Source organism: Ictalurus furcatus, chromosome 14, assembly GCF_023375685.1.
Source record: "Ictalurus furcatus strain D&B chromosome 14, Billie_1.0, whole genome shotgun sequence".
NCBI classification, from domain to species: Eukaryota; Metazoa; Chordata; class Actinopteri; order Siluriformes; family Ictaluridae; genus Ictalurus; species Ictalurus furcatus.
Window position 1 is genome coordinate 12,113,640 of NC_071268.1, and position 72,089 is coordinate 12,185,728.

Here is a 72,089-nt window from a genome sequence, read left to right on the forward strand (position 1 = left end):
TTGGTTCAGGAAAACCAAAGTTCCATTGACAAACAACCATAATGTTGGTGAACATAAATGTGCTTGTACATCTGAATCCACAAGCCAGTCCAGTCTGAATGTTAGCCCACTCTATCGCACCTGCTTATTGAACTCACCTTTTTCCTGTTAAACTTCATTTACTTCCAAGGTCTTCTAGTCTACTGTGCATTTCTGAGCATTGTTTTTATGTTTGTTTTTCATAGTGTTTGGCTTTTTTCTGCCCTTCATTTTGATTGCCCTGCATTGCTCAGTTTGCTTGATCTTCTACCCCTGCCTGGTTTTGACCATGAGTTTGTCTGTGATTTGGATTGCCTCTGCTTCGTGACACTGATGCTAAAACTACCCTTTTGATTGGGATGATGAGTCCAAAATGGCACTCACAAATTTTTACATATCTTTCCTTACAGTGAAATGATTAGCATTATTCAGGCCATATATTTAATGAATAATAACTTTGCATCAATGCCCAATATTAATTGAATGACAAAGTCCGGTAATCATACTATAACAATTCATGGCCATGTTCTGAGAAAACACTTTGTTTCATGACCACCCATCCAAACTTCATTATCTTTAAAGCATCTCTATTTCTATTTATTTTCTATTTACTTCCTATTTCTTTTTTCTTTGCATTTGTTCAGTAAAACTACTAGAGATATTAGGCGCATATATATATATATATATATATATATATATATATATATATATATATATATATAATATATATATTATATATATATATATATATATATATATATATATATATATATATATATATATGAGAGAGAGAGAGAGAGAGAGAGAGAGATATTATGTAGTGCAACCCACTTTGTCCATATGGACTTTGTTCTTCCGCCATTAAACTTCCATGTACAGTAACTTAAAAAATGAAATAAAAAAACAAATATATTGTCTACAAAAACATCGTATATATATTTTTTTTCCACTCAAGTAAATGGAGAAACGACATGCCCTTTAAAAAAAAATTCTCATAAAATTGAAAAACAATATTGTCAAAGTACGTTTTGATTGAAGAGAATTATTAAAAAATTGTGATGAAATGAGTGAATTTGCTCTCAGGCTATAGAAACTATGTTATTGATTACTTCCTGGTTCCTTGGGCTATTAACTTTATGATGTGAAATCCCTTTGTCATCCTTCTACAAAGAAGCCCTATACTCAGAGCAGCCCACAAAATGCAGAACTTCACCAAGCATCACTGGAATTACAACTGGAACTACATTTGTGTCTTGTGATCATAAGAAACCAAAATTGGTCTTGGTGGCTATGAACACTGTCTGTATGTTTGGGTACTGCATCCAAGAATAATGTCCCAGATACTCACTGTAAAATATGGGGCAGGATGATTGATGCTTGGGGTGTTTTGTGGCTGTTGGTTCAGGAGCTCTTGTAAAGATTCTGATATGTGCTAGGATATTTTAGTCCAAAATCTGGTAGCCTCTGCCAGCAGGTTAAGATTTGTGTGTACATCCATCTTGTATCCATCTTCCAAGTAGATGACAGAAACTAACCATAAATCTAAATCAGCAATGAAATTGTATTCAGTAACACAACATCAATGTTTTTCACTCACAGTACACAAACACAAATATATAAAGGAGTTTGAAGTGTTCTGCATGAAGGAAGGTCTAAGATCTTCAACAAGTGTCTCCAACATTGTTAGATGTTACAGTAAGATGCTCAGTAGTGTTATTCCCTCCAGGCTTCACAAATTGTTGCTGATAATTTTAAAAACAGTGAGGAAACATTTTATAGTTTAAAACAGACTGCTAGTCAAAAGTTTTTGAACATCCTGTATTAACATTTTTTTAATTAAACATCTTCAAAAATAGTATGAGGGAAATACTTCTACTACTACTACTACTACTACTACTACTACTACTACTACTAATAATAATAATAATAGATAAAAGTAAACTGAGTGCTAGGATATTTCAGTCCAAAACCACATTGCTTCTGCCAGGAGGTTAAGGGCATTAATATCAACTGTAATATCAAAGACAAATCTAAGCTTATTGGAACTGTTTCACACATTTGGAGTCCCTTTATAAACTGAAAGTGGACAATGAATAAGTCATTAAATATAATGATTTAGTTTTTTAATGAATTTGTTTATTTATTTATTTTCTTATTTAATAGCCAATTTGTGGGTAACTATAATTTAAAAACTGGCTGTGTATGTTGTCTTTGAGCTCAAAACATCACTCATAAAATGTGTAATTTATTTTATATATTAACATTTGCTTTTTTTTTGAGGATGCCATAACTTCAGTAGAGTCAGAAAAACAGTTTTTCATACTATCTGGTGCATTGTCTGTGCTATCATTTTATATAACTGTAGGCCAGTTTCCATCCAGTATTTTCTGTTAGTCAAGTGTAGAAGTGGCTTGATGTAAATTTGAAATGGTTAAACAGCTCTGGCAGGACAGATAGTTATAGAGATTACTTAGTGTAGGCTTCACTAGCATGTGATCCCTAATGCTGGAGCCACAGCACAATATTAGATGCATTTAGATTAGACATAATTTGTTAAAAAAGGGACCCTTGAATTTCAAGTCTATTACAGACTTTTTAATTGGAGTCCCATGATTTACATTTCAATGAAGCTTGTGCTTGAGAATCTCTTTGACGCACAATTACCAGTTTAATCTTTTAGACAAAACAATCCTATCATCTTTTGAATGACACAGTACATTAAGTTCACAGCCCTTTTCACATTTATTGAACTGATGCAAACTTGTTCGCGAAATAATATAGAACAAAAAAATACTGTCCTCTATCTGACTTTAGGGGGAAAAAAGTGTCAAACAAGTGGCACACTGCATTTCTAAATCACAAACTATTTGTACATGCAGCAGTGTTTCTTGCTGAGATCCGGGAACACTGCTTCGCATCTGATTTCCATGCGGGTACAAAGCAGACTCGGTCTACAGAGCTTGTACCGCAGTGAAGCATGCTTCTCAGGGAATCCCACTTGCGAGACCGACTTTATGAGCACGACACTCGGCCGCTCTGGCAGCAGAGCAGAAACACAGGACCATGAGCAATTCTATGAAATCACTTTATTCTCAGTGTGTGGTGATTCCATTTTAGGGGGAGTGGTACACTGTTAAATCAATCTAAAATGGGCATGCAGTGGGGGCTAACAGGTAAAAGCGATTAGGAACACAGGAGACACACAGAAGTATCTTTAACAACCTTGCCTACAGCACACACCATATGCATGCATACAATTTGCCGACAAAGAGAAAGAGAAGAAAAGGAGAGAAGGAGAAGAGATGAGGAACAGTTTTCTTTTTCCACAGTTACAAAAGAATGCACAAAAAAGAGGAACAGATTTTTTTTCTCTCAAAAATACAACACCAGAAAGACAGGAACAAGAAGAAGTTACAGACATAAAAACCACAGCAAGAATCATTTATCTTGTATCAGCACAGAGGACACGGATAAGGACAGTGCAGAGAAACAACACACATTTACATTTAAGTCACAAGAATGGAACAGCTCATAGTTTTCTGTCAGGCAGTTTTTCGATGTTGTGAACATCTGAATGAAAAGGACACGCTGAAAGGTGAGGGCTAAACTCATAATGTGTGTGTGTGTGTGTGTGTGTTACTTGAACTGTATTTTGACATATCTGTTGGTTTGGAAACTGTCACAATGCCATTTGGATCACAGATCATTGGAGGGGGATCTGAGTGTTCAGCTCTTATGGTGAACTTGGATGTCAAAAAATGGAACAATTTAAAAAAGCGAATTTTTGTCACATTCTGGACAGTAGCTTAAGCATAAGTATGGAGACAAACACAAGTATACAAATTGCAAGACGTTAAATAATGCAAAGTAAAATTATAATACGTGATTATGTGGTGTGTTATATAATGGAAAAAAGGACTAAAAATATAAATAATTCTACATTAAAACATTCTGTCACGAACAGGCCCACTCTTTGGTTCAAGAAAACATAGTGTGAATGGGCGGTGCTGGAACTTTTCGGGCAGTGTTCCTACTGTATTTTAATAATCACCTCAAAGGACATAATACGTGATCAACAACAAGGACTGAAGCTGAAGGCAGTTTATACACATATTCCAATAATACACAATAAGTGTTGTGCTCTAGACTTAAGTATATTATGTTACACTAATTCTTTGTTAATGGGAGGATTTTCTATATTGTAATCATTTCAAACAATTACATAGCTCACTATTTTGTGTAAAATGGACTCTAAATGGTTAGCACAGTACAATCCAATATATTTGTTGCTCTCATTGGTACATGGCAGGACAGATAACCATAGAGATTACTTTGTAGGCTTCACTACCACATGATCTCTAATATTAGAGCCACAGCACAGTATTAGATGCATTTAGATTAGACATCATTTGTCTAATCTAAATGCATCTCTGCTTTTAGCAGCTGCATATAAATAAAAAAATTTAAAAATCTGGGAAATCAACCTAAGCCAGATGGAATGTTTGGAATATTTGGAATGTTTTAAGCACTCCAGTGGCAGCTGATAGCTAACTACATTAGCCCTCGAAATGTCACGCATTACACATTTTCATCCGACAAGATTTTAACCGTGTGATGACTGATGAATTCACCTGAATATATAATAGCACATAGTTGTGATTTACTGTAATACAGACATCATCAGTATTATTTGAAATGTACTGTAAGCCTGTTTCCATACATTATTCAAAGCCACTAAACTGTTTTTTAAATTAAAAGAAAGCGTCACAATATTTCCACATTGGTCATCCCTGATATCTGATCTCTCATCAATGAGGAATGCAGACCCACTCTTTTTTCCCCCTTCTAATCAATTACTACAAATACATCACCACAACAACACTGACTGACAACAACTTAAATAAAAGGCGCAAAAAATCTTAAAAACACAGGCTGAGGCAACATCAAAAGAGCACGGCTCAGCAAACCCAGCTTTAAGCCCACACTGAAACTCAAATAAAATGAAATTCTCTGCTCCCTACTTTCTTCTGCAATATACATTTTCTCTAGATGCATCTCAAGTCTTTAGTTTGACTGACACTACTAAGACAACACAGCATCTGTACACTAACATTCTTGAATTAATTATTAAGCTTGAAATATACAATGATGAAGATTGTCTGTTATTGCTGATCTGGGACAAGATTCCCGTAATTAACCAACGGACACAGGACATCTTCATTCAAAAAACAAATATTGCACTGTTGTCACTGTCTGCTCACTTAAAGTGTACGCACAACTGAGTTGTGGGTAGAAACACATATGTAAACACTGAATTACTATATTCATTATTGTACAGCGATAACAATGAAGATTAAATATATGGATTTATATATATATATATATATATATATATATATATATATATATATATATATATATATATATAATTTTTTTCAGAGCCCTATTGGTCCAATTGTAGAATTGTAGTAGTATGCGCTCTATGTCACCCTTGCATTTTACAGTAGGAGCTAAGCTAAGCTATTTTGATTCATTATAGCACCTAGCTCTATGCTTTCACTCATCATGACTACATTAGTATGCTTGAATCCACATCAACACACTTTTAGAGAGTGGTACAATGAGTTTACACACAAGGGATGTACTGTCATTTCTAAAGGCAGAGCATTACGTATATATGGTAGCATGTATGAGTCAACGAAATAAAAAAAAAAACAGAGTTATTGCCTTAAATATCAATGTATTTCATCTAAAAATTCAAATGAAGTTGTACACAGTGCATTCACAAAATCTTCATGCTTAAAAAAGATTATTTTCTTTCCCTTGCTTATTTCCATTTTCCAGGACTTCCAGTCATTTACAACAATTTGAAATAATTAAATGCTATGATAAATGGTATTATGATACTTTACATACAATTATACACTTCTACCACATGAATTTAACAATAATATCTTTAACAGAACAGCAAACTTTAATCAAAAATACGATATGGATTGGAGGACTTTCTCCAAGTTAAAATTATGGCTTTTACTCTTAGTAATTGTGTATATATTGATATATTCTGGTATTCATATATATTCTTTTTATAAGCTATTTACAAACAAAATATGTGCTGCTTGGATAATTACTGTTGTCATTCCATCACCTGGACTCTGCCATTAAATGTGTCTTTAATTTGAAAAAGAACATATATTTGCGAATTTAGTGCACAATTTTAGGCATGATTTCTGGATCTGACACTCCAAATTAAAGACTACAGTCATGGCACATTCACTGAGTCCAGTAAGTTTGGAACTAATGAGTGAAGAGTAGGGAATAAGGGGGTGTGGGGATGGATGTTATGAAATTTATGACAGGTTTAATAACAACACATTCTTGACTGTGTTACTTCTTATTGAACATGTCTAAAAGAGGACCTGGGAGGAACTTCATGACTGTGTCCACAATACTTTCTTCTTCATCCTCATCATCACCGCAGCCGGCAGGCACGGCTTTCTTTGGGCGAGTGAGACTGCCTTCAGACGCCTGCTCCATGGCAGCCTGAGCCTCAGCCTCCTTCTCCTCCTTCTTCTTTATACCATACTAAACATCCAACAGACAGAAATTAGAGCAGTTTGAATCTAAATTCCTTCATGCTGGTGAAATGTAATATGGCTTACACCAGGGGTTCTCAGTTTTTTTGCAGACAGGGATCCCTTTAACTCTGAAATAATTTAGTAAACAGATTTATTTTATGAACATAATCCAACTATTCAATTATTAGACTCATTATTTAAATGTATACAGTAATTTATTGGTGCCAAACATTAGGTCTAAGTTGAAATTATTAATAGGCTACTAGTTTTTAAGTTGTTGAGTTTTGGATTAAACTCATTTGATTCGAGTTACAAGTCAAACAGGCTAATATCTATAATAACTCAATAGTACATTTAATAGCTTTGATGACGGTGAGTTGTAATTTCTATGACTGCTAAAAAAAAACCTCACAGACCCCTGATGGTCCCTGGACCCCCCTTTATGATCTACCGGCTTAAACAACCAATGTATAACTTGGCAAATTCATGTCCATAACTGTAAATGCATGACTTCATGCCTACAACTGTAAGCCCATGACTCTAAGTCCATGACCAAAGCCTGTGACTGTATGTCCATGAATATAAGCTCATGATGTTGGCAGACTGCCACTTGGCAAAGCTGCCCAATTCCTCCACTGTTCTGACAATTAGCTTAGTGGTTCACAGAAATTAATTTATACTACATGCATTTGTTCATTTTAAATAAATGTTCTGATTAAAATGCTATGCCAAGTATTGGCAGGGAAGGCCACTTCATTATACATGTGTTTTAGATGACAAATGGTCCACTTGCTCTCTAAGAGTCAGTGGCTCAAAATGAAATCTAATTTATTTTGGCTTGCCTTAGGTTTTAGTATTGTTACCTTTTGGGGATTTTGTGTGCATAGATTTGTGTATATAATATCATAACTGGGATAAAACACTTAGAGATAATTTATTTACTTTGCTTGTTTTGAGACATTATAATATATTGTATATTAGATTTTGCTTACATACAACATATAGAACTGTAAGGCAGGAGATAGGGACAAACATGTACATTTTTATCTAGTGTGCCTAGTATTTGATGTTTTTAATGTTTTTAATGAAATTATACCTTCTGAAACTGTTGTATAGCAGCAACTGCTGTCTTTCCTGATTGATGTCTGATTTCATTCCACCCAAGTGAAAAATAAACATGACTCTCCCGTGGTACACATAACTGTATATTAAAGACACACACCTTTTCTGTCAATGACTAGTATTTAATAAAATTTTGTCTGTTCAATGGTCTAATAATTGCTTTCCCATTAATACTGTAGGGGGGTGAGCCTTGGCTTTTAAGCTCTTGAAGGTTACATTAAAGCAGATACCTGCCAGAACCTAAAGTTCAGCAAACTTGGAGCTTGCTCTGTATTTCAGTCACATCTTCAGAAAATGTCAGGATGCAGTCAGAATCCTTGTGACAAATTAGACCCATGGGGTGAGCCAAAGAAATGCCTTCATTTATCCTCTAGATGCACACTATGAGGCTTTGCATATAAATTTATCTGTTCTAATCAAACTCTGTTAGCTCACAGTAGGAAATGATTCACCATTTCACGCTTCCATGCACATAGTCCATTAACTCTAAAAACCAACATAACAAAATCCTCACCAATTAACAACTGCTGCTAAGTTACTCTAACAGATGATACACACAGTATTGGGCCCACAACCAGTCCAAAGCCTATTATTGATTTAACACGTACACTTCCTTCAACCTGCAATGAGACAGTCACCACATTTGAAAGTGTGTTAATGGGAAGTGAGAAGCCTTGTATAAAAAGAGTGCACATCTATTCAAAGTAGGGAGTCTCACTGTTGGAACACAGTGGGAAGACTATTTAGCATTGTAAAAACTGACTTCTCTCTTTCTTTTTTTTTTGTTTCTTAACGTTTTACTGTTCTTGCTCTTTTTTCTAAGGTTTTTTATTTCTCCTTCATTTTGCAATTGTTTACTGAGTGGCATAAATCCAATACAGGTCACCAAAGTACAATATATGGCCAGTTATATTGACACCATACAGTATAAGGCTCTTCCCCAAACTGTTGCCACAAAATTGGAAGCACACAACTGTATATGATGTCTTTGTATAGTGTAGCATTGCAATTTCCCTTCACTGGAACTAAGAGGCCCAAACCTGTTCCAGCATGACAATGCCCCTGTGCACAAAGCGAGCTCCACCAAGATATAGTTTGCCATGGCTGGGGTGTAAGAACTCAAGTGGCCTGCACAGAGCCCTGACCTCAACCTCACTGAACACCGTTGGGACCTTTAGGCCTCCTCGCACAGGATCAGTGCCTGACCTCACTAATGCTCTTGTGGCTGAATGAGCAAATCCCCACAGTCATGCTCCAAAATCTAGTGGAAAGCCTGCCCAGAAGAGTGGAGCTTATTCTAACAGCAAAGGGAGACTAAATCTGGAATGGGATATTCATAAAGCACATTTGAGTGTAATGGTTAGGAGTCCACCAACTTTTGGCCATATAGTGTATTTCACAAGAATATAACTAATCATGAAAAATGACAGAAAAACTGTCTTAAAGTCTTACTCATTTAATATTATACTTGAGTGAAATTTATTCAAAGAAAAAAACAAATATTTTAAACAATTTCTCACATTTCTCAAGTTGCACTTTTCTCACAACTCGATTTGTTTGACATTTATGAAGTTATGAAGGTTAAAGTATGAATAAATCAAACCAACCAGATCACCAGTTTAATGTTTAAATTTCTAATTTTTCTAAATTTACTAATTTCTCACAAGATCAATTTTTAAACATTTTTTTAAGTAGGCAAAAATTTATTTATTCTACAAAGATGATTAGTTGTGGTATTTATACAAATTGGTATAGATTTGATTGGATGTTTAAAATCAAATTAATAAATAAAGTTAGAATGAACAGAAACTCAGTTTGGACATTTAACTAAGCATTGCACTTATGTGAATATATTGGTTTATTGTGAATCTAGACATACTGTGTAAATCCATTAAATGAGAATAATAGCATTAACACAATTTTTAATTTTTATTTTTTATTTTTATTACAGATATATTGCCACACACATTGAATGTTAGTCAATGTTTTCATCTGTTTCTATACTTTGTTTTGGTTGTGCATTGTGAATATGTATAAATACTTGTATGTGAAATTATGTGTATTTATTCTGTATATTTAATATTCTGTATTCTTTGGCTACTCTATCACCCAATTAGTGGATTAATAATGTATCTACAGAATGTACTACTGAAAAATTTAGGACAGTATGGAAAATAAAAACAGAAGAGTGATTTGTAAATGTAGTCTGACTTGTATTTAAACAAAAACCGTATCAAAGACAAGGCATTTGATGTTTTACCTAATCAACTGCATAGTTTTTTGAAGGTAAATATTTATTTTGAAAATGATGCATGCAACATGTTCCAAAAATATTGGGACGGGGCAATTGAGGACTAATAGTGATGTGACAAGTTGAAAAAAGTAGGTGATGTGAAACAGGTGAGGTAATCGTCTAATAATAGTACATAAGGAGCCTCCAAAAAATGCCTAGTCCTTCAAGAGCAAGGATGGGTCGAGGCTCGCCAATCTGCCAACAGCTGCGTCAGCGAATAATCCAACACTTTGAGAACAACATTCCCCAAAGACAAATCGGTAGGATTTTGGGCATTTCACCTTCTACAGTGCACAATATTATTAAAAGATTAAAGGAATCCAGTCAAATCTCGGTGCGTAAAGGACAAGACCGAGAACCACTTCTGAATGCACGTGATCTCCGAGTCTGTAATGGATATCCTGACATGGGCTCGGGAATACTTTGGTAAACCTTTGTCAGTCAACACCATTCGCCACTGCATCCACAGATGTAAGTTAGGGCTTTACTATGCAAAGCAGAAGCCATACATCAACACTGTCCAGCAGTGCCGCCGACTTCTCTGGGCTCGGTCTCATCTGAGATGGACAGTAGCACAGTGGAATTGTATTTTGTGGTCCGACGAGTCGACATTTCAAATAGTTTTTGGACAAAACAGCCGTTGTGTTCTCCGGGCCAAAGAGGAAAAGGACCATCCAATCTGCTATCAACATCAGGTCCAAAAGCCAGCGTCTGCCATGGTATGGGGGCGTGTCAGTGCCCATGGCATGGGTAACTTCCACATTTGTGAGGGCATGATTAATGCAGAAAGATATGTAAATATTTTGGAGCAACATATGTGCTACCATCCCGAGCAGGACAAAGCCAAACCACGTTCCGACCAGATTACAAGCGCATGATTGCATAAGCAGAAGGTGCGGGTGCTAGCATGGCCTGCCTGCAGTCCTGACCTGTCTCTGATTGAGAATGTGTAGCACATGAAGAAATGCATAATAGATGAATGGGGGAAAATTCCACCTGCTAAACTTAACCATCCGGTGTCTTCACTCAGTGCCCAAATGCTTAATAAGTGTTAATTAAAAGAAATGGTGATGTTACACAGTAGCAAACAGTCGACTGTCCTAACTTTTTTGGAGCGTGTTGCAGTTATTAGATTTGAAATGAGTGTATATTTTCAAAAATAAATTAAATTCTAAAATTTAAGTAAAACCTCAAATAATGTGTTTATAATGTGTTTTTAGTACAGGGTGAATTGAATTTTCAAATTTTCCTTTTTTTTGCAATTCCATACTGTCCCAACTTTTTTGGAATTGGGGTTGTATTTATCTCTGTATTAATACAATATAAAAAAGGAATTGATGATAATTGACAAGCTAGGGCATATATTTTTGAAAATGGCATTCAATTGACAAATGTGTGTCAAAATAGCTAATCTATGGCAAACTTTAGTCAAGTAAAGTACTGTCAGTCAGAGAGCCCATTTCTATTTCCATCTCTGAAGCCATACTGTAAAAAAAAAAAAAAACAAAAAAAACAAAAAACTGTGTGGCAGTTTTACAGAGGCGGTCAAGGACAGTCAGTTTCTTTGTCTACAGCAAAATGCTCAGCAAGGCTAAGCTGTCACTTTTCCCCTCCTCTGGATCAACACAAGCATCCCCAGGTCCTTCCTACCTGATACACAGACTACCACTCAGCAAATATTTATATGCTTACCTTGGCACATGTCTCTCTTAAGCAGCACAAACATATCTATATGTATGAGTCATACTGTGCTGGTAACCTTGAGGCTATCATATATCATATAGAAATGCACTGTACTATATATTATGTGATGCTAGCATAATTAAGCTATCTCAGCTATGGCCTTAACTGGTCCTCAAAGTATTGTCTTTTATATATAAATTATTATATATTTATTATCTAATATTATCTGAGACACATAATACACTTGTAATGAGTTCCTTTTGGCTCTTACCTTATCCCTGATGCCCTGTCGGAGTGATTCCCTCTCTGCCTCCATTTTTGCATATTTAGCCTTCCTCTCCTCCTCTTGCTGCCGGAGAGCCTCTTGTCTTTCCTCTTCCTTCTTCTCAGCATCAGGATCCTTCTCTTCCTTTTCTCCCAGCATTTTGCCCATGTCTTTGGTTGCCCCTAACAAAAGAAAAAAAACCCTAGATGAATCAAAGGACTTCAGATGACTAGAGATCACAAAGCAATTCATCATCCTGTGAGTTCTCTTTAACACGATCTGGATGGGAAAAAAAGAAAATAAATGAGCTACATCGCTTATTCTGGGTCTTTTATAACCCCCCCCCCACTGTGGCCACTGCTGTCTATTTCAATGTAACGGTGGGACAGAAGGGACAATGGGTCACAACAGTACAACGTTAACACAGTGAGAGAAATTGCAGGATGTGGACCATGCAGATAATAAGTTCTGATTATCTCAACGATCCATTCATCACAGACGCAGCCAGCGCTTGTTAATGTCCCTGAATGTGCACATTAGCAGCAGCTGTATGTGTTTCAGTGCAGTTCTCTACTGATGCTTGGACTGCATTAGTGGAACGTCCAGTCTTTCTAGGCTGCTGACTGTCTGTACCAAATCGCCTGCCATATTCAGTTCTAAATTCAAAGCTGTATATTGTACATGACAGAACATTTCTGGATAAATGGAAGCTTTACTTTTCATCTATCACAGATCACAGTCAATGTATTTGATGTTAATACGCATAGTACAGCACACAGCATCAAACCTTTTGAATGTAATTTAATCAACTGATACTAATGAGCAAGTTATTAAAATAATTCAAAACAAGGTCATAACGACTTTCCTCAATTTCACACTTCTATATCCATAAATGATAATGGAAGCTGATCAGTGTGGCAAGAATGGACTCTGAGGAAGAACACGTTTTTCATGTTAAAAAGTATTTTCATTTTGCATCAGTCTAGAGATGGTTGAGAGTTTCCTCTGTAATCGTCGTCTGAGGTACATCACAGCAGTGTGTGGAAGTCTGCCAAATGTCTCTCAGAATATCAGAACAATTTTGTTAAAATACTTTTTGGGGATTTTAGCCCATTTTTTTTCAATTTGGTCATTTGCCAATTCTCACAAACTAGATAATGCTCTACATTGCAACAGGGAGGGTTAGTAGCTGAGGGTTAGCATACACAGTACTTCCTCTGAGGCATGTGAAGCCAGCCACCATATCTTTTCAAATAGGCTGTTCAAGCTGTGCAGCTGAACACACTTGGAAGAATGTGCTAACTGCCCTGTTCTACATACATGAGCTCACTAATGCTCCTGATTATTAAGTGTCACTCTGATTAATAGGGGAGAGAGTAATGCAATCCCTTGTACACCAAGAGAACACAACCAATTTCTTGGACTCTGAGCTATGGATGGTTCATAATATGAATCCTTTTCTGTTGTGCCACCTGGCAGCCATTGCTGAAATACAATACAAGTGTAATAGAATCCAAACATAAACAATGCCACATTGTCACAAACTCTAAATCATTGTGTATCAGAGCTGTTGTGGGTCAACATAGTAATCCTGTAATAATTCAGATTCAGGCCTGTTGGTTTCAATTTGGTGGGAGTCTTAGGCCTCATTTATCACACACCTCTCAGATTCATCATCATGTGCCAATTTTAGAAAAAAGTCCAGCTATAGTATGCTGAGAGATTGAAGTGGAGCAACCCCACAACAAGACAGTGTGATTTAGCTGGATAACATTACCCATATAGACCATTCTTTTGACTCCATGCTCTGTGTTCGGATTCAGCAGCACAATTACACCATGGAACCAGCGATCAGGTCATGATGGACGGACACACAGCTTACAGATCAATAGCTTACAGTCTTCAGAGCTCACAGACCTTTCAGATCAAGCAACAATAGTGCTTAAATAATGCTTCATTTTACACCATATGATAGCTTATATATCTTTGGATTTTTCTATTTCAAGTGTAAGCTGGAAAAGACGCATTCATAAAACTTCAAAGATGTCCTTGAAGTTTTGCTTGTTGTGTGTTTGCAACTGGAAAATGTCCTGTTACTCAGCATTTTATAACATTAAAACCACCTGCCTAATATTGTGTAGGTCGCTGTTGTGCCACCAAAACAGCTCTGACCCGCCAATGCATGGACTCCACAAGACATCTGAATGTGTGCTGTGGTATCTGGACCTAGGATGTCAGCAGCAGATCCTTTAAGTCCTGTAAGTTGTGAGGTGGGGCCTCCATGGATCGGAAATGTTTGTCCAGCACATCCCAGAGATGCTCAATCAGATTGAGATCTGGGGAATTTGGAGGCCGAGTCAACTCCTTGAACACTTTGTCATGATCCTTAAACCATTCCTGAACAATTTTTGCTGGGCACATTATCCTGCTGAAAGAGACCACTGCCATTAGGGAATACCATTGCCATGAAGGGGTGTACTTGGTCTGTAACAGTGTTTAGGTAGGTGGCACGTGTCAAAGTAACATCCAGATAAATGCCAGGACCCAAGCTTTCCCAGCAGAACATTGCTTAGACAACAAACTGCTTCCACCGGCTTGTCTTCTTCCCATATTATATCCTGGTGCCCCCCCACAACATCTGCCGTTTTGGAGATGCTCTGACCAAGTCATCCAGCCAGCACAATTGGGCCCTTGTCAAAGTAAATCAGATCCTTACGTTAGCCCATTTTTCCTGCTTTGAACACATCAACTTTGAGAACTGACTGTTCACTGGCTGCCTAATATACCCCAACCCATGACATGTACCATTGTAATGAGATAACCAATGTTATTCACTTCACCTGTCAGTGGTTATTGCTGATCAGTGTAAGTCATTTTCTCTTCCCTGACCACACACACTCCTTCACCATCCACGCCACCACACCCCATCACTGCAAAAGTCCAACCAAGCAAAGTGCCATTCTCTCTGGAGGGAGTGGTGAGGACAGGTCCACCTATACTTTATATTCACCGAAACTGCAAATAGGAAGATCTAGCTGTAATGTTTCAACAAGCAATTCAATTTAATTCAATTTGTATACAACAATATACAGTCACAAAGCAGCATTTAGATCCCTTATGAGCAAGCCAAAGACAACAGCAGGAAGGGAAAAACTCCCCGAGGAGACACAAGGAAGAAAACTTGAGATTCTAAAAATGAAACCTTCTTCTGGGTGACACCAGATAGTGGGATTATAAATCATTACAGTATACAGTTGTAGCAAACATGTCAGAGCTGATCAATGTAGATTTATTCAGGCAACTCGTATCAAACTGCAAGTGTTTCAACAGAGTCAGGAAACATAGCTGAACTTGGTAATATACAGTAGCTGCATTTCAATGAGTTATGTGTTTATCGTATCATAAGCACTGCCATTTTCTATCACTGTAATGAAAAACTAGTGACACTGTTGAAACTTCAAATGCTGTACATTTTATAGAAACACAAAGCTATTACTGTGCCTTATATAGCACAGTGGTGCCTGTATTAGTGTGACCGATGGACTGGAGAAGAGACACCACAACACTATTAGAAATTATTTTTTTGTCTTGAGGGACAGTACAGTTACAAAGACAGAAGCCTCTTTCACACTCAAATTCCTCAATGTTGTTCCCTTTACCAGTTTCAAATGGTTTCAAATTCTTGATATCATAGAGCTGTTAAATTCTCAAATCTGATTAGTCAGAATGTGTCGATTAATTTTCTGTTACAGCACAGCTCTGACAGTAGTGCCCAGAAATGTGCTCGTGCTAATACTTTGTTTCTATAGTAACAACAAACACCGGGATTTGTATGGTGGATGCTCCATATAAACAGACGTGTGTAATTGTTGATATAGTGACATTTTCTATAAGAAAGTGATTATTTAGCATTTTTGGAAGGGGTCTCCAGTGGCAGCACTTTATAGAGATGTTGAGATTTAAATTTACATTTTCAAACATGGAAAAGTCTTTAGGATAGAGGACTTGTTGGTTTCTTGGTAACATGACAACATGATGTTTTTTTTTTTTTGCCTTATTAACTTCAGGAGAGAAATAAAAGAGGCTTGTGCGATAATGACTGTTTATAACTCTTATAACAAGTGATAATGGGAACTAGTTTGTTTCATGAATGCTCCACAACATTAAGCATAACTATAAATGGATCAAATATATGACATGATTCTTTAATTAATAGGGAATTGATGGTGTTTGGAAATTGATGTGAAGTAAGTGGAATAAAATATTTTGGGGCATGCTGATGTTGGACAGTATAGTCACAAAGACTGAAATATTGTGTTGTACTTGATAAAGGCTGGATGTGCTGGATAAATGTTGAAAACACATGGTTCTTAGTAAATTAGTACATTTATAAAAGAGAAACATATGTGCATATTTTGTATTCAGTCAGCCTTAGGAGCAGTTAGGCACAAATAGAAACATCCTCAAATCCTGAGTGACATCTTATTAGGTTGTTTTCTTATGCTATTGAATTTTTGTCCTGAGTAGCATCCTGAATGCCGTTAGGAACCTCTGGGTCTGAAATGTCGATATTCATTGGAGAGTATTCCCTGTTTTCCACATTTTGCCTGAGGAGTGTCAACTACTATGAATTATACAGTAAATAAATAGGAATGAAACTAATAAGGCTGGGTGATGGCTCCTGGGAGTTAAGTGTCAAGGGTTAAACAAAAAACAAAAGTAGAAGGTGCCTATTTTGCTGCAAAGAATAATGTATAGCTTAATTTTTGCTCTTGCCTAAGCTTTGTCAAACAACCAAACCAAATTGACTTCGTTTAATGAGAAAAATCCCTTCACACACATAAACCAAGTGTGTGTGTGTGTGTGTGTGTGTGTGTGTGTGTGTGTTTATACACCAAACTGATTGTGTGTGTGTATGTGGGTGTGTGTGTGTTTGCTGTTCGCAATACATCTCTGTGCTTACTTGCATTACTGATGATTACATTCACACTGCAGTTTTCTCCTGTCTGAGCTCCTACGTGTTTCATTATCTGTTTTTAATTAAGGCTGTTTTCTCCTGCATCGCTATCTCTCCACCGTGCAGCGCTGCTAATCTGAGCTCTTAAGGCTAATTAGCTCAAGTGATCGTGACAGAGTTGCCATGCCGCCAAGTGAGACAGCTGTGTCCCAGAAGTCTTTGCGACATTGCAGTGGAGATCTGTGCTGCCAACTGTGCAGGAACTCAGCAAGCGGTTCAGCCAGGCACAGTAAGATCACCCTGTGATCTGTTTATAGCAAGCCGCTAGCTGGCTTAAACCTAAAAAGCCTGGGACTGCTTTGCTAACTGTACCGCAGTTAACACAGATGGGAGCATGCTTTGTTTTGGTTTTTAAATGCGTTCAGAGAAATTAATTTGTGTGCATAGATTGGAAAAGGTTATAACCAGAGTTGGGTATAATGCATTACAAAGAGTCCTGGACTTGTAGTTATGACATTCACCTGAAAGGACAAATCATGTTTTTGCAATGACAAGAACATTCATCAGATTGACATGCACCTCAGTCTAATCACCTTTCATAATGTCAATGACAGAGTTGGCTGTAACGCTTTACTGTATTCTAGTGACTTTTTACATTGCACAGTAATGTAACGCATTATATTTTAAATTTATGCAATTTGATTATAGTTACTGATGTCAATAAAATTATGTTACTTGCATCACAAATTTATTGTTAAGAAAACAATATTAAATAAAATGCATTGGTAAATAAGTCATGTTTTGTGCAGTTGCCAGAGGCATAACCTGGCCTGGGCTGTAGCCCTGAAGATTTTTTCTTTAGCCCCGAAAAATTTTCCACTTGGAGCGTTTTGTTACTATGTAACTGAACGTCAGTAAAAGAAGTGTTGTAATTTTATATCATCATTGAACAGAGGCGAGGCCAATCAGACAGGGTTTACTGGCAAATATGTGGAAACACTCGTGTCTTATTGGCTGACAGATCTCAGTTCTACCAAATACTAGCTTACACAGTCAGTGTGAGGAAAAATGGATATACGCCGATTTGTTTTTAACCAGTAAAGGTGTAAATGTCTATATGAGTTCCAGTTTAATATGATCTGAGCAGAGCATAAGGAAGGATAATGTACTTTGCATGGCACTGTAGCAGCTAAACCCATACAATACAATAGCTTAGTTGTGCCTCTCCTTGGCTAGCGACATCAAACTAGCCTAATTATTAAAGTTTTATATTTTATCGGTCTGCTAGTTCTACAAACAGTGACAACACCTGAGGCAAGTTTTATGATAAATCCAACTTTTTCTGATCATGTCATACGTTGACACGGGCTAAAATTACTGACAGAACTGAGTTTCACGTCATAGTGTATTTTTGTAGGTTTGATAGGTTTTGAAAGTAACGTGAAAGTAATGTAATTAGTAATATGATTACTTTTTACATGCAGTAATCAGTAATGTAAATTTTAAAGTAGTAATTAGTAATCTGTAGTAGATTACTTTTTTGAGTAACTTATCCAACATTGGTTATAACTGATAATAATTTTTATTTTTATTTATTTATTTATTTATTTATTTATTTTAAGAAATGGAGGGCCTGAAAATCTCTTGGAAAAGTCCAAGGCATGCTGAATGTGTGACTGACAAGAATTATTGCATCATAAAAATAGAAAAAAGCCAGGTGTTAATATGCAAATGCAGGCCATGCAGCACAGATTTACCGATTTTGCATATTCATAGAACTGAGAGTTCCTGATGAAACTCGAAAAACTGCAGGTGCTGTACATGTTATATTTCATCAGTGTCAGAACATACAGCTGGACTTGATAATATAGCTGCATTTTAATGTGATTAAATGTGTTTATCATATCATAAATGGCCTTAACACAGTAATATAAAACTTGTGAAACTGTAAAACCTGCAGACACCGTATGGCTTATAGAATTACAGAGCTATTACTGTGGCTTATGTTGCATGGTTGTGCCTGTAGTCATGTGATCAATAGCTGAACAAGAGACACCACTGCACCATAGATGATTTGTTTGTCTAGAGGGACAGTGCAATTACAAGGACTGAAATATTGTATTGTACTAGATAAAGATAACTTTATCCTAGATCAATATTCTAAACCCCCAGACCATATCTCATGCAAAAAGGTGGCTCTTGGGTATTGAACTGTTATCATTTTATGCGGAACAACCATGTGGAGCAATTTATTATTCATTCTTTCATTCATTCATCTTAAGTATTAAGCATAGATAAGCTTTATCCTGGTCAGGGTGGCAGTGGATCTGGAACCTATCTCTGTACTACAGGAGCAAAATAGGAGAATTAACCCCAGAGGGGATGCCAGTCCATCTCAGGGCACACAATTTATTATTCAATATTAAAAGTAAATCCGTTTTTAAAACACCTAATAGCCATAGAAGGATCCAGTGGAGCCTCTTTCACATGGTTTCCTTTACCAGTTCCTAATGGTTTTAAATTCTTCATATCATAGAGCTGCTGAATACTCAAATCTGATTGGTCAGGATGTTTTGATTAATTTTCTATAACTGCACAGAATTGACAGTAGTCAGTAATGTGCTTATGCTTATATTTTATTGTTTCTATAGTAACAACATAGGCAGGGATTTTTATGGTGGACACACCACATAAATAGACCTGTAAAATGTGTGTAATTGTTGATATACAAGTTTTCTGTAAGGAGATGCTTATTTAACATTTATGAAAGGAGTCTCCACTATCAGCACTTTATAACAGTCAAAGGTAGAGCTGTAACTTAATTTCACACATGGGAAAGTCTTTAGGACAGAGGACTTGATGGTTTCTTGGTTACTTGACAAGCTGGGGTTTTTTTTTTTTTTACTTCAGGGGAGAAAAAATAGAGGCTTGTAAGAGAATGACAATATTAACCATAACTATAAATGGATAAAATGTATGTCATTTGTTAATTAATAGGAAATTGATGATGTTGGGAAATTGATGTAAGTGGAATAAAACAGTACAGTAACAGTAACTCTGCTTCATGTCCGGTTGTATCACACCACCCAATCATTGATTATTTATTTTATAACAGCATGCCCAATTTTGTTTGCTTCTGTACATAACAGTCTGCTACTGAGTTGAAGCTTCAGTCACTGGAATTCTTTCTCTATACTCAATCTAAATAACAACCATGGAGCAGTGTGTTCCATGGAACACACTGCTACCATGGAACTCCAAGGGTGTTCTCTACAAGATGACGCAGGTCCGTTTATCAAGACTCTAAAACAGCTAGATGAGAGTAAGAGATGCTCCATTTTGAAAGAGCTCTGACCGTGACTTAAAATGGCCTGCATTATGTAAAAAGCTGCAGTGGATGTGTTACAGTGTGAAAGAGGATGAAAGTAAGAAAGTGATGGAACTGGTATGCTCAATGGCTTGCATGTCCTTGAGCCTTTGTGTGTGTGTGTGTGTGCGCGTTTGTGTGTGTACGCGCGTGTGTGCGCATGTGTGTGCGCGTGTGTGTGCGCGTGCCCTCCCAGAGCGAGAGTGTGGGTGGAGGAGAACAAACTGTGCCACTCTGTGTGAGCATGTGTGAGAGAGCAAGAAAAAAATTGAGCGACAAATATATGCATTGGTGAACACTACTTTGCTTGCAAATGTGTCCATGCATTCCGAGTGTGTGTGTGTCTGAAGGACTGTGGGTCTCTGAGAGTGTGTGTGTGTGTGTGTGTGTGAGTGAAGGTCATGGCTAGTATACTGAAGGTCACTGAAATGTGCAGTGGAATCCCTGTGGAGCTGAGACATGCATGTGGAGCTGCAGGAGAAGCTCAAGGACTCTGTGTTCTGTCTTCCCCATCTGTCATTTAGTGACACCTGCTCTAGGAGCTGAGCCCAGCGCCCCACCTTGCCCTCCCATAGAGACATCAACTTCCCTCTCTGTAGAAAATAAACCACACCAAAAGTGCCTGCAGCACGCCCATGTTTTAGACACCACATAAGAAAAGGCGAGTTTGTCTTTCTAATCTCGATATAACATCATAGGCATAAATCTGTTGGATGTTGCTGAATGTCCTTTCATTGTCATATTTGTAGTCAATTCATATATAGAACCTGTTACAATAGAACCGTTCTAGCACTTTTAGCATAACATGCCAAATTAACATTAATGGTTAGCTAGGTTAGCTTTATATCCTTGATTCGTGTTAAGGCAGGAGGTACTATGAGAAGGAGAACTTATTACAACCTGACTCTTATTGACCGTGGTGTATTTCAGGACAGGCGATTACCAAGTGTTAAAAGACACCCTTAGCCTGTTAGGGATCTGTCCAGTGTGGCACAGTGAGAGAGCTGACCAGCAGAAAATGCTTTAATGAGTGTTTTATGTGAACACAGAGACTAGACTACAGTACATATACACTATAGCTTGTCTTACTATATCTCTCTAGGGGAAATGGAATGAAATGGCAAGAGGTAAGTCATTGTCATCCACAGCCAGAACACAAAGTGTAGGTAATATGAAAGTGATGGCAGGGCCAGGAATTATCTTATGCAATTAAAGATAGAAATAGTGAGTCAAAACTATACTGGGTGAATGCAAATATACTCAAAATAAATAAGTTTACATAAAAACAGAAGTTCCAGTTACTAAGGTATAAACTGGAATGTGAAAGGTTACAAAGGTTAAGAGGAGGTTTGAGGCAAGGATAGAGCTTGTACCTTTTTTAACTACTTCACATAACAAAATCCAAACACACTGCCATATATAAATTTTTCATAAGATCAAATTCTTTCAAGTTCATTAAAGTTACGTTAACACATGAAGCACATTATCCTCTACTCTAACCTAGAGCAAAATGCTATTACTAAATACTTTCCACCTCTGTTTAATTTCATGGTTTTATGGTTTAAAACTTTGGTAAAAAATTACAACGGATAACTGCAATTACCAACGTAACTCAAGCAAGCTATAAGTCTTCATAGTGAAAACACTATAATTTATGAAGAAAAAGATTGTGTTTTGTTTTGAGTCTAAATATTGTGCTCTGCACTTATATGTATTTTTTCTGCTGTTGAATCACCCTGCATATTGAATATTGAATTTTGAAGAGGGCTGTTCTTCTTTCCTTGAATTTGCAAGTACTAAAGCTCTGGAACCAGTAGACATTACAATAAGTAATCGTAATAAGTAATAAGTAGTCACACCACACTAGGCGAATCGATTTCATTACTCAAACCCACTGCATTTTACCTTTTTTTTTAGAGCCATGTTTTATGGCTGCTGTTGCTTCCTGGCTCTAGAGATAAGGATGCTCGAAAGCCATGTGTGCAGAAAGTGCTACAGTCACTCCTAGGACAGAATGGTACACTTGGTTGGGTACCAAATATTGTGCAGGGCCTCGGTCGACACTTACAGCCCATTTACAGCTCACATGTCACTGGCCGTGCAGGACGATGACAAGAAAGCAGAACTACTTGTGGTTAAGAAATATTTCAAGTATATAAAATTAATACAAATTCAGAATGCTGGCATTCATGCTCCCTGATTGCCCTTCACTTCACTGGTGGTATAGTGAGATATTTTGAGCAACTGATGGAGATGAAAGAGAATGAGAGAACAGATATTGAGGGGCCTGGCAGGTAAAACCCATTTTAGATTCAGCTGAAATACTCACAAATGCTGTGTGTCTATGTGAGGACACACTGATCATTAGCATTAGAAAATTCACATTTTCCGCATAAAAGAGCTCACTGAGTAAAACCTTTATAACCATGTATACCTTTTATCTGGAGAGACCTAAAGTTCTCTCTAAAACGTGTTCTCTCTTTCAAAATTATCTCAGTGTATCATTTGGACCTACTGTCACTTATTTCAGAGCTCCAGCACAAAAAGTGTATTGTGGTCAACTAAAGCTAATGATGATAAGTGTAAAAAGCGTCTTTAAAGGGAAAGAATCCAACATGATCAATGCAAAATAAAGTACACTGGGCTTAGACAGCCAAACAAAAGAGAGGTGTAATACAAGAGAGCGCAATGATATGGATGGATGGGTAGATGGATGGAAGAAAAATTTCACCACAGTCTTGCAATCTTTTACACCATAGCTTGTCAACTGGTGGGCCACAGTGTAGATGCAGACCCAGCAAAGTATTTCAGCAAATTGAACCGAATGAACTGAAAAAATTACCATAGTTCAGCAACATTAGTGGTGGCTTTGTGTAAGTGTGCATTTGTGTAAATGATTTACCTGTGTGCTGATCATCCATAAAGGAAGGAGTGTTTTCATCGAGTTTTCATCGATTTTCATATTTTAAAATAACTGACGTGACAACATGGCTTGTTAAAAAAAAAAATTTTTTACATAAACAAATAAATTAAACCTGGTACCATTCATAATAATGTGTTTGGAGAATGATGAAGGTTCCTCTGCTTTGAATAAAAATTAATTAACAACAGCTTTTCCAAGGACCAAAGTCCATCACAGACTGCAGTCTTTCAGAAAACTGCTGAATACTGTACATATAGTACTCCAGACACTATATCCTACATACTGTCTAAATAATTCTATATTGTCCTGTCATGTTATAAGAAATAAAATCTGAATGATTTGATAGTTTCTAATTATAATAAACCTCATAGAGGGAATATAATGTGATAAGCCTTTTCATTTGCATACTGTGCTCATGCTCCCATGCCCTCTATTATGTATTCACCTGTCACATGGCAATCTTATTTCGCAGGGGTCATCCCAATGGATCCGGTCTTTAATGGCTCTCTTAAACAGTTGCCTGTGAAGTTGATCCAACTTAAAAATACTGATTAGCCATTAGGCTCAATTACAAATTACATAGTGCATGTTTGGACTGTCTGCTACTGCAATTGTCTGTCTCTCTCACAAATAAACCACAACATTGTCTACTATGTTATTTGCATTCCACTGAATCGCCTTGATTATTTAATTCCTGTTATCCTCATTTTCACTCAATTCTTTAAGATTTTCACGTATCAGATAATTACTTTAACCCTTTAAAGTTTTAGCTTGTTGTTTAGTTATTCATTTCAAAGCACATTCAGTTTCTGTGGTGAGATTATCAGGAATGTAAGGTTTAGATGTAATGGGTCAAAAATCTACTCGTTCACAAGTAGTGAAACAGAAAAGTGTTTGCCCTATTATCTGGAAATCACAAGTTTGACTCCTGATGATGCTACGACCTTGGCCAGGAGCCCAAGAGAGCTCTCAGGGAGGGAGGGGTGGCATACCTTATCACTCTCAGGGACACTAGCCAGTGACACAGGCATTGGTGAGCTCATACATGCAGAAGGGGACGGATAGTGCTTTCCTCAGAGTGTTCATTGTCATATACACAGTAAAACAGGCAGTGACTCTATACAAATGAAATAAGGTTCCACAGCTTCAGCTATCATGCTAATACCATCATACTTGTCATCTCATTGAACACTAACCAGCCAATCTGCGATTCTGACTGAATTCATACAACTGTGCTGTATAGTAGTTGTATTGCATTCTGAGTCTGATGTTTGATGTCTCCATTAGTTCAACACTGAATTTCTCATTATTATGACTGAGCATCAATGGGAAATGGTTAGTGAAAAATAAGTTTTTACTCTTTTTTTTTTTTGAAGCTAACAGAAAAATCTCACTCATGCTGAGATCACAGAATTTTTTTCGCTTGTATCTGCACTAGCAATGACATCAGAGCAGAATGCAAGCACTAACTTCTCATAGGAATAATAGAAAAACAGCACCAACTAACAAATTAGCACCAGAATCACTAGGCACATAAGAAATATTCCAGTATAAACATATTCCATGCGTTTCAAGGTGAACCCCACCAAGAGAGATTCACTTTTGCCTATACCTTCCAACCTACACCTACTTTGTCTTTGATAATATACATTAGACATATTAAACTGTTCTGTGGTAAATATAGATCACCTTATGAAATTTCAAGTGCACATCAGTTTATGCTGCTGATGCCTCTGATAGTTCTGAAACATGGTTATAGTGTGATCCACACTGTTTTATGCTGAAATGCTACATATGCTGAAGGCAGTACAGCGCTACAGTTTTGATTGGCGTTTGATAAAATTCGATTTTCCTCATGACTGGAGGTCAAGTTGCACTAATGCAGTTTTCGCTGTCATGGGAAGAGTGTTGAAATGTCAACCAGACTTTTGTATGTCCATTTGTTAACGTTCTTCTGAAAGCATATTAGCGTATAGTTTTAGCACTGTCTAGCCTGTTCAATGTATAAATATATTTAATGTGGAAACATGTCTTTCTTAATTTAAAAGCATTATCTGTGATTTTGGCGAGAGTTACCTTAAGCTAAGTTTTTTTTTTCTTCAACTTAAACTTGTCAGCCATAACATTAAAACCACTAAAACCACCACCTGCCTAATATTGTGTAGGTCCCCCCCTGTGCCACCAAAACAGCTTTGACCTGTTGAAACCTGGACTTTCCAAGACCTCAGAAGGTGTGCTGTGGTATCTGTCACCAAGAGGTTATTAGCAGCTGCAGGTTCGGACTTGTTTGTCCAGCACATACCACAGAACCCCATGACCCTGTTGCTGGTTCACCAGTTGTTCTTTCTTGGACCACTTTTGGTAGGTACCTACCACTGCATACTGGAAACAGGTGCTACTGTAACAAGCTAATCAATGTTATTCACTTCACCTGTCAGTGGGTTTAATGTTATGACTGATGTATATACAGTAGAAATAATGTTTCCTTCTAAGCCATGACCCCAAAACACAAACATATGCTGCTTAGGCTAGAGCACCTACATGATTTCTGAAGGAAAGTAGAAATGTTGCATTGTTTGTATTGGTTGGCTGTCAGTGGTCCACATTATTTATTTTCTGAACTGTTGACACACCTGGGATGCCACAGAATCCAGAGTCCTTTGTGACATTAGGGAGTTAAATTCACATAACCTCAAAACAGAATTCAAAACAAGAAATGCAACCTTATGTTCTTTGTCTCTGCTTGATGTGGTGTTTGTTTTTTTATACCTCTTGTAACCTGAGACATTGCTCAGACTCAATCCTACAATTTCTGTGGCAACAGTGGCTCACCGCAGCTCTGTCTGTCTTCTCTTGCAAAATCACTCCCGTCGTCCTCCATGTGATGCCCAGGAGTTGGCCATCAATCACACAGTCAATCTGATTCCACAGATAACTAACATCATTATTCAAATGGGGCTCACCCACATTCTCCTCACCCTCCACTCCAGTTTGGAGAAATCTGTTTGGCTTCACTTAATCACACAATCATGAAAACCCATTTTGGGGCAATCCCATTCCCAGCATGAGGCTCCTGAGGGGTCAGAGCTGCACTGTTGGGGATTTCCTGCATATCCTACTGGTATGCTATATTTAAATGGCTTCTCTCTAGTGGTTAAATTCCTGGATATTTTTTTCTTAACCCATTCTTTTAAACGCACCCGTCACAGCCAAGCAGAGCCATTGCTGTTGGTGAGTGAAAAAATCACCCACGGCTTCAGAGAGATTTGTTCAGGCCAAGGACAACGTGGTGCTCTTCAAGGTTCATCAGTTCCCACATGCAGCTAAGGAGTCTTCAAATGCGTGACTACTTTGATCTAATTTAGTAAAGAAGTGGAAAATCGATGCATTAAGGAACCTAAAGACTATGCTGACAGTGTGTCTTGGTTTTAAGAAAACATAAGAAAAATGTTTATTCCAACTCAAATTACTGTTCTTCTTGTATCTCTTACATATTTCATTTCATAAAATTTACATCTAGCCATGTGGCAAAGAGGAATGATCACACTCATTTTAGTATTGGCTCAATTTTGTTTTAGGTGAGGCACCCAGCCTGACATTCATGGGTATTTTCCTCACTGGATCCCTTATTGCACAGGTACCAGCACCTTTATTGTCTTTTTATTTGTAAAGAACTCACATTTCAAACCTCACAGCTCCACTGCTGATTCTGTTTGTTGGTCCAGTAATAATATAGCCTCCGTTTAGGCTCCAACTAGCTTACATCCATTGTGCAAAAATACTCCCAACCCTCTCTTTTGGTGAGAGTAGAGTGTTCAGTCACTCACTGAGGTGACCGCATGCAAATAACACACTTCAAAACTGACAGACTGAGCCACTTCACAAAGGACAGACTGGAACACTTCAGAAATAATAGACTGGGACATTTCAAGTCTTACAGACTTGAACTTTTTTTTTTTTTGCATCCATTTGAGTGGAGAAATTACTACACTGAAACAAATACATTTGCTGAGGAATGTACTAAGGAATTTGTCAAATGCAAATACTGTGTATACGGTATTAAATGTAATATATAATTTGTGAATTCTACTGCATGAATTTAGCCATTGAAACCTCTCAATGGCTTCAGTGAAATTAGTGCTAGACCTCACTGTGGAAATTACAACAGCTGGAACTGAGCCTAGTTTGGTGGTCATGGTGAGTGGAAACTTACAAACATGTATTTCTTACAATTCTGATACCAGTGAAGGGATGCCATGCAGAAAGTGTTGATCCAAAATATTAAACACTGATGGCTTTCAGCTTTCACTCAAATTGCTAAAAACAATAAATAATTAAAAAAAAAAACATTTAAACCTTTGTGAAAATGTTTGTTACAGAGTAATTAGAATCTTATCAAATTCCAGAGTGACTCCAAAGCTGGAGTTCAGAACAGTTTGTTGTTGTTTTTTTTCTTCAGGCACAGTTCTTTCAACAAAGTCAATTATCATCTGTGGTCCAAAGTGTACATGGACTGAAGGATGCTTCCCAATGCTCTAACTGATTACTTCTTTTCTTTCTAGATGCTATGTCATTAAACCCATGACCTGGAAAATTGACCAAAGTCTACCATCTATAAAACATGTCAATTCTCAAAATGTGCTTAAAGGAATCAAGGAGTAAACAGAGAAAAGGGCTGCATGTGCTAGAATTAGCTGAGGCTTTCTATGATGAAATCTTTTTTATTATTATTATTATTATTATTATTCCATGCATGCATTGCATAAGGCTTCCTAAAAAAGTCAATGTTGTCAACAATGAGAAAGACTTAAAAGAGTATTTTTTTGTATTTGAAGAAAAAAAAGGCCAATATGAGAATCTTCTATAGGTTAAAATAAATCCATGCCAGTTCAGTTTGTACTCACACGTTGTGCACTGTGCTCTCCACTAATATGGGCACCCTTGGTAAATATGAGTAAAGAAGGCTGTGAAAAATTGCATTTATTGTTTAACCTTTTGATCTTTTGTTAAAAAAATATATAACAAAAATACTCTGCTCTCATGGATATCAAACAATTGCAAACAAAACCCAGGTTTATCAAAAAAAAAAAATCTTTGTTAAATATAGGTATGCAACAATTATTGGCACCCTTTTTGTCAATACTTTGTGCTACCTCCGTTTGCCAAGATAACAGCTCGGAGTCTTCTCCTATAATGCCTGATGAGGTTGGAGAATACATTACAAGGGCTCTGAGATCATTCCTCCATACAGAATCGCTCCAGATCCTTCAAACGCTGGTGGACTCTCCTCTTCAGTTCACCCCACAGGTTTTCTATGGGTTTCAATCAGGGGCTTGGGATGGCCATATCAGGACCTTGATTTTGTGGTCAGTAAACCATTTTTGTGTTGATTTTGATGTATGCTTTGGATCATCGTCCTGCTGGAAGATCCAACCATGGCCCATTTTAAGCTTTCTGGCAGAGGCAGTCAGGTTTTCATTCAATATTTGTTGATATTTGATATTTGAGTCATGATGCCATGTGTCCTAACAAAATGTCCAGGTCCTCTGGCAGAAAAACAGCCCCAAAACATTAAAGAGCCACCACCATATTTAACCATAGGCATGAGATACTTTTCCATATGGCTACCACCTCTGGCGTTTATTGTCAAAAAGCTCTATTTTGGTTTAATCTGACCATAGAACCCAATCCCATTTGAAGTTCCAGTAGTGTCTGGCAAACTGAAGACGCTTGAGTTTGTTTTTGGATGAGAGTACAGGCTTTCATCTTGAAACCCTTCAAAAAACTTGTGGTGATGTAGGTGACTTCAGATTGTAGTTTTGGAGAATTTCTGACCCTAAGATGCAACTAACTTCTGCAATTCTCCAGCCGTAATTCTTGGAGATTTTTTTGGCCACTTGAACCATCATTATCACAGTGAGTTGAGACAATATAGACACACATCCTCTTCCAGTTTGTTCATAACATTTCCAGTTGACTGGAATTTCTTAATTATTGCCCTGATTTTCAATGCTTGTGCTATTTTCTTACAGCCACTTCCCATTTTGTAAAGTTCAACAACCTTTTGCTACACATCACAGCTATATTCCTTGATCTTTCCCATTGTTATGAATGACTAAGGGATTTTGGCCTGTGTGTTACCTCATATTTATACCCCTGTGAAACAGGAAGTCATGGTTGAACAATTTCCTGTTCTTAGCCACCCAGGTGTACTAAAAATTTTAAATATCAATGGGAATATACTTCAAATAACTTTTCTCATATGAATTCATAGAAATGCCAATAATTGTGGCACACCTATATTATTATTTTTTATATATAAACATGTGCTGTTGCAATTGTTTGATATCAATGAGAGCAGAGGATTTTTGTAAATTTTTTTAACACAAGATCAGAAGGTTAAACAATAAAGACAATTTTTCACAGCCTTACATTTATTCATTTACATTTATTCATTTAGCAGACGCTTTTATACAAAGTGACTTACAAATGAGAAAATACAAGCAAAGTGATATATCAAGTAGAGAACAATACAAGTAGTGCTACCATACAAGATCCATTAATTGAGTTCCAGAAGAAGCAAACTGTGCAGAGTAGAGATGTAAGTGCCAGATTAAGGTTTTTTTATGGGTTGGTTAGATGTTCACGGAATAGGTGGGTCTTTAGCTGTTTTTTGAAGATGGTGACCGATTCTGCAATCCAAGGAACAGTTAGTTTGAAGGTTCTTGAAAGGGACCTTGAGCCACGCTGAGTAGGCACTGCTAAGAGTCGGTCGTTGATTGATTGCAGATTGCGTGCCTTCTTTGATCATATTTACCAAGGGTGCCAATATTAGTGAAGGTCACTGTATATGTACATTTTATACCCAGTGACAGACAATACTACTTTGCAACAAGTCAATAAGTAATGTCACTTGTATAGTTGTGGCTCATCCATATACCTACTGTACATCAGTCGTTCAACAAAGTCCTCATTCACAACTGCATACATTTTAAAATTCTGTTGAAATAATAATTACCTCTTTCAAATGACAAACCAATAAATAAATTGTGATTTGACAGGTATAAGCTGATGTTCTATTGATTTGATTGCATTTCTAGATGTTTGTGTGCCCATGTAGCATCTATAGTGTTATCATTGCACCTAGTGGTCAAAAATTGGAACTACAACAAGCGCTAGTAGGAGCCCAGAGGGGAAGGAGTCATGCCACCCCATGCTGGGGAGGAGCAGGCGACAGCACAGTTATTGACAAGGTTGCCGGATATGGCAAGTCAAAATATACTCTGCAGCTGCCAAGATCTTATTTTAAGCAAATAATCTGAATTGTATCTAACAAATTTCTGTAAAAATAAATAAATAAATAAATAAAAAGGCAAAGTGTAAGTACATATTTTGCAAAGATTGCGAGAGGGAATGGAGGATTATGGAGTGGATAATGTCCGTACATCTGAAATGTGTGTGCATCACAGTGACATAGTTTCCCACACAAAGGCTGAGAAAAGTCTCCTTCTTTTCCAGTGACAAATTTGTTTGGACTGGTTTCATGTCTTTTATGTGGTTTTGAGATATACTTGGGCTGGAAATTTTGGTGAAACAGGCAAGCCTAGTTAATAACATTCATGAACGTAAACCAGGAATTATGAAAATGAGAAGCACCCTAAGACTTACTGGACATCAAGATATGTTAGTGTTCAGATAACAGTGCTCTCAATATGCCATGACAAATAGTGTGACATAGGATTTCATCTGATAACATAATAATGTACTTCTACAAGAGTCTCTAAACTCTTACAAATATAGGTTCTAGGACCATTAAAGGGTCTATGTAGAACCCTATAACAGAGAGTTTAATTTCAGAAAAGGTTAAAAGTAGAACCTTTTACCATTTACAGAACCATTTATCATATAAAGAACAATTTAGCCATATTTTTTTAAAAAAAATATTGTGGGGTGGCTAATAATTATTTATCCATTTTAATATTAACTCAATGTTAAACACTGTCAGTTCAGACAGCAAATCAAACTGTATTACAGACAGAAATAACTTACATTTAGAACCCAAAATGGTTCCTCTTTTTAGCTCTCTGGGGGAATTTTTAAAGGATCAACAGTATGTAGAATATGTGTTTATAAGATGGTTCTATGTAGAACCTCTTTAGAACATTAATAACACTTAACCATTGACAGAATCCTTGGGGATTCATCTTCTCTAATGATTTTAAAAATACAAAAATAAAATAAGGGCGCACAGTGGCTTAGTGGTTAACATGTTTGCCTAACACCTCTAGGGTTACAAGGCGCCAGTGGCGCAATCGGTCAATGCATGGTATTTATAAAGCAGTACAAGTGAAGCAATGCCGAGGTTGTGAGTTTGAGCCTCACCTGGAGCATGGATTTGGGGTGAATGTTGCTCAGGTGGTAGAGCGGGTTGTCCACTAATTGTAGGGTTGGTGGTTCGATTCCCGGCCCACGTGACTCCACATCCTTGGGCAAGACACTGAACCCCAAATTGCTCCCGATGACAAGTTAGTGCCTTGCATGGCAGCTCTGTTACCATTGGTGTGTGAGTGGGTGAATGAGACATAGTGTGAAGTGCTATATAAGTGCACCATTTACCATTTACATGTTCTCCCCGTGCTGTGGGGGTTTCCTCCCCCAGGCCAATGGGTGTTTGAACATGTATGTGAGTGTGCTCTGCAATGGATTGGCACCCTGTCCAGGGTGTACCACACCTTGTGCCCCATGCTCCCTGGGATGGGTTCCAGGTTCCCTGTGACCCAGTAGGATAAGCGTATAGAAAATGGATGGATAAATAAAATAAGATAAAAATAACATTTTTGAGACATTTATTTTTTTCCCATATCTTGGGCTTTGACTTGCTTAACCATGTTCAAGTAACTGTATTCATTATTTTCTTTGAGATGGTAAAGATGGTAAAGATGGTAAATTAACCATTAACCATTTATAGTGAATCAGAGATTCAGCATATCACAGAACATGCTCAAATCATTGGAAAAGGAGTATAAATATTAGGTAAAGATTAGTTTGCTTTTTTTCAGCATGAATGTGCAGCAAGATGAAGTCATCAATTTTTTTTTTTGATTTGGCTTAATTGATCCAACCATTTGCATGTGCATCAGTCAGGCATGTATTAATATCAACCACAGCACACCCTGTAGCCTGGGCTTCCCAAGTGTAGCTTCCCAACTACACTGCTCACTGAACCATACACTCAACCATACTGCAGTTGTTGTTTGTGATATCTGTAGCTGCTCCACTTATAACATATGAGATGTGGTGTGTATACATACTGCCTTTGCCCCATTCCATTAAATGAGTCATTACTAAAGCACATCTGACAGGAGCTACTCACTTGGAAAATTAACCTTTTATAGCCTAGAGGAGCGTGACATGGCTCGGGCTCTCCAGGGCTTTCTAAGCTTTATTCAAAAAGATTCAGTGTGATTGCATAGGTGCCAGATGTTGATTTTCATACTGTCAGCCAGTGAATGAAAAGTATAATTACAGCATGCCCCAAAAATGCCCATTGTCTACAGATATGGATTATTGTAACTGGCATATTGGGTTATGTAATGAGTACTATTTTAGAGGAATGCTGTCAAAAGAACAACAACAATATAAGACATTTTGAAATCACAATTTAAAATAAGAGAAGCTGAAATCACACTTGACTCAACACTTGAAGCACTCAATTACAAAGAATGTACACCTTTGATTTTGGTATGAACTTTTTAACTCGTGACAAGACACACTATCGTCTTTAAGATCCTACCCCGAAAGAGCAGGCGCCAATTAATCAGCCTGATTGCATCCTCCTGGCATTTCTCCTCAATCGCAGTCATTAGTCATTAGCAGTGCTAAGCGCATACCATCCCAAATGAGTTCCTTCATGCCCCCTTCAAAACTCTGTGTTTCTCTTGTACTCTCATTAGCACAGCCCAGCATGACACCAATACAACTTAGAACAGGGCCCCAGAATACCATATGCATGTTATGTGTCTGGGTCACATGATCATGATTTTTTTTTTTAAATAGAATTTCCTAGGCTTTGCTCACTCTGACATGTTGACATGGTGATTCTTTTTTTATGTTGAAATGAAATGAAGCATCCTTTGAATAATTAATCATCTTGTAGGGATTTATTAGTGACATCAATCACTATGAGCGCTCAACAAATATGTTCAGAATGCATGTGTCTGTAACGAAAGTAATTACCTCCAAAAATTTGATATACTATGTGGAAAGCAGGCAGCAAATGTCATAACCTCTAATGAATGCTAAATTTGACACCCTACACTAACTCCTGCCATGCTAGACCAAATGTCTTAACCTGTTATTTTGCAACTGTCCTTTCTCAGATAACAGATGATTTGCATAAAACTTATCAGATTGTTTAATCTTTCTTTTAAGAAAGGATAAAGCCTCTGACCTGTGGTATCAGTGCAATGGAAGGGAAGAAATTTCTAACCTTTCCTTTCAACCATCCGTTGTTAGAGAGACAATGGTTTCTATGTCAGCCCTCATTTAGAGCCATTACAGTGCTCTCGCCGTGCATTAGCCTCAAATGGGGCACTAATTACATGCTGAGAGTCTTGCTGGTCTTGTTTCCTCTCCCACTGTCTGCCGTGACTTAAATAACAGCGTCTGACATTAATGTTGGCCCTTCTTGCTTTCCTTTAAAAAGCTCCCAGTTTAACAGTGTCTACTCTTCTGACTCAATGTTCTCAAAGTGATGTCTTTGTGAATGAAATGCTGAATATTGGTGCATAAACTTTCCTTACGTGTGTGCCCTTTTACGTTCAAATTATCCACCTGCAGTAAAGTTTGATTACAATTGATTTTGCTCTCGCTGTTAATCTCCCCACACCTGTCTTCCTTTCTCTCCCTCTCTCTGATTGCTCATTTATCATACCGGACAATACTTTCAAGTGGAGAAGAAACCGTAACTGAAGCAATGGCCTATCTCTCAAACCCAGGAGAGAGGTTTTGGTCCAGTGCCTTTTGGCTTGAGCTCTCCTAACAGAGAAAGAGGGTATGGATGAGTTAGATATGCAGGCCTGCTGTTTTCAGGACAAAGTCAACCTACTGTTTTCTGATCTTTGCTATGTGCATCTAGTCAAGCAGAAAATTGTTGCATTTATCACAAAAAGGGGGTTCGGTAATTTCTTGGTGGCATCTATTGCTTTGGTGACTTTAGAGGTCAATTGTGGAAGAAAAACCTACTATAATGTAAATTTATCCAAGATTCCTACTGAACCAGTGTATATTTAAAGCAAATTAAATGGCAAGTTTACTTTTGATATTTATACTTTTGATATTACAGTAAATATAATCTACACATTTACTTTCAAATGTACCTCTAAAAATGTAGCTAGTAATGTTCTAATGTGTTCAGCCTTAGGTTGGGAGATCGTAGATCACATGCTTGAATCCCAACAATCACTGTGTTTTATTGTTAATGTAAAACTAGTGTACTAATAGTATTTCCAAATGATTCTTTAGAGTAAATTCAAAAACTTGTTTTTGTCCCAGTTTAATTTGAAGAAAATACAAAACTTGAACATGTACAGTATATTTTCATTCATGCAATTATCCAATCAGCCAATTAAGTAGCAACAGTGTATTGCATAAAATTGTGTGGATACAGAGCAAGAGCTTAAAGTTAAAGTTCCCATCAAACATCAAAATGGGGAAAAATGTGATCTCAGTGACTTTAACCATGACATTGTTGTCAGACTCAAATAAGTGTGCAATAATAAAACAAAACCCACACACAACAACAACCTGCCTTAGTACAACAAAATGCCTTATGGTTGACAGGGTTCAGAGGAGAATGACCCGACTAGTTCAAACTGAAAGAAGTCTATTTTAACTCATATAACCTCTCTTTACAATCGGTGAGCAGAAAAGCACAAAACACAGAATGTATAACATGTCAAACCTTAAGGTGGATGGGCTACAACTGCAAAAGACCAGTTTTATTTCTGTCCAACAAGAACAGGACTCTGAGGCTACAGTGGGCACAGGATAAAAAAAACTAGGCAGTTGAAGATTAGAAAATGACTAGGAAATGTCTTCTTAAATAAATTATCTGCAGTGTGTACTGCAGAGTGCCTGTAAATATTGGAACATTTTTTCTTAGACATAATCTGTGGGATAGTATGCTGTCATTGATTTGGTTTAGCAATAAAGAGTAATTTACCCTTTGTGTTAGTTAGTTAATTTTTTATTAATATATGTCTCTTCGATTACAAGACTGTTCTTTATGACTTCTGCTAATGATTGAAACCAAGAACATTTATTTGAGCAAACACTTGCTGTATTTGTAATCATGCCAAGGGACCAGCTGGAGCCATGATTGACTGTTTTGGTTTAGCAATTTTGTCCTCAAATAACAGAAACCTCAATTATAAAACGGCCATAGTTGTTGTATCAGGTCAATGACTCAGAGATGGGGAAATTTTTTTTTTTACTTTATGGTTTAGCCTTTTATTTAAAAGGCACTTGGTATCTAATGTTCAATTTCTACTGATAGGAAAATATAACCACAATAATGTTGCAGAAATATTTGCAGTCATAGAGAGGAAAAGAGACTTATTCTTCTATCAAACTGACAGATAAACCTCTGTGAATGATAAGTGTTTACATTATGCTATAACTCATATATCAAAAAGCCTGGCATCTTCAATGAGGAAAAAGAGCTCTCTGTAACTGCTTTTCATTCCACTACGAAAACTATATGATAACAAAAGAAGCATTTTATTCAACAGCGAAAGCCCAAAATCTAAATATGCAAAGACAGTTTAAAAGGCTAGTTATTTAACTAAAAGTCAAACTCGTGAGAAAGGAACGAAAGACTTTGATGTTCTTAGCCTACAGTAATGGGTTGACCTATTTGTTTAGAAGGAGGTTCCTCTTTTAGGCCCTCTTTAGGGACTGCCGTAAAGTGATGGTAGATCAACAGAGGTCTTTCTGATCGCCCACATCCTTTGCGTAGGTACTGCCACTGAAAGCATACAGCACCACAAAGACATTCACCTCACAAAAACCCCTCTGTGTGGAGGTGGAGGTTTACTTTTCCTCATCAAAGTAATTTCCAAAGGTCATGCAAGTGGAGGGATGTAGGAGGAACTTGATTTTTTTTTTTAATTCTCAAGAACATGTTGCAAGTCATATCTACTACTAATAAATCCAATGCTAAGGCAATGCATAGCCTCTTGTAGTTATACTGTTTACATATACAGCACATATGCATAGACTTGTAGTTTTAATTTCTATTTATTTATATATACAGACACCTAGAACTACAAGAGACAGCAAGTTTTTGCCAGTTTCATCTGCCATTAAACATGTGGCTAAAAATACTCTGTTCTGATAAGCCAGTGATTAAAATCAATTGCTTCTTTGTCCCATTAATGCCTATCCCTTCTTCAGGATATTACCATTTTCACAAGGAGGAAAAGGAATCTCCCCTCAACAGATGGCAAGTGACGCAGCCTTCTGACAATCACGGTGAAGGCCAAAGGCCAGGGGCAATGCTGAGAGCCAATACTCCCCTCACTGCACCAAGCTGCGTACACATGCTCATGCCACCATACCCTGGGAATGGAGGTGCTGGAGGCAACATATAAGCACTACAACATACTCGGCTCAATCCAGTTGTCTTTCATCCGCTTGAGTTGAGCTGAGAGAGTCCCACTGTGCACCATATGGATAACATGTAAAATATTGCGCGAGTCTGAGCTACAAAAAAGAAAAAAAAAATTATGCACACTGGTTTAAATGCTCCCAAAAGGTTTGGTCAAGTTGAACATATTTGAAAAAAAAAATATTTCAAAATTCCTTTTAAATCTATTGCCACAAAGTTTGAAGCACAAAATAGCATTAAGATTTCACTTCAGTGGAACTAAGGGGCCCAAACCTGTTCCAGCATCATAATGTCCCTGTGCACAAAGTGGATTCCATAAAGACAGAGTTTGCCAAGGTTGAAGTGGAAGAACTGGAGTAGCCTGCACAGAGCCCTGACCTCATCCCCATTGATCACTTTTGGGATCAATTGGAAAGCTGACAGCTCACCAGGCCTCCTCACCGATGATCTGTGCCTGACCTCACTAATATTCTTGTGGCTGAATGAACACAAATCCCCACTGCCATGCTCCAAAATCTAGTGGAAAGCTTTTTCAGAAGCGTGGAGGTTATAACAGCAAAGGGGAGACTAAATGTGGAATGAGATGTTCAAAATGCCCACATACAGGTATCCACATATTATTGGCACATCTGTGTCAATAAAGCCTAATACTACATGTGTAAATCTTTGTTATTACTACTATGCAATTTACTAGTGTGCAGCGAGTAGCATTGGCACCTCACAACTGTTACTGTCTGTGTGTTTGTGGTTTGTATGTTCTCCTCAGCTCAATGTTTCATCCAGGTTCTCCTGTTTTCCATTTTAAAAAAAACGTCATTAGGTGGATAGGCTACTCTAAAGAGGGATTAAATATGTGAATGTGTCTGTGCAAGGTGCCCTGTGATGGACCATCATCCCATTCATGGAGCATTCCCACTTCAAGCCTAATGTTCCTGGAATGGGCTTTGGATCCACTTTGACCCACACCAGGATAAAGAGGCTAGTGAAGATGAATAAATAAACTTGTAAACTCTCTCTGTCTTTCTCTTCGCCATTTATGCTTTCCTGCGTGAAGAGTATGTTAGGGAAATTGAATCCATCCATCCATTTTTCATATCGCTTATCCTGTGCAGAGTCATGGAGGAGCCTGGAGCCAATCCCAGAGAACTCGGGGCACAAGACGGGAGACACTCTGGATAAGGCGCCAACCCATCAGGGCACAATTGCTCACACATTCACACACTATGGACAATTTGGAAATGCCAGTCAACCTACAATGCATGTCTTTGGACTGGGGGAGGAAACTGGAGAACCTGGAGGAAACCCACAAAGAACAGGGAGAATATGCAAATTCCACACACACAGGGCAGAGGTCGGATTCGAGCAATATCTGTGGAATGAAATTACTGGTCAGGTGCAAGAGCACAAATGCTGGAAAGTTATTGATGGCTACCTGTTGAGAGGAAAAGCGAATTCAAATTAACTAATGGCCACTTTCACAGTAGGGAGGTGCCTCCATTACTTGTAAGAAGGCTGTAAACCCATCTGTATGGAAATAAGAGAATGGAAATAGGTGCAATAAACTGCATGACCTTGAGCTGCAGACAGCAGAGGCTTGCCTTGATGCACACACACACATGCACCACCCCAAGTACCAAATAGCCAGGCTTTTTTGAGAGACCCCCTCTGATCTTCATTGGCATAAATGCTGGATCTCTATTGAAGACAATCAGAAGAGAAAAACAAGGCAGTACCTGGAGCTGTACTAACCTAAAGAGAGCAGCTCTCACCTTCCCTGGCCTACAGGAGGCTGTGCGCTGCCAGATAGAAACAGATAGGGAGAGAGGGGAAAGTGCCCAGACCTGCCAGATCTGCATGCTGTCTAGGCAGCCATTTTGGACACAAGTCAAGGGCGTGTGATAGAACAGCCAAAAGAGCTCATTTCTGATGCCAGTTAGTGAAGCAGTTATCTCTGAAGGACACAGGACACCAAACTGAGGGCCCAAATGCTGATAGGGACACATTGTGGTTACCTAACTGCTGATGTCATTAACCTATTTTTGCACTTTGAGGTTCCTTTATGTAATTGGTACTTCAAATACTTATTTAATTTGGTGAGCTTTCATTTACTATTATATATTTTGATCCTAATATAAGGTTCTCTCTGCCATTTTGGTCTAACCAGTGGAATGTACTTGGTTAAGCCTGTCATCCCAGATAGGACTAATGTCTAGACAATGTTGGCACAATGTGTTCAAATAAGATCTCCAAAATGTCAGCACAATGATGTTTTAAAGTGGATGTTCTTATATTGTACTTGTTTGTTGTTGTTGTTTTTTTTACAGCTGTGGATAAGTATTTTTATATATAAATATATAAGAATAATTAAAAAAGAATATTTATTCAGTTGCAGACTGTAGTCAGTGGTGAGTTACAGGGAAAATAATGACCCCAAAAAGTATGTTATCTTTAGATTAATCATGCAAGTAAAGATGTGTGAAAGGAATTTGATTTGAGTCTGCTTATCAAATGGTGATAGTGTAGATTAAATACATAATGATCAAGAGGGAATGCTTTCATACAACACTGATTGGATTAAATCACAAGTTATGCTCAAGAATGCCTGGGGAAAAATCACATTGTGCCGATGTCTTCCCAATTAGCAAAAAAAAAAACAAAAAACCAAAACAACAACAACAACAGCAACAAAAAACCCCCCCAAAAAACATGCACCATCTCTGAGATTGTGCATGTCATATTAGCATATAAGTACTATCAGGGATAGTGCTGGATCAATAGACAACAGAGATATCACATAATAAAATTACGGTAACTAATTTTTAGTACATTTAAGTAATAATTGTAGCAATACTAGTATTAAATATTAGCTAAAAGCTCTAAAGAAGTGTTTTTGCACATCTGAAGCAAGCACACATACTAAATAATGGCTAGCATAATGCAGTATATAATATTTATCCAGCTGCACCCACTACACTAGTACTGCTTTATTTAGCTAGATAGCTAAAAATCACAAGTTAGCATGTATGTCATGTAATGAGGGTTAGGACGGATGCAAGTGCAGAAAAGAGCATTATTAGAGGCTTTAAGAGAGGCACACAGACAAATCCAAAATGTGAATCAGAGTCGTAGTCAAAAACTGGAAGATGGTCAGGCGATCTGCAAACTGGCATAAACAAGTCTAAACTGGAATCAAAGAACAAGGTTGACAACAGGATCTATGGCATAGAAACACGAGGAACAAAGGTTTGGCATGGTGATAACACTCAATACTTCGCAACATATATAGACACATGAGGGGTTTAAATAACAAACGTAATCAGGGGTGAAACACAAAACAGCTGAGAACAAAGCTGACACATACGGGAAATAACCAATGACAATACATGGACGGAGACAAGACAAATCATAATAGATGCAGAAGTAGGAAACAAAAAACAGCTGAGAACAAAGCTGACACATACGGGAAATAACCAATGACAATACGGGGCGGAGACGAGACAAATCATAATAGATGCAGAAGTAGAATGTAAACAAAGTCAATGTCACTGAAAAACCCGGAAGTGGGTACTCGCACTTCAAGCTCGTGCTTCGGGTTTCAGAGGGTGCTGCGAGCTCCAACGCTTTGCACGAGGGGAAATCGTGACAATGTAATGTTAGCAACTAGGTAATTTTACTTTAGATGCCTAATGATATAGCAGGGCTAAGCATAAAATTATAACTAAAAAAACCCCCAAATATCTATGAAAGATAAGGTGATATATTACTTATTTGGTTACATTGAGTATTATATTATGTTTATATTGATTGTATTGGATTTCTCTTAAAGTGGTCTAACAAGATTTTTAATGTTTTCCTTCTTTTTGGGAGTGTAATGTATTGTGCATGCATAAGCTCTGCAAAGTCGCAAAACTCATTTTCCCATAACAGGATTTATTCTGTCTAACAGAAAACACTTCTACAGACCTGTCTGAAATGCGTCACCCGAAGATTTACTTCAGTAATTTTTCTACGTCACAGCGTGCACTACCAGCATAATTCCACCCAAAGGCATTCAAGGATTCAGTCAATGATTCAGTAAATTCAGTCAAGGCTTCAGTGAATTCAGTCAAGGCTTCAGTGAATTCAGTAAATGCTTCAGTGAATTCAGTCAAGGCTTCAGTGAATTCAGTCAACGCTTCAGTGAATTCAGTCAACGCTTCAGTGAATTCAATCAACGCTTCAGTGAATTCAATCAACGCTTCAGTGAATTCAGTCAACGATTCAGTAAATTCAGTCAAGGCTTCAGTGAATTCAGTCAAGGCTTCAGTGAATTCAGTAAATGCTTCAGTGAATTCAGTCAAGGCTTCAGTGAATTCAGTCAACGCTTCAGTGAATTCAGTCAACGCTTCAGTGAATTCAATCAACGCTTCAGTGAATTCAATCAACGCTTCAGTGAATTCAGTCGATGCTTCAGTGAATTCAGTCAAGGTTTCAGTTAATTCAGTCAATACTTCAGTTAATTCAGGCACCATGTCACGGAGATGCTGTGTGTTTCGGTGCGAAAGCAAAACCTCTTTTTTCAGCCTTCCGAAAACAGACCAAATTAGGAATCAGTGGTTACTGTTTATTTATAATGCTGTTCCTGACAAGTACAACCCAAACGTTTGCTTGTGCACAGCGCAGCGACAGCTTCCTGAACCTGGGCCAGTACAAGGCAATCTACACACAAAGGTTACTCCTGAAAAGTGGAGCAATTCCCTCCTTGCTCAGACAATCTTGCACTTCTGAATCAGAACCTGTAAGTGTGTTTGATTATTTTATGAAGTATCTGCTATTGACTGTTCAAATGCAGAGTTTTGTGTTGTGGCTCAGTTGTAGACCTCTGCTGACGTGCTAGTTAAAGTTGCCTCAGTTTTTGTTTTATATATGTTGATGGTCTGACAGAGATGTTGATTATGGCTGCTGTTGTGATTGTATTTTAATGATAATGAGTCTTTATTTTTCACATATACAGTAGAGCCCAGTGAAAATTGTTTTCTTTGCATACCCCAGCCTGTCAGGAAGCTGGGGTCAGCCTATGGCACCCCTGGAGCAAAGAAGGTTAAGGGCCTTGCTCAAGGGCCCAACAGTGGCAGCTTGGCAGTGCTGGGCTTGAACCTCCGACCTTCCAATCAGTAACCCAGAGCCTTAACCGCTAAGTCCCCACTGCCCCCTTTTGAAAAGGTTTATATCAATCGAATCACAAGAATCCTAGCTTTCCAAAGATATATTGCATGAGTACCTATATACACACAGAGGCTGTGTACATCTTAGTTAGTCCTGCCGGCAGGGTCAGAATTTACATTGTATCTGAAATGTAAGAGAGTTATAAAATAAAAACTTACCACTGTGAAACGTTCTGCTCAAGTCATGTTTGCAAAGTCGGCTACGCTTGATCATCATTTTCTGAATCTGACTCGGGCTCGAACCGATACGGTAAAACTGACGACATGTTGTTTAGGAGCTTAGTACTGCATTAGAAGCCTTGGAGGCTAAATCTAAGGGGCGTTACATTTCCGATACACGCAAGGCTTTTGGCCTATCACAACGCAATGGGTCAGCTGGCCAATCAGAGCACTCTGGGCTTTTCGGAAGGAGGGGCCTTAAAGAAATCGGAGTGTTTTAGGCAGCCTGGGAATAGAGGTACTGCAATAATGTACATTATTTGACAAATAATAAGTTTTTTGAACATTAAAGCATGTTATCCTATATTTTTACACCCAGTAAACAACATAATGTTTAAAAATCATATGACCCCTTTAAATGAAGTACTTTACCTCAAAACACATCTTCACCTAGATACATCCCATAATACTAAAGCTATGATACTGTCCGCATCTATTTTTATAAAAGAATTTCCCCAAATTAGGTCACACTTGCAGAAGTATGACTGTGCAGCTGAAACTGTTATGCAAAAATTGAGTTTATTGCACAGCAACTCCATCACTGTATGCTTGTGTGTGTGTGTGTGTGTGTGTGTGTGTTTGTGTGTGCACGTCCTATTCTTAGGCAAGGTGAACAGCACCCTTGTCTCACTAACCACTGTGTGAGCTAATCAGTATCCAAGCCGAGTGTCTTACTGTATTGATTGTCCTCTTAAAGGTTTTTGTCGGAAGGACAACGAATTCAAGCTTTACCCTTAACTACAGAAAGGTCAAGCAGATCTAAATGTGACTGCTGAGATGACTATGAGGAAGCAGTATAATCTCATTAGACATACATGCACAAAATAGGACTTATAAGCAGATGGGTTAACTAGTACACATACATTAGCTATTTTCGTAGTCAGTGTTAGCTCTAAGGAGCTTTAGCCACAGAAATAATGTGAATAAACATACTGTAGGTAGTTTAGTCAGTAGATTATTTTGAAGGAAAAAAAAGCAAGCCTTTTCTGATAATCTTATGCACTGAAATCTTAGTATTTGTAGACTACTATATCAACCCATAAACATGCATTGATCAAAGGGTGTGACAACCTTTATTTGTAGACTTTTATGTGGATGTAACATGAGAACATACCTGATAGTAAGAGTTAAAACCTTTTGAAGGCAGCAAATATAAAGGCTGTATCTATAAAGTTAGTAGATTAGATGCTGCTATTGTTTACATTATACTGTTTACTGTTATAGATTTTTATAATTATTTGTTTAAACTGATGACTTTTTAAAAGCATTTGATAACTTTTTTATGCTTTCGCCATCACTTCTCATGCTGCGCCTAATAACAACCTACACACTAGGACTTCCACATAAATAAGTTGTGTCATGTTCAATTGCCAGTAGAGAGTAGACAGAGGAGGAGTGAGGAAGTTCACTGGTGTCAAGGCCAAATTCAACACTCAACAGTGCACATTAATGGCTACAGCGTGATGAGTTATCTAACCGTGCAGTCACATGAGTGGGGGGTGTTTGCGTGCGTGCATGTGTGTGCCAGATGCTCGTGGCAGTGTCTCATGAGAATTAAAGGATGTTTTAATCTCCGACTGATTTACATGTAGAGTGAGGGCTTGCAACTCCGGGGTTGAGGGTCTGATTTCCACCTTCGCCCTGTGTGCATGGAGTTTGCATGCATTCCCCATGCTTCTGAGGTTTCCTCCGGGTACTCCGGCTTCCTTCCCCAGTCCAAAGACATGCATTGTAGGCTGATTGGCATCTCTAAAATGTCCATAGTGTATAAGTGTGTGTGGGCAATTGTGCCCTGAGATGGGTTGGCACCCGGTCCAGGGTGTCCCCCACCTTGTGCCCTGAGGTAGGCTCTAGGCTCACCTGCGACCATGTGTAGGATAAGTGGTACAGAAAATGATGGATGGATGGTTTAAATGTAGAGAATTATTTTAGAGCAATTTATTCATTCATTTATCTTAGTGAGAACATTATCCTGTTTCGACTCATGGTGGGTCTGGTGTCTATGTCGTCTAACACTGGGCTTCACCATGTACACATACTTCACACACTTATTCACACTTGGGGGCAATTTAGAGTGGCCAATCCACCAAGTGAAATGTTTTTGGCACGAGGAAGGAAACCGGTTCATGAGAAGAACATGTAAAACTCTACACAGTCAGAAAGGCAGCAATGCAACCTGCACTGGTCTGATGAGGCCTGTTTTCTTTTACATTACGTGGATAGCCAGGTACATGTGCAACATTTACCGGGGGAAGTGATGGCACCAGGATGCACTGTCAGAAGAAGACAACCTGATGGACAGTGTTCGATGATCTGGGCAATGTTGTTTTGTTAACCAAAAACATCGTGTCCAGAAACGATGCAGTTTACCGGACAAATGATGTAGTACACCACTTCATGGCAACGGTATTCCCCAATGGCAGTGGCCTCTTAGTAGGATAATGCCACACTGCAAAAATTTTTCATTTTGGGCTATACAAGAATGACACCAAGTAAAAATTAAAGTTTAATTAACATTTTTTGCATTCAGTCAACATTTAAATAAACATAAATAAAATATTCGAAAGGCAGCTTCCTTGAGTTCCATAAGGAAGAGGAAATTTGAACTTAGGAATTGAGTAAAGTAGTATCTGAGTGAGTGAATAGAGTGTAGATGACTGGGTGACAGGATTTTGAAATTCTGTATTTGAGTAATGTATCTGGATTTTCTGTGCATTTCTGTGCAAATCACTGTAGCTGTGATTTATTAGAAAATAATGGTTACACAGAAGTGGCTATAAGAAATTGATGCTAGAGCAGGTAATGATACCTGTGGCAGCCACCAGTGGCACCGCGCTTAAACACCTACATTTAAACAGCAGTTTTTTTTTCTTCAGCGTAGCATCTATACTAATTTAAAGAGACGTGCATTATTGAATAAAAGGAGGTGTGGAAAACTATAAAAGGAGGTGTACTTACTTTACTTGAAATTAAGTATGTTGTTTAAGTGAATATTTTTATATATACAAATGCTGGTGTTTACCAGCTAATGGAAACCCTGATATACACCAATCAGACATAACATTAAAACCGGACAGGTGACGTGAATAACACTGATCATCTCATTACAATGACACTGTAAAGGGGTGGGATATATTAGGCAACAAGTGAGCAGTCATTTCTCAAATCGGCAGCGTGAGGATCTGAATGACTTTGACAAGGGCCAAACTGTGACGGCTAGACGACTGGGTCAGAGCATCTCTAAAGCGGCAGGTATTGTGGGGTGTTTCTGTTATGTAGTGGTTAGTACCTACCAAAAGTGATCCAAGGAAGGACACCCAGTGAACCAACGACAGGGTCATGGGCGCCCAAGGCTCATTGAAGCATGTGGGATGCATGTGAAAAGGTTAATGCTGGTTATGATAGAAAGGTGTCAGAACACACAGCCCAATGCAACTTGCTGAGTATGGGGCTGCATAGCTGCAGACCGGTCAGAATCCCCACGCTCACCCCTGTTCACCTCCGAAAGCGTTTACAATGGGCATGTGAGCATCAGAACTGGACCATGGAGCAATGGAAGAAGGTGGCCTGGTCTAATGAATGACGTTTTTCTTTTACAATATGTGGACAACTGAGTGCATGTGTGTTGCATACCTGGGGAGAGATGGCACCAGGTTGCACTATGGGAAGAAGTTAAGCTGGCAGATGCAGTGTGATGCTCTGGGCAAACCTTGGGTCCTGGCATTCATATGGATGTTACTTTGAGATGTACCACCTACCTAAACATCGCTGCAGTCCAAGTAAACCCCTTCATGTCAATGGTATTCCGTAATGGCAGTGGCCTCTTTCAGCAGGATAATGCACCCTGCCACACTGCAAAAATTGTTCAGGAACGGTTTGAGGAACATGACAAAGTTGAAGTTGTTGACTTGGCCTCCAAATTCCCCAGATCTCAATCCAATCGAGCATCTGTGTGATGTGCTGGACAAAGAAGTCTGATCCATGGAGGGCCATGTGTTGTGTGTAATAGCAGGTTTTCTCTTGCTGTGTGGACTCCAGTGTGGCACTAAAAGGGCCATCGCACACATGTACTGTAAGTCCTGCAACCCGGGACCAGGAGCCTGCAGCGTGGCCAATGTGTCCAACCACATGTAGAGTATACAGCTGCTGACCCTGCTAATGTGTGTGTGTGTGTGTGTGTGTGTGTGTGTGTGTGTGTGTGTGTGTGTGTGTGTATAAATGTATGAGAAACAACATGCAAAAACATGTTCTAGACTGCCCTTAGCAAATCCTGCCGACAGGAGGAGATAATGAGTACATTACATCCTGTCTTTGCACACAATCCCAAGGAAGTGTAATTCCTGCTGTGTGTGTGTGTGTGTGCGTGTGCATGTATGTGTGTGTGGGTTGGGGTGTACATGTGCGTGTAGTATATTTGCACATTTTTAATTTCACCACTCATTGACTTCCACAGTCATTTCTATGCTCATTTTCAGTCTCTCTTTCTTGATCACTCTCACTCTCTTTCTTTTTATCTCTGTTTCTCCCTCTCTCTTTCTCTCCTTTCCCTTTCTATCATCAGGATGTACAAACCTCTCTTTCTTTTTCCTTAACTATCCATATTTTACTCTCTATATAAGTGTCTTTCTCCTTGTCTGACTTACTGTCCAATATGCTGCGTCATTCACTTACAATAACACAAAGCTCTCAAGCTGCACAGACTCAGGTTTCAACTAAAAGCAGGAGTGTTATAGGAGTTGCTGCTCTAATTCCTCATAATGGTGCTATGATCGATTTTTATTGCTTCACTGGTCATAGTCATAACACAATATCCACTTCCAAGCCCCTCCCTTAGTGAAGAGATCACCACCTGGTATCACCGTATCTGCAGATTGATTTCTTTCCCCCAGGACGCACGTTGCAAGGAGCAGCTTGCTTATGGATCATCTCGTTCAACAGTTAAAAATCCTGCCTTCTCAGCATCAGTGATCAGTCCTTTCAATCAATAACATATCAGCTTTCACATGGCCTAGCAGTGTGGTTTCTGATCCGTGGGCTTTTCTGGCAGAATGAGATGCACCCTGTTGCTGTGGCTCTGCTAGACAACATGAATAGCATGAATGCTTGATTTAGCCAGAATGATTGATGTTTATTAAAGTTATGGTAATGCTATTAATGAGAGCTCCTTTCATCTTTTGCTTATACTTTTAGTTTTAAAATCATAGAGGTGTACTTGCACCTTCTTTTCCCCCCCACTCCACTGCAATTCAGTTCGTTCTAAGTCAGTTTCACTCTTGCAGATCTTCTAATTATATTTGATTGGTTTGTCCATGAGCAGTGGCTCTCTGCTAATCTAGCCATGACCCAGCGAGGGTTTGAGAGCTCTGGTTGGCGTGATTGTGAAGCAATGAAGCAATGGTGATTCAGAGTGTGGGCCATCGGTAATGAATCTGTCACTTCAATGGCCATCACTTCACTGCAGCTCCACTTGACCCAGCATATGGTCTTTAATGCTGACAGGAAGTGGTAGCTGCAGCATATTGACACCGAGTGCAAAGAACAGAAAGAGCACAAATCACATAGATCTCCTGGTGCAGAAAAATGCTCGTAATCTCATTAAAAAACGAAAAAGTTCATAATCCTGAACATGTTTAGCATTTCCTGCAAGAACTGTGACCATAATCAAATATTTCTCATTTGGGGCAGGTTGAGATTAAACCCAGTTTGTTTCTGACGGTGGCAGCAAAATGGTTAACGATCCAATTAGTGATCAGAAGTTTGTAAGCTTGAATCCCAGGAAGGCCAGAGAACCATGGTGAGTCTTTAACAAAGGCAGTGATTGTATCTTCTCTCAACTGTGATGCTAAATTTTATTTTTTTTATGCCCATGCCACAAACTAAATATACCCTTGAGACATTTTTGACTCACTACCTGTGTAAAAACCAAATGTTCCTGTAATGGTCCACAGGATCTGTCAATCTGTCATGCTGTGCTTCCTCTGATATAAAACAAGCTTCATCCATCCCATGTAAAATGAGGACAGGACAATTACAAAAAAAGAAGGCAAGTAAGATGGTCCTTGTGTGGAAGCTCATGTGAAGCTTGCTTTTCACCAATTGGCAACAATCCGTGTACCCAGAAACTACATACTGTGCACTGGAGGATGAACTAAAAAGGTTCCTGGAACTAAAACCAGGTGTGGTTCATCCAGTGGAAAGGTTCCTGGATTCCCAAAAAATTTATATTTTTTCTGAAAGGGTTGTTACAGTCTATACATGTCTATTATCAGTTCAAGCTTGAGCAGGTCTTCCAAAAATGTGGATTTCAATGCATATGACACAGACACAGGCTCTTTATCTTCTTCATACAACAAGTCCTCACCACAGATGAGGCCTGAAGTGCACATATTTATGGGATGTCTGTCTAAACCACTGAATTTAGAGAGCCATTAAATGGACACAAGCCCTCTGCTTTGGGTGAAGAGAGGATTTTTGAAACAGCAGCCTACCATTACATTGTATACAAACAGGCTACTGTGAAAAACTTGTGAAAAGACACCTTGTAGACATCTTCACTGTTCTTTTTCAGCTGTGAGCTGCTATCAAGTCTTGAATGTTTTGATTGTGTCTAAAAAGTACTGCACACAGAAAGTTTTCTCGATAGTGAAAATGCCATGTTTGTCAGCTTCTGTCTATCCACCAGTCTGGATTTAGACTTCAGGCTCTCGTGCATGCCTGCAGCACATGCTACATTTCAGCCTCATTAGCACTGTGGGCCTGGTATGCTTTTTCCACATCACAGGGTTAGTATCAGCGAGAGAAAGAGACAGTATGGAAAAAAACAAAGCCAGTGATGACTGAGTGAGTGTGTGTGTGTGTTGGTGGAGGTGGGGGGTGGCTACTCTGGGGAGTATAAGAGCTGCTGTCTCAGCTATTGATGTGCACACTTTACAGGATTAAGGGTACTGTAGGTCAGACAGAGAGAAAGACAATGTTTTTTCCAGAGAAAAAAATGTGTTTGTTTATATTATCAGCAAGGTAAATGCAACTATGTGTGAATATGAGTGTTAGGATGGCTGACTTCTGCTTTGCTCCTGATTCTGCAATCATGCTCTGGAGATTTTTTTTCCTCGTGAGTGTGTGATTGTGCCTCTACGGTGGCGCCTTGGTGGAGTGAAGTGCAGATAGTGTCTCCACTGGCTGACCTTGGGCCTCTAAATCTCTTACAGAGACAGGCCCATTATTTCCCCTCAGCCCGGTTTTATTATCTAATGCAGGTCGGGACTGCCCAGTGGCTGCTATATGGAAATTGCCTGTGCGTTGATTTACTGTACTGGTCAAAAGGAGAGACTGTAGAGAGACGAACAAAGGCCCCTAGAAGCTTTTATATGACCTTTTTTTTTTTTGGTTTTGCCAATGAATAAATGTTCTCTTTTTATTTTGTCAAATACATTTATTTATTTATTTGAGGAAAGCAGATAGCATTGCTTGTATATTAAAATGAAAATAAAGAATAGTGCAATCTATTCCTTTACTGTTTGTGAAAAACAAGTCAGAATAAAAGGGCTGGGTGCTTTAGACCATGGAACAGCTCTACTTTGTCAAGCAGTTATTTTTTTCCACACTGTTCAGTTGCTTTCACTCATTTTTGTTCATTAACAGAGCTGTGTACTGGACCTGACTGACACACTGCCATCCCCATCAGTGGGTTAATCACATGGATCTCATCACCCCCTCCCCCCTCTGTTTTTTTTTTTTTTTTTTTAGATCAACCACCGTGTGCTCACAAATCCATTAAAACAAAACCAGCTTGTGTCAGCCTCTATTAAAGCAGTTAGCAAAATCCATAGCAGAATAGTAGCATTTTCTTTAGAAAGCGATGGTTAAATCTTTGTATTAAATGCAAGACGATTAATCAGCAGTACATTCTACCCTTTAAAGGTTTAGTGTTTGCAACACTCTATTCGTTTTCATTTTTCCATAATCATGAGATCACAACTTCATGACATCATAATTATGCATTCCAATATTTTCTTAAATGTGCAGTAATTCCCCATGCACTTAATTAAATGCCTATTTGTATTTTTAGTCAATTTATTCCATTTTCAAAAAGCACAAAAAGTACATATTGTCTTTTAGTAAGCACCATAGCAAACTTAAAAATACAGTCACAGACCCACTTACTTGTTCAGATGACCTCAGAACAAAATTTCTATATTTTCATATTGAACAAAAAAAAAGCATCTATAAAGTAAAGCAACACTTATTTCAATTCCATCTGCCCACACAAATCAAGCAGTGCAGTGAACCTCCGGGTCCTATTCGATTTCATTAACATGGAGAAGTGGTCATGAGTAAATCTGCATTTTACACAAATTCTTTTATAAAGAGCTCAGTCTCTTCTCTGAAGTATCCCCGTAGGACTGTGTGTGACTATTACGTGCCCTCATGTCTGGAAAAACATGACTGTTGGGAACTTACCTCCCAACGCTTGCTTCATAACAAAATTCATCTTGATGGCTTTTGATTCCTACTTCCTTCACAGTCAGATGTTACATTTACTTCAAGCTTCTTTATGTTGTCCCTTTTCACCAGATCTATGAAACACACACACACACACAAACGCACACACACACAAACACACACACACACACACACACACACACACACACACACACACACACGCTACGTAAGGGGAGAGCTCTCTCATTGCTGTAGCATTGTTTGAAACTTGACAGTAACCAGCATAACAGAAACTATACACTTTCTTGGATTTGGGGTTTTATGTATTATTGGTGATTTCCCATTATCTCCATCTCTCTGGTGAAGTAACTCTGCGCCAGTAAATATCTACGTATTCACACTAAATGAACTGTGAAGGTCATTAAAGGTCAATGCAGCACATTCGGGTTGGAAAAAAAGTGTGATCCACTATAATTTCCATTTAAATTGTTTGTCCATCTTACAAGAAGTGATATTAGCCCATGGCATGACAGATGCTTTTCTGTCCAATTTGGAGAACACTGAGGATTGCATGACATTGCAGCCTAAATATCAACCTGTAACATTTCCAAAAGATGTGCCTCCTTATAAACTAGTAAGATTGTTTTAAAATGTATAAATGAACAGCACAAGACCCTGGAACAAACAGGTTAGGACTAATCCCATATACTGTGTTAATCATGTTAACTTATCTGACTAACTAATCTTGCGGAGAAAAAAACAGAAGCTATTTCTCAGCCTTGTATATCTTTATATGGCTAATATGTTCTCTAATGCATCTCTGAGCTCACTATCGATGTGTGTTCTATAGATCTGTGCTCTACTGTCTTCTAAAACGCTTGCATACTTAAATAAAGCTGCCCCAGTTCTTTGGTGATGCCCCTGTACTTGATATGCGAGGGGAAAACACCACAGAATCACTTCCTTGTTGGTGAGTATTTCAGCACCATTGCTACTGGAGAGCTCCGGTCCGTCCCACTCCACTGGGCAAAAACCAAACGCCTCGCTTCTCACTCACACACACACACACACACACGCCGCGCACACACACACACATCGAGAGGTCGTAATTACCTGTCCGGTGAATACAGGTCGCTCCGACACTCGACGATCCGCCTCCAAGTGAAGTTCAGGTGTACTAGCAGTGCGGGATTCTCAACTGCAAGTCCCTAGCATCTCCGGCTTCCGGGTAAAGGAAAGAAAGGACGTCCTTGCTTTCACAGGCAGTGAGTGTGAGTGTGTGTATGTGTATGTGTGTGTGTGTGTGTGTTTGGGAGAAGGGAAGCGCAGCTGCCGCGGATGGAGGGACTCACTGAAACGTCCCACACTCTATGTGAGTGGAGAGAGAGAGAGAGAGAGAGAGAGAGAGAGAGAGAGAGAGAGAACAATGATTAACACCGCCTAGTCTTGGGGCGCCCTTCCTCCCTGCTCTCCTCTCCTCTGCTTTCCTCTCCTTTCCTCTCCTGTCCCTCCCTCCCTCACTCCATCCCTCACTCCCTCCCTCCGCGCACGCTCTCTCCGGAGCGGGACTGATAGTGCACCTTCTTAAGGTCACCTCGGTGTCTCTCTGTATTACTGTTTAGACGCGCTCGCGAGGAATCGAGCGCAGTTGTCAGTGTGCATGATTGTTTATTTCGTGTACAGCGATATGGGCTAATGCAAAGACTTAGAGCTGGTTATGAGGAAGTGATGAGGCTCAGGGACGCGTTTTCACCTCGGCATGTCCTTGGAGCGCGCGGGGTTTTTGCGCCTAGGAGATTGGTCACGCGCGCTTCCTCACGATAGCTGCGTCCTAAACCGCATACTGCCGTACTAAATTGCCTACTATGCTTAAACAGCACGCTGCTGACTGCAATATGCGGTTTTGGCATGGATCCAGTGCGTGTGTGTGTGTGTGTGTGTGCGCATATGCTTATCCCGGTTGCTTAGCAGAGCGCGAGCACTTATATTTCGTGGCTTGGTATTTTCGAGAGTGATTCTGCTGAAAACTGCAGCTATGTTCTACATATACACAGGTACAATACATATTCACTTCCCATTTTATCAGGTACACCGTGTACCATATAGGTACACTTTATTGACTGTAGCCTCCTGTAACTTCTCAGGCCCCCTCAATCATTGATAAATCAGAGGTTTTCAGACTTAAAGCAGATTTTTCAGCCAGAGACCTCTTAATAAAATACAAACACTGGCCACTTTTAATAGGAACACCTGTACCCCTGCTCATTCATGCAATTATCCAATGGTCAATCATCGTCAGTCAAATGCACCAGCAATGCACAAATCAATAGCTTCAGTTAATGTTCACATCAAACATCACAATAAAGGAAAATCTCAATGACTTTGACCATTGGTATGGTTGTTGCTGCCAGATGGGCTGGTTTGAGTATTTCAGAAACTGCTGATCTCCTGAGATTTTCACACACAACAGTCTCTAGAGTTTACACAGAATGGTGTGAAAAACAAAACCATCCAGTGAGCAACAGTTCTGCTGGTGGAAATGCCTTGTCCTTGTGAACAGATGAGCAGAGAATTCAAATAACCACTTTTTGGATCCGTGGTGAGCAGAAAACCATCCCATAAGGCACAGCACTTCAAACCTTGAGGCAGATCGACTACAGTAACAGAAGACCACATTGTGTTCCACACCTGTTAGTCAAGAACAGGAATCTGAGGCTACAGTGGGCATAGACTCACCAAAATCTGGGCAGTTAAAGATTGGAAAAACGGCATCTGTTGTTGTATTTATTTTTTTTCAAATCTGCCCAGTTTTGGTGAACTTTATACAAGAGAACACATTAGGTGTTGACATTATTCATAGGCTACTTGTTTTCCAGTTAGCAGTCAAATAGTGTAATGACTATAATAACTCAACAGTAAATATAATAGGACTGATAATGGTTGGTGGTGATTTCCCCCACTGTAATTGAATTTAAAAAAATCACAGACCCCCTGGTTATGTTTTATGGACCCCTGGTAGTACCTGAACCCCTGGAGAACCACTGGATCACAATAAAACCATAAGAAGATACTCTTTGAACAACTCTCATCACAGTAGTGACACTGATTAATGTTTGGTGCTGGTATATGTGTATGTGGCTCAGAGGCATTTTTGGGGTTTGTAAACACTGCGTATACTTACAGCCACTTTATTATCTGACACCTGCCTTGTTAGTTTACCTTGTAGGTGTAGGAACATGAACTGTTTGTCTTAATCATCATGTAGCTCTTTGTTGGTGTCGGTTTGAATCCACAGTACCATTGATGGCAAAATCTGATCTGTCCATTAACATGATGTGATTTTTTTTTTTTTTTTTGGATTCATCCAAATAGGCTACTTTTTTCTACTTGTATGATTTTTGCCATTCTCCATGGATCCTGTATTTCTACAAGCTGTTTTCATTCATATTATCACTGATCACTGTTTACTGTTCACACTATTCTATATAAGCACTTGGACTGTTGTATGAAAATCCCAAGAGAACAGCCATGACTAGAACAGGCATGCCTAGTGCCAAACATCATGCCACAGTCACTAAGGCAACTCATTTCACTCAATTTAATTCTAACTAAAGCAAGAAATGCTGGTCTGCCTCATTTATATCACATATCACATTTAGGTAACAAAGAACTTAGAATATACAGTACATGTTATTTGAAGGTGGGGAGCGAACCTAATTTACTGGTTATTCAGTTCAAATCAACTACATAAGTGACATAGATTACCAATTGGACGTGACAGTGACTATGTTTATATACACATCAAATTCCATTTAAGGTCTATATTCGGGTTGCACCCATATTCTGAATATGATGTTTATATGCGTACAGGCATCAGAATAAACCTGTATACATGGTTGATGTAAGTATGCCTGAGTTGCCATTTCTAAATACCTAACCTACAGCTAAGCGTGTGTTCTGAGCATGCACATATATCTCCTTTCAGGGGATTTTGGAATAAGGTGTTTATGTGTAACAAATTTCCGATTAAAACAGGCATATTCCAGGAATGGGAATCAGAATTTGGGGAATTAGAATATTGTCTTAATCTGAATTGTGCAGTCGGACTGTGCCATTTACATGACTCAATACTAATTAGAATATAGCCAAATTCCAATTAATATCAGAATAATTATGTGCATGAAAACATAGTCATTGTGCACCTATTTGGGAACATGTTTTTTTTTTTTAAATAACATTGGATCTAGTAATGCCTCAATGCTTTATTACGTAGTTTTTAAATGTTATGCTGTTTTCAGGCACAGGTGAATCCTCACTGAAAATGCCATGTTTTAATGAAATCTTACAATGTCTGATTATATCCAGCTGAACTTACCCATATGCATTAAGGCTTAATTGTATCTTCAGAATTTAGCTGTTAGCTTCACTGAAGTTTACTGTATAATTAATATACTTGTACTAATAAAAACAGCTCCATCTAACCCTAAAGGATTATAAAGCTTTACTATAAGGGCTCTGGTGGTCCTTACTGTTTCTTTTGTGTCCAAATGAGTTTTCACTCACATCATGTTTGCAGTAATTGCTGAAACGCTCAGCTTAATATTGAGTAATATTCAGATATATTGAGACAATTTAGTAACTATAGTGAAACTAATAGAACTATAGTTATGAAGTTATGAAAGTGAGGAATGCACATCTGGGTTAATCAATCTAAATTACATTAATGCAGGGTTTGGTTGTCTTAGGGACCAAGGATGTCTTAGGGAGATGTGTCTTGAAGGTATTTATCAGTATTTATCCTGTCCTGGGTACCCACATGCTGCACCAGACTGTATGTAAATGCCTGAGGTCATGGAGACTCACTCTTTATATTACACAGCAATTTGTAAAGCTTTGTTTTCAAATGCACCTTTTGTCCAAATACTAGGCGTGAAGATGATTTATGTATCAGAGAGCAAAGCTTGGTAATAAACTCGGATTATGAAGTGGAGTGGGTGGAATTTCTGAGCTGACATTTGGAAATATTTCAGCCACACTTGTTGTCTCCAACTAAGCCTGAGCCCACATAAAACAACAATGGCCAGGACTGAGAGTGCCAACCCTGAGAGCACTCAAGAAGAACATGATATTAGGGAGGATGATGATTATTGTGAGGTTCATTATGAAGCACAAGCTGTTTCAACATAAGCAATGGTAGAACCAGTGGGAATAATGATTCTTATATTTATCTGTTTTTGCCAATTCTTATACAAGAGTCTTTTCTGGTAAAAGTTTACTTCAAGGCGGTGTTTATAACAGTTGCAAGTGTTTGATGACAACTGAAATAAACCTACATAAACATTTATATAATTTCCTTATCTGTTATAAAGACTTTTCATTTTATTTTGATGTCAGTTTGATGTCACACAAGTCACGTGACTATAATGGGGTATTTGCTGTCTTATGACATTTTCAGGCCTGACGTACAATAGTATGTCATGATAACTGACTTGTAGCTCAGTGTACTCCATCTATGAGAAGTTCTCATAAGTGACATTTTCGTAAATACTTACATTAATTCCATGCCATTTAACATAATCACATAATGTAATCACTTGGTATTCTAACGTAAATCAGCTAAAAAATAAAAGTGTTATAACACAGTCCTATGCCAACAAAAATTGGTTTTGATAGATATACAACTGAGCAAAGCAGAAGAAAAATATATATTCAAGGGGATGAATGCCTATGGATAAGATTAATAGTAATGAAACCATCACACTCCAGTGCACCATTTGAGAAATGTTACATAGATATAGTCTAGAAACGTGAAGGGGGATAAAAAAAAAAAGCTATTACGCTATTTTTTTGGATTATATTGATCTGGTCAAAAGCTTTACAGGGAGGAAAACTGTTCATCACAGAAATACAGACTTAGTCAAATTAGAAACTCATGCTTAACTCATGCGTAACACTTGTGCTTAGTAATAATCCTTTTACCACTTGCCTCCATCTCGCTCGCACAATTTTAGTTCAGAATTATTCAAAAAAGATTGTTCACAGGGTAAGATGATTCATATGTATATATAGTATGGCTCTGAGGTGAAAAATGGCCCAATCTAGATGTTGAAATTGACTAAAGCAACCATAATTAACAATGCCTCAAGGTCAATAAAGTAGCTATCAGACTCTCCCGGTGTGTATTTTAAAGCACAGCAGCCATCACTGAAGTATTAAGTCAATGTCGGAGTCATAGACAGCTAAAAGAACAACCAGAGTTTACATTAAGCATTAGAATAATCCCAAGCCGTAAATCTGGTTAAATTATGAACTGCAGAAAACCAAGCCTCCCACACAGTGTAGTTTATAGCAAGTAATTCAGTTTCAGCCCTGGATGAGGAAATGAAAAAATGAGAGAGGGAAAAGAAAGAAAGAGGGAAGGTGAGAATGCATGAAAGAAAGAAAGAAAGAAAGAAAGAAAGATGGAATGTGGAGGGAGAGAGCGAGGGAGGCAATCTGAATAATGGTTCTCTGTTATCTCGTAATTAAATGAAATTACTCAGAGCCTTCCAATCTAAATATGAAAGCATGTTAATCAAAAGATATTTTGCCTTTTTTCCAATTGCAAGCTTTCTTGCTTTGTTTCCTGTGTGTCTTCATTTAAACCAAAATTAGAACTCGAATGCAATTTCTGTGAATTATTATGAATCCCCATCTACATGCGCTGAACAAATCCTCTGACAGAACAGTGTAAACCGTCATAATGCTCTTACATGGGAAGGAAATTGAAGGAATAAAGAACATCAAACAGAAAACAAGCAAACAAGCACATACAGACACACAGTCAGGAATGTGAATAGGTTAAGGTCCAATGAACTGTATCTTCACTCCATAAATATGTCACTCCATTTGTACACATTTCTCCACGCAGTGTGCAGGCTAAAGGTAGCTGCTATGGAGGCACAGATCCAAAAGCACTTGGGAAAATAAGGAATAAAGAAAAGCAGTGCTTTGTTTCCTCTGCTCTTTTCCCATGCCCTGAGTAAGAATTCGTCCACCTGCTGTGCTTCCTGACTAATGGATATGTTTCTCATTTCACTGTGCAAACCTGTTCTGCCTCTAAGTGATAACTATGTAATGGAGCTGAAGTTGCTGCTGCTTGATTACAGTGTGTTTAAAGTTTCATTAAGTAGCATAATGCCATGGTGAAATCAGCTAAAAAAAAATTTTTCTCCACATCAATCAGTTTTGAGGAAATTAAGCGTTGTCTTCTTAGTACAGATAATTATAGCCTGAGAATCCCCATTGATCCTCAATGTTATGAAGTACATCTTCAATATATGGTTTGTGATACACTCACCAGCCACTGTAATACAAACACCACTATGCCTGCTTATTCATGCAATTATCTCATCATCCAATCAGGTGGCAGAAGCATGATGTATATCATCATGCAGTTACAAGTCAAGCACTTCAGATAATGATCATCAACTGAGCAGGTGAAATTTGGTTATTTGAGGTATTATAGTCTTCCTGTCAAAGCAAACCAATCTGGCCATTCTTCTCTGAACTGTTGCATTGTGTTTCCACACCATTCTGTGCAAATTCTAGAGACTGATTTGTGAAAATCCCATGAGATCAGTCATATCTGAAATACTCAAACCAGCCCATCTGGCCGCAGTCAATGTCACAGACGTCACACTTTTCCCCCATTCTGATGTTTGATGTGAACATTAACTGAAGTTCTTTATGAAGACAAATGCCTTCATAACGAATTCTCAATTCTGAACCTGATCTCATGAAAAGTCCATACAAATGGGTACAAGCGATGGTTTGATTACATATGAATAAAGTTGTAAGAACAGACATGACTAACCCCTCTCCATAAATATAAACTATAAGATATAAACTATCTTTATAGTTTTTTTAATATGAATTCCAAGTGTGAGACCATGTGGTCAGATCTCCTCTCTTGTAGTAGAAACATGACACTGACAATCCACCATGTTTCTGCCTGCTTGTTCTGTGATCCCACTCGCATAATTCAGCTTTATTCCAAGGGTTTACAGGCTGAAGAAAAGACTTGTTCTGCTTCTAACTTGAATGAAGACATATGAGGATGCACAATTATATATAATGTGTACAGGAGTGGCTTTGGGAGACAAAAATACATCAATATAGGTTTCTTTTTTGGCATCCATATCAGATGATTTGCAATTAGCAAATGGCTTAAGGTTGATTAATCTTAAGGTGGAACCAAGTGCAACAGCACCATCAACGGTCACAAGAAAAATATACAGAATGGTATGAAGAAGTGATGCTGTGGCCGATTTCTTTCTCTCCCAGACTGTACAGTAGATTCATGCAGCCTATCAGTCATAGTCATATCAGGTGAATTGCCCTTTAGATTTGATAGATCTTCATTTGGCCAAGTATGATTTCATTTACAGGAAATTTCATTTCTAGTTTTCATTTCTAGTCTTGGCACACTAGATCTGTTACAGTGCTGCTGCTGCTGCTGAGCAAGTACGAATACTTGGTCTGATAGACCTAGACAGACATAGAGAAGTAGAGAAGTAGGATGTGAGTTATTCATAGAAGCGTGGCTGATAGGCTGCACACTGGTGTTGAGGGAGCCAATCAGTAGATGGATAGATTTTCATGTCTGAACTGGACATATACTGTATGCAAATATAAATAAAGATGAGTATAAACAACTTTACAGTGTGTGCAATCTGAAATGTACAGATGAGCAGTGTGTATAGTTCTGAACATGTCAGTATGTGCTATTGTCACTTTGCACTAGCTCTGAGGATACTGTGCATTTTTTTTTTTAGCAGTCTGTTTGTGTTAATTACGTTTAATTAATTTTATGCAATTGATGGAACTTGATATAACGCAACAATCAACCCTAACAGTTTCGTTGCTTAGCTACTGATACAGATTAGATTTTAGGTCTCCCATCTATGATCACAACTAGCCATTACCGCATCTGTAAAACAAGCTTGCTTAAAGTGTCTGATGCATCGTCATTCACTCCTGCTCTTTTCTCTTTCTGTCACTTGCTGCCTGTCAGTAAGTGAATCATGACCTGCCCTTTCAAGCATCTCATGCAATGGACTGTCTATTTCAGCCACCCTGCCTCATCACAGCCAAATCTATAGGGAATACGCCTATCAGGTTATGCAGTAATGAGTTAGTCACCATTGACTCTCATTACCACAGGCTTCCTGGTAGATCATAGGGTACAATCCCACACTGGTAAACTGTATTCTCTAACATGGTCTTCTTGGGCATTAATTGCGTCTTTTTATTATTATTATTATTATTATTATTATTATTATTATTACAATAATGCATATCATAGCAGGGGTTGAGCTCACATGCCTCAGAATTAATTTATACTCTCTTCTGCACCTCTATCAAGCCTTTCTGTCTGTCCTTTTGTTCATTATTTTGCTATCAAGATTGATGCATTTATGGAGATATTGAATTATTCATAGTGATTAACCTTGCCAAAGCCCTTTTAACTTTCTAGCTAGAAAACTGTCCTGTGCATTGGACTGAAGATTGCATTTTTCTTGATGTTTCTATAAAATCTTAACATAAATTGGTGGTTTTCAGTCTATACTCTTGAAACCTTATGTATTGCATATTTTCTGTAGTTTGTTTTAAATTCATCAGTTAATTGCCAAGTCAATGAGCAGATTTAGCTGTGGCTTCAGTAACTGTTTTATCCTGGTCAGGCTCACAGTGGACTCGGAACCTATTCTGGGAAAACCTGGGGGAGAACATGGTAGACAGTAACCCAAGCTCATGATCTAAAACCGAGCTGTGAGCTACCCATTGTGTCACTTTGCCAGCTTAGATTTTATGTATAAACATATCACATCACTCATGATGTTACTGCACTGCCTATCCTTACAATGTGCATAGTTTCCAAATTATTCCTATTTACCCTGGTATAAACTCAGCAAAAAAAGAAATGTCCCTTTTTAAGAAGACTATATTTTAAAGATAATTTTGTAAAATCAAAAAAGCTTTACAGGTCTTTATTGGAAAGGGTTCAAACAATGTTTTTCATGCTTGTTCAATGAAGCATAAATAATTATTGCACATGCATCTATGGAACAGTCCTTAAGACACGGACAAGTTACAGGAGCTAGGCAATTAAGGTCACAGTTCAATAACTTAGGATACTAAAGAGACCTTTCTTCTGACTCTGAAAAACACCAGAAGAAAGATGTCAAGGGTTCCTGCTCACCTGCTTGAACATGCCATAGTCCTGCTGCAGGGAGGCATGAGGACTGCAGATGTGTTCAGAGCAATAAACTGTAATGTCTATAATGTAAGACGCCTAAGACAGCGCTACAGGGAGACAGGAAGGACAGCTGATCGTCCTCGCAGTGGAAAATTACATGTAACCATGTGACCCCCAGACATGATCGAGAACTTGCAAATGACTTGGTGGAAAAGTGGAGTGACATCTCACAGCAAGAACTGAAAAATCTGGTGCAGTCCATGAGGGTGAGATGCACTGTAGTACTTAAAGCAGCTGGAGGACACACCAGATTTTATGTTATTACTTTATTATCATTATTTTTAATATTGACCCCCCACCCCCAATGTTCAGGGACTCATTATTCCATTTCTGTTCATCAAATGTCTGTGAAACTTGTTCAGTTGTTGAATCTTTTTATGTTAATACAGATATTTACACATGTTAAGAAATTACCTGGAAATAAAAGCAGTTGAATGTGAGAGGACATTTCTTTTTTTGTTGTTGAGTTTATATGGTCACTATACCTTGCTAACAAAAAATAATTACATTCCTGACTTTTGTAACTACATTACATCTCCCTGTTAGTTGCACTCTAGCTACTGACATGGGTATAGGTTTGTTTTTAACATTTGTAGAAACCAGTAGCACTAAATGAGCACTGAATGTATTAAATAACCTTCAGCTCATCTGCTTCTCCTTCAGTCTGCTCTACTACTGGCCTATTTCTATTTTCCTCTCCTTCTGTCTCTGTTTGATTGACCTTTGATAACCCATTTCTGTGTTATCATTGACCTTTGGTAATCCGTTTCTAGTGTGAAATAGCTAACAATGATATGCATGATATTATAGTTAGCTAATGAGCTAATATCAAAGTTTCTGGTGCCACTTTGTCACTGGAAAACTTAGCTAGCAATTTCTTACTTAAACATTATTTGGAGTTTTTTTTTCACCTTTTCAAAAGCATTTGCTTCAATGAAATTGCCAAAACCTAACTATGTGTTTCACTGGAAAACCTAGCTAGCTATACTTAAGGAATAGCTTAATAATAATAATAATAATAATAATAATAATAATAATAATAATAATAATAATAATAAACCTCAGTGTTAAATCATATGTGGTAATTGACTGAACAGTATTTTTGTATATATTTTTATGAACATTTCACCATTGTGTATATGGTTTGTTTAATATAGCTAAAAAATACTAATGGGAACAATTCAGTACTTCCTTGCGGTAGGGACGTCCTCTAACTTCCATACCAAAATGAATAATCCATAGTAGTTATTAAATAAGAGGTTAAAGTCAATTAACAGTTTTACAGTTCATAATAAGTTTTACAGCCAATTCATGTGCATTACATGGGAAATGCATTTAAAAACAGAGTATGTGTTGTTGTTGTTGTTGTTGTTTCATAAGATAAGAATTTAACTCCCTTTCCTATAGTTGCCACTTGAATCTGTTGACAAAGCAGTTTACTTAAAGTAATTACCTAATTTAGATCTAGGATAGCTGCTCTGGGTAAGGTTTGCTTTCTGCTAAAGTCAGCTATTCTTTTTCATCCCTAGAAAGCATAACCTCTGCTTTCAAATTGCCATGGTAAAGACACAGACACAGATGTTCCCTACTTCTAAAAAAAAAAATAGCTTATAAAAATATATACTTATGAAAAAGACCTTTTGCCAACATGCATCTTCCCCAGGAGTGTTTTTGTTGGGAAAATGAGTGGGCATTGCTCTGGCTGACAGTGATAACTCAGGGCAAGGTTGATAACCAATACCTCTCCAGTCAACCACAATATGCAGGAAACTTGTCAACAGGTGACAAGACTGAGACACCATTTTAATTCCAAGCCACCTGCTTTGTGTGAGCCACTAAACCAAAAATAACCAGATGGCACTCAGGTAATGAAGAAGAGAAATCAAGGCCGTCACATCCATGGGTGAGAGGAGACCTTTATTCCCACCCCACATGTTAAAATTCAGTATGGTGGTGTAAATTAGCCTGGTACTTGGCTGGGCCACTCTCAATGGTGTTAGATTAATTATCTTCCCCTAATAGGAGTAAAATAGTAACAGTGTCACTGTTCATGTTGTAAAGGCCAGTAGGAACACTGCCTAAGCCTAATGTAAAAATGGCAATTGTTATGCTATGGTTACATGTGGTTAATCAGAGACATTGCTTATCTCAAGGACAGGTTTTTGTTCTGGAAAAGGTTATGAATGAACTTAAAGTGAGCTGTTTGGCCGACTTATCCTTCAAACTTTGGGCATGTTTTCTGTACAGAAGAGTGAATCATATTACCCAATGTAATTTTCATTTTACAACTCAAATAGTTAATTGAATGTGTGATCAAATAGCTTACATCCCACACACATAATAGGATATGCTGGATGTGCTGGATCAAGTGCTATTTTATATCTATGATGGATAATACGGATGGAAGCCATGTTGTTAATTTATACTAGATTTGCAGTAATTACTGTGATCATTACTCATACTATTCACGCAGCAATATACTGCCAGTATATTAGGCTGATATTTTATGTTACATTGTAGTATATTTGATTTAATATATCTAATATAATTTTAAAAAATTCTGTATTGCTTCTTCAGTCCAGATTTTTTAGGGGGCTTACTGCAAGTGCTCAAGAAAAATCGGGCTACATAAGATATGGGAACTACACACAGGTAATTTGGATAATCTGAATGGGGCGCCCAGAAAATCAACTTAAGTAGGTGCATAAACCAACTCTGAATATGATTAACTTTCTCCGTGTAAATAATGACATAATTTAGTTTTGGACTTAAGTCGCAACTCTAACATGTAGTTCACATCATGGTAAGTCTAGACTTCTTGGAGACATTGAAAATCACCTGAATGACAAAAACCATCGAAAGCACAGTTTTTGACAATTATTAAAATGTATTCTAATAAAATCTAGAGAGCAGTGGTGTCAGGTCAATCCAGTCAGTGGACTCCACTTCCCATCCTGCATCGTGGCCTACAAACAGGGCCATCACGGACTCCGTGTCCCAGTACACACACACACACATACACACACACACACACACACACACACACACACACACACACACACACCATCCTTCTGATCATGCACACGTGGACTCAATCATCTCATTAACTCACTAACAGAAGTTAAGGACATTCAAGACAATCACTCACCGTGAAGTATATGCACCATTCCTTAGTGTTTGTGATGATACCAAGCCTTCAATCTCTGCCTGATTACCCTGTGTTTAGATTTGGTGCCTGTTTTGCCTGTTGTCTCACCTCTGATATTCTGTTTGCTGTTTGCTTGACCTCTGCCTGTTCCTGAGTCGTGTTCTGTATTTTTTGGATTTTACTGCCCTTTTCTTCAGTAATCACTGGTTTACTGCAATTGCATCTGTTGGAGGCTTCTTTACATGACAAGTGGCCTTCATACCACATGAGAGAGACAGGATGACAAAGACCTGAGATTGAATGTGGATAAAGGTTTGTTGTCTGGTCACCCAAGACATCATTGTGAGCCGCTGGATCGATTTCATGAGAAGGACACATGTAATGAGGGTAGAAAAGACCATCAAACCTCAAAAATGGCCAATATATAGTATGGCTTTCTGTCTCCCAGACGCGCTAAGGCATTTCTTTCTCGTCACACACACGTAAGCATATCAGCAGGGAAACCCTTGAAGGATAAAAAGATAGACTGTGTATTGTGTATAAATGTTTCTCATCAACTTTAGCTTTTACTTCAGTAAAATGAAAATGGCTACTTTTGCTCTTATATGGTACCTAAGTAGCAAACCTACGTATGTAGCTGCAAATTGTAAGCTACTTTTACTGCCTAAAGAGCTAACTAACATTACCATGGTCATGAATTAAGTGAACTGGTACTATTTCTTACAGAATAGTAGACAATTATTATACCTGTTGAGTCACCAAAATCAGTTATCCTTGTTGACAATAAATACACAGGACAGTTAATACACAAGACAATAAACACATCGGACAATAGATACACAGAACATGGAGTTCAATTGTAAACATGCACTGTAGTTATTTTGTAATGTAGCAGCATACGTGTAACAGCTATACTGGCATCAAAAACAAGTTCCATAGTATAAAGTGACTGATGTGGCTACTGTATGTAAAGTGCAGTGTCCAGTAGTACTGAGTCATACTGGGTTAGTGTGTGTGCAGTGGTATGAGTCTTATTGGGTTAGATGTTTGACTAAGCCCAGGTGAGCGTTGCGAGGTAGCAAGGTGTTGAGTAATCTGACTGCCTCAAGGAAGAAACTGTTGCGGAGTCTGCTGGTGGTGGCACGGATGCTCCTGTACCTTCTGCCAGATGAAAAGGGTAAGGGGGTCATCTGCTATACTGATGGCTTTGCAGATGCAGCAGTTGTTGAATGAAGTGTCGATGGAGGGTAGAGAGATCCCAATGATCTTTTCTGCTGTTCTCATCATCCGCTGTAGGGTTTTGCTGGCAGAGGCTGTGCAGTTCCCATACCACACAGTGAGACAGCTGGTCAGGACACTCTCTATCATCCCTCTGTAGAAGATGATACTAGTAGTGTAACGCCAACACTGAGGAAGCTGCTGCGATAGGTAAAGTTAATTAACACTTGCTGAGGTACTGTTTTCCAGTGAATACATTTTTGGGAACTCCCTGCCTAAATATCACAAACTCAGCCAGGCATTTTCAGCAGCATTAACACTAAACAGTGATGAACACTAACTTATTGTTGGTCACTTGGTTTCCTCGCCTCAGGACTCCAACTCTGCTGTCCCAGTCAAAAGCTCAAAGCAACAGCCATTCACTTTGAGGCAAGTTCAGAGGTGGATGATGATGTTGGCAGCACAGTCCGCAAAGTGATTGGACAATAATTTAACACGTTGTGTTGGTCACTTGTGTGAATTTTTTTATTTTTCATTTTTTAACACATTTATTGGATAATTTAACAAAACATTTGTTGAAATAGTCCATCCATCCATCCATCCATTTTCTGTACTGCTTATCCTTACTGGGTCATAGGGAATCTGGAGCCTATCCCAGGGGGTATGGGGCACAAGGTAGGGGACACCCTGGACAGGGTGCCAATCCATCGCAGGTCACTGTCACACACATTTACACACTATGGACACTTTTGGATGTGCCAATCAGCCTATAATGCATGTATTTGGACTGGGGGAGGAAACTGAAGTACCCGGAGGAAACACCCGCAGCACAGGAAGAACATGCAAACTCTGCACACACAGGGCCATGGCCACTGTGCCCCCTGTGTTCAAAAAGTAATAACACTAAAGTATGTAGGATCCTTTCTGAGAGTGTACATGGTAAAAAATTAACATGTGTAAATAAAATTATCATGTGACATACGGAAAAATTAAAATCTTGTGAAATGCCAACATGTCAAACATATGGAGTGACTAAAAACTACATGTAAATGTGAATTATGTAATTATTCATATGGAAGTTCACAAGTCTTTCCACTAAGTGACTGCAACACTGACCAAGATAAAGAGGTTGCTATGAATGAAATAATGAATGAAACCAAAAAAAATCAGTGCTTTGAAATAAACTCAAATCTTTATCTCAGTGACTTTTTCAGTGCCAATATCCACTGCTCAGTAGCACCAAAAATCCTTTCTTGTGGATGATTGCACAGACTATAAACCGAAGGTCTAGAACTTTAGTGGTGGGAGCCGAAACAATTTATGTGGGTTATACTGAGGCCCACGTTTGAAAGTCTCTCACAGACAAACTACATATTGATTGAATGTTCAGCACAAAGTGAAAGATAGGGTCATGTAGGACCAAAACACTTCACAAAATAAATTACTAGCCTATATTTTCACTTTCTGAAATGAAACAATTTATTTAGCTGGTACCTATCTGAAGCTTGTTGTGGTCACAGATTTTTTTTTTTTTGAATAAGGAATTCTATAATTAGCTAGTGTATTCATACTTCAGTTTTAGAAAACAGAGGAAAACAGCAGATGTAGGTAATCTTTAAAAGGCCTAAGCACATTGATTTCAATTTAACAGATGGAGGTTTCCTTATGGAAGGCTTTTCCCAACAGTGACTCACATACCAATGTAATGCCAACCTCTCTGTGTGCCAAGTTGTTATGGCTAGACGACTAGGTCAGAGCATCTCCAAAATGATAGGTCTTGTGGGGTGTTCCAGCAATTTCTAAAATACTCAAACCAGCCTGTCCAGTAGCAACAACCACACCACAGTCAGAATCACTAAGATCACATTTTCCCTTAATATGCAATAGAGGCTATTCTCATGTCTTCTTTAATATCCATAGATACCTCCAGAATAAGCCAATTAACTCTTCAATGAGCATCATGCAGACTTGATCAATCAAATTGTCCTTTGTATTTCCAAATGCCAGAACATTTTTTTATTCTGACAGACCTGTGAATGTTATAATAGATAAATAAGAAGCACTCATTGTTAGATCTAGAACAGTATATCCAAGCTGCCTGGGGAAAAAAATACACCATATAGCCAAAAGTATGTGGACACTTGACCATCACACTCATATGTGCTTCTTCCCCAAACTATTACTACAAAATTGGAAGCAAACAATTGTATTGAATGTCTTTGGATGCTGTAGAATTACAATTTCCTTTAGTCGAACTACAGGGCCCAAACTTGTTGCAGCATGACAATGCCCCTGTGCACAAATTGAGCTCCATGAGGACATGGTTTGCCAAGGTTGGAGTGGAAGAACTCGAGTGGCCTGCACAGAGCCCTGAACTCAACTCCATTGAAAACCTTTGGGATAAACTGGAACACTGACTGTGCCCCAGACCTTCTCACCTAACATCAGTCCCTGACCTCACTAATACTCTTGTGGCTGAATGAGCACAAATCCCCACAGCCATGCTCCAAACTCTAGTGGAAAGCCTTCCCAGAAGAGTGGAGGTTATTATAACAGCAAAGGGATTTAAAGACACATAAGGGTGTGATGGTCAGGTCAAACATTTGGCCATATTGTGTATTTAGCATACGTATATGCTATACTTCTGGTGCATGGTGTGTGTAAATTCCACTTTTTCTCTGATGTAAATACAACATAGTAGTATGCGTTTCTCCAGAGGTGGTATAAAAAACTTTACACATTTGGCAGCGTGATGACTGAGGGAGGTTTGAAGCAGAGCAGGCACTGGAAATGAGATCCTGCTGCTTGTACACCCTACCAAACATCACACACACTGACAAAGAATAACTTTATGATTTGACAGCAATTACATAATCATGCAATATCTTTTGCCTTCTCATATAACAAAAATGTGTATTGCACATGCACATAGTTTACTCTATTCATGATTTACCCAAGAAACTATTATTATGGAAATGTAGCCTTTTATGTTTTCCTTCTGAATGTCAGAGACTTGTAAAGTAATAGTCATCCATGCTTTCAACTGCACAGAGATCAACAAAAGCAAGCTGTCAGCAGCTTATTCACACACATCTATGCTGTCATTAGTTGTAGTACCGTAGCAATCGCTGCATTGTATATTTAAGATCTCATGTCTCTGGTGTTATTTTCTCATGTGTCCATTTGGACATGTTGTATTGCGTTTGAGTGCATTCAGTCTTTCTCTGCAGCCATGAGTGATTAGTAATGGGTAAACGTCCACCGGTTTGAGCATGCACAATGAAAGTTAAAACCTCACAACAGCATTTGCTAGAGTTTCCATGGCTACCGGATCAAGATGAATGAGAAACGAGCCCAGATGAGAAAATAAATCTAGTGAAAACCAGTGATTTTCTATAGAATGATAAGTGGACTCCTCTATGTATGATGTAAATACCCAATTACATGCATACATATTATGGTGCATAGTGTTTACATTAATGGCACTAAAGTCCTTCAAGACTATTTCTCCCCTTCATAGAGTTTTTCTGTTTGTTAGCTGAAATTGTTCAAATAAATATTATAGGAACACAGTAAGCATGCTTAGTCGCCTGGTATTACCAATACCAGTAGCAATAACATAAAACCCTGAAACCCTCTCTAGTGAATTCTTGAACACATCTTGCCAGTGCTCTCAGCTTTTATGCTCTGATATTCTTCTGTCTTTGCAGCTGTCATTATCTTGAGTGTGTCCACAGAGCCTGAGCCTTTATAGCTCCTAGAGATTTTGCTAGAGAAAAGGAGAACTTTTGGGAAATAAGATGGCCTTGAAACTCTTCTATTCTGCTGATGCTGTTTGGTAAATAAATAGACATCTCCATCAACATTCACCTCCAAGATAGATACCATGCCCACTCTCTATCTTTCAAAGCATCCTCCTTGTCTTTCCTTCTGTAAATGCATATTTACACAAGAGAACACCATAGACCCCATTTTGAGAGGACCATTCTACATCCAATATTGATATTTATGCTTAGTAATTTATGACAATGAATGCATATTTTTGCAATGTGCAGTGAGAGGCAGGATGCAAGAGCAGAAATTCTCTATGATCTTTATAGAAGAAAACACTTCGCAACAATAGAAAAAAAAACAGCAAGGCGTACATAGACCAAAAAAAAAAAAAATCAGGGAGTAACACAGAACAGATGAAAACAATCAGGTAACATACCAATGACAGGGCGGAGGGGGTGGGGGTGTTCACCGGGAAACTGTGATAATGATGCCCTCAAGGGTCTATAGTGCAGCCATTGTTGATCACTGCTTATTTTGAGGCATTTTGGCTTTAGTGTTTTCTTGAATAAGACAATTAAAGGGGATAGGTTTCTGAGTGAATGATTGGAAGATCCTACATATGCCACTGTTCACTAAGCAAGAAATTTCAGACTCAATTTCCTAGCTCAGTTGTAATTTGCTTTAAATAAAAGTGTCTGCTGAATGAATAAATGTACAGTAAATGAAAAATCACATAATTGGTATACTAGAAATCTTCAGGTGCTTTCCTTGGTGAAGGCAGTTGTAGTTAGAATCAAGATGCTCACATTGTCAGTTACATCCATGCATCCATTTTCTATACCACTTATCCTATAGGGTTGCAGGGAACCTGGAGCCTAACCCAGGGAGCAGAGGGCACAAGGCGGGGTACCAATTTATCACAGGGCTCAATCACATACACATTCACATACCCATTCATACACCCATTCAAACACTACAGACACTTTTTACATGCCAATCAGCCTACCATGCATGTCTCCCCCACAGCACAGGAAGAACCCCCAACCCTGGTGGTGTGAAGCGAGCATGCTATTACATGAAGAAACCCACAAGACATTGATGTGTTAAGTTATTACTGCTTGACAAATTGGTCAAAAGCTGCATATTAAGATTAAAGATGCTAATAGTGAAACAAGAAAATTATATTTCTGCATGTGATAAACAAAAAAAACCCTGATATATATTGCAAAAAATGTTTTTGTTTTAAATTTGTTTGTATCTCTGGCAGATTTTCCCTCCAATTCGCCAGTGTATTTTCCCTCACCTTGTGTCCTGAGTTCTCTGGAACCCAGGGTCCCCTGCGATCCTGTGTAGAATAAGTGGTATGGAAAATGGATGGATGGATAATACACAGGAAATACAGTTCATTTAGATTGCTTGAAAGGGCTTTGCAAGTGGTCTTACATATCAGATGTAAGTCATTGCTATTTATCTTTAAGAGTCTTTTGTATTCACGTCATTGCTATTCAACTTTAAGAGCTCTTGTAGACACCAACTATGAAATACCACTATTGTGAGTGTAGTGAAAGAACCAGAAATTTGGCAGTATACTTTTAGTGTTCAGTTTCAGTGCTCAGTCCATTTTTGAAAATTTTAACAATTCATCATAGTAACCTTTTTTACTCTTTGACATCTTTTTATACCAGTGCTCATTATTTTGCGTTTTAGGTCTTATAAAAGCTGTTTTCTTGAGCAACTTGACAGTTGACTTCTCAACGAAAATGGTTTCAACTTGTTATTCCTTAAAACAGTCAACTCATACTTTTGTAAGTCAAGCATTCAAATAAAAACAACAAAATCATCAATGAGTTTACTGATGAAGATAACTGCTGATATCATTTCCACTTAATTTTTACACTTTAAATTACGCTTGCTGTAATATGCAGGGTTTTTTAAAATAAATGCACCAATTAATATACTTAACATAATTAGTTTATTAATTAGTACCATTTCTTTTCCCACAGAAATCACGGGGGTGCAAACTTTTGCGCTTTTTGAATTTGAATGTGTTCACTGGGGAGCAGCACCAAGGCAAATTCCTATATATTTCTGATAAATTAAAATGAATTTAGACACACAGTAAATATCTGTTGCCACTTTCTTAATCTCTCAGAACTCACAGTACACCCACATGTGCTTATGAAACAGCAGATGCTCTGTGTAGGTATATTCATTCTTCATTCTTCACAACCATTAATCCTAAAATTTCAGGGAAGAAATAGCATAATCCTACAGAAAATTACATTTCACTGTCAACAACTCAACCTCTGTACGATACAGAAACTGAGCCATAAATATGGATGGAGGCTTTTAGTATGTATTATGCATTGACATTGCATTAATGTAAGCTGTGTAAAATCCCTCACTGTGCCCTCTCAGGGTAAGAAGGTGTCAAGTTTTGAGGTGGATTTGATTGGTGGATTTTTCTTCCCTCACTTTAAAATTTAAAATGGTCCTCTTTTCCTGCCTTTTGCTTTATGGGCAACATGATCAATTAGACATGTTCATTTATAACAAATTAGTTAACATTTTGCATTTAATTAACTAGTATTTTAATGTGTAAGGATTTAAATGTCCTTAAAAGTTTGTGTATTTTCTATATCTTTGAAAGAATTTTCTATATTTCTGCATAAACATGACCTAAAACATCATCAGATTTTCACACAAGTCATAAAAGTAGATGTAAATGAGACAAAAATATTATACTTGGTCAATCATTTATTGAGGAACATGATCCAATATTACATATCTGTGAGTGGCAAAAGTATGTGAACCTTTGCTTTCAGTATCTGGTGTGACCCCCTTTGGTGTGAACCCCTTGTACTCTTGAAGTGATCTTTGTTGATCAACCATTCCTGGGGAGGGTAACA

General features: G+C 38.2%; 1 protein-coding gene across 2 annotated transcripts; it reads right to left on the reverse strand.

The window, feature by feature from the left end:
• Window positions 1-6,327: 6,327 nt before the first annotated feature.
• On the reverse strand, window positions 6,328-52,140 carry LOC128618279 (complexin-1). Of its 2 annotated transcripts, XM_053641823.1 has the most exons (4): window positions 51,854-52,140; window positions 50,759-50,874; window positions 11,966-12,141; window positions 6,328-6,603 (listed from the first exon to the last, which is right to left on the reverse strand). In XM_053641823.1, the coding sequence occupies exons 2-4, from the start codon at window positions 50,787-50,789 to the stop codon at window positions 6,406-6,408; spliced, it is 405 nt and encodes a 134-aa protein (XP_053497798.1). In that variant the 5' UTR covers window positions 50,790-50,874; window positions 51,854-52,140; the 3' UTR covers window positions 6,328-6,405. The 2 variants fall into 2 exon arrangements, with proteins under 2 accessions (XP_053497798.1, XP_053497799.1); XM_053641824.1 differs by lacking the exon at window positions 51,854-52,140 and having other exon boundaries at window positions 50,759-50,911.
• Between the last annotated feature and the right edge of the window lie 19,949 nt (window positions 52,141-72,089).

Coding starts and splice junctions, on each gene's coding strand:
- LOC128618279 (XM_053641823.1), bottom strand. CDS start 50,789: ATGAATTTTGTTATGAAGCAAGCGTTGGGAG. Junction 12,142..50,758: donor TATGAAGCAAGCGTTGGGAG/GTAAGTTCCCAA, acceptor TTCTTTTGTTAG/GGGCAACCAAAGACATGGGC. Junction 6,604..11,965: donor GACAGGGCATCAGGGATAAG/GTAAGAGCCAAA, acceptor TTGGATGTTTAG/TATGGTATAAAGAAGAAGGA.